This window comes from Ovis aries, chromosome 7 (genome assembly GCF_016772045.2).
Source record: "Ovis aries strain OAR_USU_Benz2616 breed Rambouillet chromosome 7, ARS-UI_Ramb_v3.0, whole genome shotgun sequence".
Taxonomy (NCBI): Eukaryota; Metazoa; Chordata; class Mammalia; order Artiodactyla; family Bovidae; genus Ovis; species Ovis aries.
This window is the reverse complement of record NC_056060.1, coordinates 64470814-64542902: the sequence shown is the minus strand read 5'-3', so window position 1 is coordinate 64542902 and position 72089 is coordinate 64470814. Positions and strand designations below refer to the sequence as shown.

The following is a 72089-nucleotide window of genomic DNA, read 5'->3' as shown; positions in this document are numbered from 1 at the left end:
ATTCTCTGATTCTTAAAAATGGAAAGAAAATCAGTGGCATGCAGATAAATAGAATCAACCTAGTCTTAAGGCCTATTGCTTTGTATTTTTGTCTTATGAACTTTGAATTGAACTTCTGCACAGGATCTGATCTGGATGAAATGTCATATCTGAGACTGATCCTTATCTCCTAAACGTTTCCTTTGTTTCTTTGATTCTTTGGGCTTTACCCTCTTATTTTATTGTGAGTGGCCCAGAGCTTTGATCTTGCAGTAAGCTCTGGCTTGCAACACAAACCTTTGCTTTGGTATGATACACAGAAGGACATGGGTATACTCAGAAAATCTAAATAGACAAGAGGTTACTTCTTCTGTGGTTAGGGCTGAAGGCAAATGGGGTAACTTCAGAATTCATTGTCTCCCATTACATGATGGGAAACTAAAAATTCACACGGGTATTTTAACATTAAGAAAGCACACCTGTGAGAATAAGTTTGATGTACAGTATATATCTGTTTCTCGTTTCATTTACAGTAGTTTCTTGAGTTTTAAGAATTAAAAATTTCCCCTTTGTATTACTGTAGGCATAAAAATTTAGAGCCATCTTTCAGATTCCAAATTTCTTTCTAGTTAGAAAATTACATTAAAATAGTTTTGAAGCTGTACAGTAAGAACAAAAGTGTAAAAAAAAAAGTAAAACTAGTATACTGAGCACAGAATATATCATACATAGGTGTTTTTGGCCTAAATAATAGTCAGAAATGCCAAATCCTAATAAAAAGAGACATTATTAAGTATTTTGCTCTCAAATAATATTTCATATTTCCTGATCATTTAAAAATTTTCTTTCCAGGAAAAAAGCATGCAACTTTTTGAACCAGATAGCTCAGTGTATCCACGCTTTCAGAGAAAGTACTCAATAATCATGTATCAGAGAATATATTTAGACTACAAACACTCTATATGTGTTAGATACATATGTACATTGTAGACCTCTCAAATTAGGGATGTCAGAGTGCTTCAGAACTCAGATAATGCTAAAGATGTTTGAGCAGAATTTCAGAGTTTCCTCTGTCATGAAAATCTACTAATAAGATAATTATGAACATAGACCTAGTAGTTTCTGGGCAATTTTTAAATTTTTTGTCTTTGTTTAAGCAGAAAATGTTAAGTAGCCAAGCCCAACCCAGTCATATGACAATATTAATGGAAAGTTTATAATTTTTGAATGGACACTGACACTTTTATGTCCCTCAAAATCAGCCATGCAATTGATTTCACAGGCTTAATAAATGAGGAATTGGGCTAGAAATTTTTATTTGCCAGTATCAGACATTTTCCTAGCAGACATTTCTAACAGCTTTCTTCAAGTTTGAGAACTAACTGAAAGAGCCTGGTTACAAATATACTGGTAGGCAACTTCAGTTTGTGCTAGGAAAGCAGTCTTATCGTGACTATTATGTCAGTCTTTCAGAGGATGAGACTTTGGTTGCATTTCTCAGAACTCTCTCTCTCTATATATATATGTCTTCTATTTTTTTAAACTGGGACTCACCCACTAGCTACTAAACAAACACTGAACTTTGTCCAGTGGGTTCATAACCTGAATTCAAGTTGTAGGTAGTGTTTGTAATTCTAAAAATGCCGACATTTGTCATTGTGAGTTATGTTTCCTTTAGGAAATTCCTTTACTAAAGAGAGGCAGTCATTTTTGACACTAATCAGATGCCTCTGTACTGACCCTCTTGCTGAATGAGGCCAAGCTTTCTAGGTTATTAGTATTTAAAAAGAAATAGCCATTCAGGGTAGCATTTCAGTAAATAATGACCTACAAGACTTATTAGGCATATTCCACAAACTTTCCCACCCACAGCAATGGTTAACTTAGGAAACATTTTAGAGCTTTTCTTGGGTCAGCTGAGCAGGGGTTTGTAGTTCTTCATTCACATTTTTCACTTAATCTGATGGCTTTGAATTCTTTGCCTTGTAAGTTTCTATATATAAAGATTAGAAACTGCTTTTGGCTGTGCAGAATTACTTGCTTTTAGATGAAATTTAATCCATTGTCAAAGATTTTGTTCTGAGCAACACTATTTTTTCCTTGTTGAATTTGGATGACACAGAGAAGAATATTAGTTAACTGGGAACAGAAACGTTACCCAGTTTAAAAAACTGTAGCAATAATTTTGGGAACGACTAGAAAAATTAAACATCATTGAGTTTATTTAAGCCTTTTAAGGAAAAAAGGAAATACCGGAAGATAATTAAAAGTGCAGGGCTAACATTTTCTCTGGAATGTCTTTGAGTTGCCTGCCTTTTATATAGGTTATGTCACAATGAAGATTGGGGATTGAAAAAGAATTTTTGGTATTTACGGAAGTGATGGGTTTTTGTGATTGTTAGTACTCATCTTTGAGTAAAACAGGTTAAAAAAAATCTTTAGGTGTGAAGGAAAAATACTTGGATCTCTGGAGCGATTGGAATTGGTTTTTCTTTCGCCTATTTTTCAAATATACTAGGTTTAAAACTTGGAGAAACTCTGAAATGTGATTATTGTCTCCTTCAAGTTTACTCTATCTGACCACTTACAGACCAGAGAGGAGGCTTTTTTCAGATCTGTGGTGAGCCTCTTTATGCTGTTTGCAGAATTCCAAAGAAATTCCATGTTTCTACATGGAGTGTTGGGGCAAGGGTGGGGATCGGAGTAGGGAAGGTGTTCACACAAGGAGGAAAAAAACTGAACAAATATTTCATTTGTTCATAGAGCAGGATTAAAACTTTTGTTCCCTGTGGAGCACAGGCATAAATCCTTAGACAATCTGCAAAATTTGTAGAAGGATCCCTTGAACTTAAAGATATCAAACTCTTGGGGTCTTTGGGTCATACATTTATACGTTCTTATACTCTTTACAACTAACAGAAAAGACCAAATGCCACCGCCCCCCACACCCTACCCCGCCAAGACCTCCTTTATTGTTTTCCATGTCCTCTGCCTTTCACATCTTATTTTCTTCCCAGATGCGTTTAGCAGATTTTTATGTTGGTTTGTGTAAATGAGCTTCATCTCACAGTAACCATGTCCCTCCCACTTCTGAATCTACTCTTAATGGATAACCCTTACTTCCTTGTTTCCCAATCTTCCCCCTTGAAACGGTTGCTGCTCTACTGTGTTTAACATTAGCGTTGGATGTTTCTCAGGATTCATTCAAAGATGGGAAGTGAGTTTTTTTTTTTTTTTTTTTTAATTGACTTGGCTGGAAAGTGCTCATATAGAAAGGATGCTGGGAAAAGAAAATGAGCAGACATTCTAGGGAAGTGAGGTAATCACACTGGACAGAGGGTGGGTCCGGAAGGCCCTGCTCACAGTGGGCTTTAGGGTTAAGGAAAGTGAATCTTCCAGTTCCTGGCTTGGTACCTTATGATAGAAAAGGCATCATAAATATTTAACCACTTCTTGTGGGGCCCTCTCATCCCCTGTAAGTATTATTGAATAAATGACTATTTGCTTCTGGAAGATTTTTTTTTTTAACTATTTTTTTAAAGACCAAAAAGCCATTTTATCTTTGAGTTGAGACCCAGACTTCTGATGAATCCTGTTGAAGAGGAAACTGTACATGCTAACCTGAAGAACATAGGTGGCTATTTCATGTGTATCCAACTTTTAATATTTGAACCCAGTGTAGGGGAAGTTAATATCTCCAGAAAGAACACAGAATGAGAAGCTCTGAGAAGCGGAGGGTTGTGACCATCTTGTCCACCACCACCTCCTTGGGCTGGTGGATGTCTGTTCAATGGATGGATGAGTGAATTATCCTGTAGGCTGCTGTTGCCAACTCTTAGGCTTGTTTCTTTTTGATGTCAGTAGTATTAGGCCTGAAATTTGCTTTGAAATTACAGGAAGAAAAACTCTATATAAACTAAATGGCCATTGTTTTTGCTAATATTATTATGTCACACCCAACCCCCAATCCCTCCCAGACAACAATTGAACCAAAGCAACATCTGTCATGTGATGCCTAGGGTCAAGTTAGTTCACCTCCCTGCCTCTGGCCTGGCATTATGTAAACCACTGAAATAAAGGCAAGGAAGTCTAGTATTTCTTTAGAGGTTCATACTTAATAAAAAACATAGTTTGAGGTGAGAAGGGGGAAGAGAGGGCATTGTTCGATTTCCTCCAAATGAGTAAATTATGCTTAGACACAGACCAGTCTTCTGCAGATTTCTTCTTTTCTTGGATAACATTAACAGAAAAAGGATTTTGGCCTTCCAGATTGTTGTGGGGAGGGAGGGCCTGTCCTCACTTGCACAAGGTATTTTCTGTCTGTCTCATGGTAAATGCTGACGCTCAGATATAGCAGTAGATTCTAGGTGAGTTTATACTGACATTTTGGTAAAGGTAGGGGCAAACAGAGACCATAAATTTCCAGCTTCATGAAAGTATCCTAGGACTGGTAAAATCTTGAGTGCTTATATTTCAGAATTTACAGTGAAAAAAGAAAGTGCCTTCATGTATCCTCAAATATTGATGAGGAGTATACCTTCTCATGACAATATGCCACTAGGTCTTCATGTTCATTCATCTATATAAAAGATACTTATTTGGCATGTATTATGGACTGGGCCAGGCTCAGGTGGTCATGATTCCTGCCTTTCTGGGGTTTCTATGTTTAGCGTTGAAATAATTATCAATCCACATAAGAGCTCTCACATTCTGAAATACTGTATTCAGAAGCTGAATTAGTAATAAATATGAATGAATAATAATAATAAGGAGGAAGAAGAGAAAAGGAAGAGAAGGAGGAGGAGAAGAAAATCAAACAATATAAAGCAAAAACCAAGAACAAACCAAAAATAAGTCCAGGGACTGTGTTAATCAGTAACAGAAAGTCAGCCCTGATCCAGGAATCCCCCCAGCCACCTTTAGACACCCCATTACATACTATTTGTTGGGGCTTCCCAGGTGGCTCAGTGAGTAAAGAACCTGCCTGTCAGTGTAGGAGATGCAAGAGGTGCAGTTTTGATCCCTGGGTTGGGAAGATCCCATGGAGGAGGGCGTGGCAACCTACTCTAGTGTACTTGCCTGGAGAGTCCCACAGACAGAGGAGTCTGGTGGGCTACAGTCCATAGAGTCACAAAGAATCACACACGACTAGAGTGACTTAGCATGCAAGCATGTACGCACAGAGGGGGAAAGAGTAGCAGAGCCAAGTCTTGGGTCAGGCTGCAGGTGTTTGCCCATTTGGGGAGTTCCCTCCCAACACAAACACCTGCTGAGGTAATTGGGGATTATGGCAGCCACAGAGAAAGCATAGAAGGGCACTCCCGTTTTTTGTAAGGGCACGTTCAGGCCTAATATTCAGTACACCTTCCTGAGTTGACATCTTTCCACTGGTGAAACTAAGCCTAGCCATCTTGGGCACTCAGGGTCAGTGGTGAGGGACCTCCTGCTGGCCTCCCTTTCCTTGGTCTGTGTGCAGCAGAAAGAAGGGAAGAGGCCACCCATGGTGACAGAAGTCCTTTCCTGCCCATGCCCCCATTCTTCCAGATGCATCTGCAGGCAGCGCTCCAGGCATAGCCAGTCCTGAAAAAAAGTATGTCGCACAGATTAGTAAAAATATGGTACAAGGAGTTAGCCCAGTGCCTTCCAGGACAAGTACACAAAGAGCAGAGTGGCCAGAGTGGTGAGAGGTGTTCACATGAGGGCCAAGTGGGTAGCATGGCCCCCCTTCTCTGGCAGCAGCAGCCTAGTTCCCATGGAGTCTTGCCGTGAGGAGAACATGGGTCCAGTATTGCTCAATCCTCCTTCAAGAGGAGCCAGAAATCTAGACTTCTGTGTGAAATCTCATTAAAAAAAATCTCATTTAAAAAATGTGGCTATCACTATTTTTATTTTTTTTTTTTTTCTTTTTTTATTTTTATTTTTATTTTATTTTTATTTTTTTATTTTTTTTTATTTTTTATTTTTTTTAGTTTTTATTTTTTAATTTTAAAATCTTTAAATCTTACATGCATTCCCAAACATGAACCTCCCTCCCACCTCCCTCCCCATAACATCTTCTGGGTCATCCCCATGCACCAGCCCCAAGCATGCTACATCCTGCGTCAGACAGACTGGCGATTCAATTCACATGATAGTATACATGTTAGAATGTCATTCTCCCAAATCATCCCACCCTCTCCCTCTCCCTCTGAGTCCAAAAGTCCGTTATACACATCTGTGTCTCTTTCCCTGTCTTGCATACAGGGTCGTCATTGCCATCTTCCTAAATTCCATATATATGTGTTAGTATACTGTATTGGTGTTTTTCTTTCTGGCTTACTTCACTCTGTATAATCGGCTCCAGTTTCATCCATCTCATTAGAACTGATTCAAATGAATTCTTTTTAATGGCTGAGTAATACTCCATTGTGTATATGTACCACAGCTTTCTTATCCATTCATCTGCTGATGGACATCTAGGTTGTTTCCATGTCCTGGCTATTATAAACAGTGCTGCGATGAACATTGGGGTACATGTGTCTCTTTCAATTCTGGTTCGTCATAAGGTAGTTCTATTTGCAATTTTTAAGGAATCTCCACACTGTTTTCCATAGTGGCTGTACTAGTTTGCATTCCCACCAACAGTGTAGGAGGGTTCCCTCGCCAGCATTTATTGCTTGCAGATTTTTGGATCGCAGCCATTCTGACTGGTGTGAAGTGGTACCTCATTGTGGTTTTGATTTGCATTTCTCTAATAATGAGTGATGTTGAGCATCTTTTCATGTGTTTGTTAGCCATCCGTATGTCTTCTTTGGAGAAATGTCTATTTAGTTCTTTGGCCCATTTTTGATTGGGTCGTTTATTTTCTGGAGTTGAGCTGCAGAAGTTGCTTGTATATTTTTGAAATTAGTTGTTTGTCAGTTGCTTCATTTGCTATTATTTTCTCCCATTCCGAAGGCTGTCTTTTCACCTTGCTTATATTTTCCTTTGTTGTGCAGAAGCTTTTAATTTTAATTAGATCCCATTTGTTTATTTTTGCTTTTATTTCCAGCATTCTGGGAGGTGGATCATAGAGGATCCTGCTGTGATTTATGTCGGAGAGTGTTTTGCCTATGTTCTCCTCTAGGAGTTTTATAGTTTCTGGTCTTACATTTAGATCTTTAATCCATTTTGAGTTTATTTTTGTGTGCGGTGTTAGAAAGTGATCTAGTTTCATTCTTTTACAAGTGGTTGACCAGTTTCCCAGCACCACTTGTTAAAGAGATTGTCTTTACTCCATTGTATATTCTTGCCTCCTTTGTCAAAGATAAGGTGTCCATATGTGTGTGGATTTATCTCTGGGCTTTCTATTTTGTTCCATTGATCTATATGTCTGTCTTTGTGCCAGTACCATACTGTCTTGATGACTGTGGCTTTGTTTTTTCAAGTGCTTATGGAACCTTCTCCAGGATAGATCACATCCTGGGCCATAAATCTAAACTTTATACATTCAAAAAAATCGAAATCATTCCAAGCATCTTTTCTGACCATAATGCATTAAGATTAGATCTCAATTACAGGAGAAAAACTATTAAAAATTCCAACATATGGAGGTTGAACAACACACTTCTGAATAACCAACAAATCACAGAAGAAATCAAAAAAGAAATCAAAATATGCATAGAAACTAATGAAAATGAAAACACAACAACCCAAAACCTGTGGGACACTATAAAAGCAGTGCTAAGAGGAAAGTTCATAGCAATACAGGCATACCTCAAGAAACAAGAAAAAGTCAAATAAATAACCTAACTCTACAACTAAAGCAACTAGAAAAGGAAGAGTTGGAGAACCCCAGAGTGAGTAGAAGGAAAGAAATCTTAAAAATTAGGGCAGAAATAAATGCAAAGAAACAAAAGAGACCATAGCAAAAATCAACAAAGCCAAAAGCTGGTTCTTTGAAAGGATAAATAAAATTGACAAACCATTAGCCAGACTCATCAAGAAGCAAAGAGAGAAAAATCAAATCAATAAAATTAGAAATGAAAATGGAGAGATCACAACAGACAACACAGAAATACAAAGGATCATAAGAGACTACTATCAGCAGTTGTATGCCAATAAAATGGACAACGTGGAAGAAATGGACAAATTCTTAGAAAAGTACAATTTTCCAAAACTGAACCAGGAAGAAATCGAAAATCTTAACAGACCCATCACAAGCACGGAAATTGATACTGTAATCAGAAATCTTCCAGCAAACAAAAGCCCAGGTCCAGATGGCTTCACAGCTGAATTCTACCAAAAATTTCGAGAAGAGCTAACACCTATCCTCCTCAAACTCTTCCAGAAATTGCAGAGGAAGGTAAACTTCCAAACTCATTCTATGAGGCCACCATCACCCTAATACCAAAACCTGACAAAGATGTCGCAAAAAAGAAAACTACAGGCCAATATCTCTGATGAACATAGATGCAAAATCCTCAACAAAATTCTAGCAATCAGAATCCAACAACACATTAAAAGATCATACACCATGACCAAGTGGGCTTTATCCCAGGGATGCAAGGATTCTTCAATATCCGCAAATCAATCAATGTAATTCACCACATTAACAAATTGAAAATAAAAACCATATGATTATCTCAATAGATGCAGAGAAGGCCTTTGACAAAATTCAACATCCATTTATGATAAAAACTCTCCAGAAAGCAGGAATAGAAGGAACATACCTCAACATAATAAAAGCTATCTATGACAAACCCACAGCAAACATTATCCTCAATGGTGAAAATTGAAAGCATTTCCCTAAAGTCAGGAACAAGACAAGGGTGTCCACTTTCACCGCTACTATTCAACATAGTTCTGGAAGTTTTGGCCACAGCAATCAGAGCAGAAAAGAAATAAAAGGAATCCAAATTGGAAAAGAAGTAAAACTCTCACTGTTTGCAGATGACATGATCCTCTACATGGAAAACCCTAAAGACTCCACCAGAAAATTACTAGAGATCATCAATGAATATAGTAAAGTTGCAGGATATAAAATCAACACACAGAAATCCCTTGCATTCCTATACACGAATAATGAGAAAGTAGAAAAGAAATTAAGGAAACAATTCCATTCACCATTGCAATGAAAAGAATAAAATACTTAGGAATGTATCTACCTAAAGAAACTAAAGACCTATATATAGAAAACTATAAAACACTGATGAAAGAAATCAAAGAGGACACTAATAGATGGAGAAATATACCATGTTCATGGATTGGAAGAATCAATATAGTGAAAATGAGTATACTACCCAAAGCAATTTACAAATTCAATGCAATCCCTATCAAGCTACCAGCCACATTTTCACAGAACTAGAACAAATAATTTCAAGATTTGTATGGAAATACAAAAACCTCGAATAGCCAAAGCAATCTTGAGAAAGAAGAATGGAACTGGAGGTATCACTATTTTTAAAACACTGAGAGGATCAAACAAACATATCTGCGGGCCAGATGCAGCCCAAATCTGCTCGTTTACAGCTCTAGCATGGATGAAAACAAAGAGAACCCTATTAGGGGAGACAAGTCAATGAGGAAAAACAACTTTGAAAGAGTTGTTTTCGGTCCATAGTCATTAACTCTTTTGGTTTATATCACAGAGCATATGGTAGAGGCTGTGAAGGTCTAGGCAAAGCTGCTGGGTACCCTCTAACTCTGTCACTGTTAGGGATCTTCTCTGGCCTGCTGCTGCCTTCTCAGAGTAGGTATCTGGATTTCTCTCATTAGCTCAGATATCTTCTCAGGGTCACTGCTTGTGCTTAATTCATCCAAATTAATGGAAAGAGCTTAAAATAGTTTTGTGCAAGTCTTTCTAGGTGGCTATCACTAGAGGTACCAACTAGGCCATGCTCTGAGAGTGATCACAGTAAACAACAGTACCTGACCCAGATATATTTAATTATACATTGTGGGGAAGGGTGGAGAACACAGGCCTGATATCACTCCGGGAATAAGAGAAAATGGACTTTTTACCCCAGTCAGGACAAAGAGAATTTCCAGGGTGTGACCTGCAGAGAACATCTGCGACCTTCTTTATTTCAGAACTTCCAAGAGGAGGCTCAAGCTGTGGCTCTGGCTGCCACCACTGGTTGAGCTGGTCAGCAGGAAGCTTGGCCTGCCAGAAAAACAAGGGAGGGAACAAGAGAGGCACGTTTCCAACTTATCCAGCTGCCTCTGAGTCCAGAGCTGATTGGCCAAAGGGAAGTGATTTTAATGAGTTTATCTTTACTAGTCTGTATTAGATGTGGTAGGCTACCTGATGCTATAACAACTAACCCCAAAAACCTCATGGCTTAACACAATAAACATTTGTTTTTGCTTAGCCAAAGTTCACTGATGCTCAAAGGGTAGCTTCTGTGGGATTGTCTTCCAAGCACAGATTCTGGGATCCATTTCCATCCCTTTAGGGTCTCTGGTGCCCTAGGCTTGCCTTGAAGTCCTCTTTTGGGATAAGCAAAGAGAGAGAATTGATTGGTCTGTTTTAGAGCCAGGCCAAAGAATGGCAATCTTTTCTTCCATCGTATTTTGTTGTCTAGAACTTAGTCACAGGGGAAACTGTTTACCATCCTGTTTTCCCTGGAGGAGGAGACACTATGTGTGAACATAGAGTCATCCTGACGAACAGCATGTTGACTGTCTGAGCAGAGGAGGAAGTTATACAAACATGTTCCTTTTCCCTTCCCCTTCTTTCCCTCTCTCATGCTGATTGTAACTGGCCAAGCCCAAACCAGTGAAACCCAACTGATAACAGGATGGTAGCCTGGCTTTCCATGAGGCTAGACTTTCAAAATCAAGGAATGAGCATGGTGGTCTCATTCAGACTGGAGCACAAGAACTAATTTGTCTCTGATTAGCCCACTCCAGTGTTCTTGCCTGGAGAATCCCAGGGACGGGGGAGCCTGGTGGGCTGCCGTTTATGGGGTCACACAGAGTCGGATACGACTGAAGTGACTTAGCAGTAGCAGCCTATTGCCAGTTTCTCACTTGTTAAGAGCTTTTTCAAAGAACTTCTTCCTTCTCCTTATTAACTCTAAACTCACCAGAACACATAGACTGATAGAAGGTGTGTGTAGACCATTCCATATAAATATGTATACACATAGGTTCCCTCATTAATCTCTTCCATTTCCAAGACTAAGATAAATTGTTCAACTTGTCGACTCTGCACTTTTCAAAGTGGCTTCCATCAAAAGACCTAATGGTGGTTCACAAATATTTAAGCCTTTCCTATTCATCCAAAGGAGTTTTTGAGATAGCTGAGCCAAACATCAAACTTCCTTCGTTTGTAGGGGAGAAATGGAGTCATAGAAGAGTTTAGATTTGTCCATGGTCACTTCCAGAAGTAAAATCATTATTGCCAGATATACCTAAGGCCTAAGAATCACCTCATTCCCCAAATTAGGTCAGAATTTGCACTGAAATGCCTGTATAACTTCTGCAAAAATTAATGCATATTTGTGTTTTGTGTATTTTAAATATGCTTTTGAATCACTGCCACTAAAATTACAGGTCTTTTGTCAAAATTCAGAAGTGGTTGGTATGTGTATTTTAAAAGTTCACTCAAAGACAAGATTTTGAAAGCCACAAGGTCATGTCAGATGTCTGAACAAGTAGGTCCTCTTGGTTTGTGAATCTAGCTTCATAATGAGCCCATGTTCCTATGAAACAAGCCTAAACAACATGGCTGACCATTGAATGCAATATTTACAGAGTATCAGCAAGATGTGGTGTTCTTAGTGCAAATAGCTTATGTGGGAAGGCAATGATAAGCTAACCAAGTTAAGTGAAAAATGACTAATGCACTGTATATAAAATTGTTAAGTAAAATGATAGACTTTTGAGTGGGCTTAAAGTGACATTTTTTGGGAGGGTTTATTGACCAGATGCAGGGAATCTGAGATCAATTAATTTTGCTTTGAAGTTTGTTCTTGATCCAGATCTTCAATAAGAAGGTAGTTTCCAAATCACTGGTCTGTGAACACTGCTTGTGATTAATTACCCTTTTATAATCTTAGGAATTCTGTTCTTTGCTATATTTTGAATAACTCAGACTCCATGGGGAGTTGTATTTTGGCTGGTATATTTGGAACTGCTAATAAACACCTACTTCCTGTTTTTCTTACTACTGTGTATAGCAAATTGTAAAATTACTTGAATTGCCATCTCTGTTTCTTGTGTGTTTAACTAGCCCTGATTTATGTTGTGGAATAATCTGCATCAAAGAGTCTTTGACAACACATTTCTCATAGCTTCAAAATGTAAGATACTGTATCTTACTATTGCAGTATAAACTTGAATGATGATAGGAGAAAGTATTCCATTTCATCAGCACAGAAAAATTGGAATTTTAGTATCTTGAGCCCCAGATAACTCTTGGAAAGAAGTTAGTGTATTTTTATTTCTTTACATATATTTTTGAGTTTAGTAGTTTGATTCTTTTAGGAAGATGTGATGGGGTAGAAAGCATTTTTCTATGTTTAAGGTGTAATTTTTCTTGCTACAGGCTAAACATAGTATTCAACCAATAATAAGTACTATTGTTTAATAGGATTCATCTCAGGTTTTTAGTTAGCAAAGTACTGTGGTTGCTTTTGTTGCTAATATTCACCTGACTGTCGCTAAGCTTGTGCTGTGAAAGCTGCAGATTTGTGTCAAAGTCCAAGAAGTTGCTGATTTGGGATAGATTAAAACTTCCTGTGAAAGACTGGATGCTTGGGGACAACTGACCCTGGGTCTAGCACTGGCCCCAGGAGAAGGTAACTGTCTTTGCTTTGCAAGTCTAGATAGTTGAGTGAATGATCAACAGATATTCATTCTCCTTTGCTGATAGAAAAGCAGAGAGAGTTAATGAGTTACTGGTGCCCTGGAACCTCTACTCTTTTTCTACTCTCCCACCAGGGCTCCACCCCATGTAGTGGCTCAGACGGTAAAGAATCCACCTGCAATGCAGATCTGATTTTAATCCCTGGTTGGGAAGATTTCCTAGAGAAGGGAATGGTAACCTACTCCAATATTCTTGCCTGGAGAATTGCATGGACAGAGGAGCCTGGCGCGCTATCCAGTCCATGGGGTCGCAAAGAGTTGGACAAGACTGAGTGACTAACACACGCAGGTAGGAATGGAAATGTTGAAAATGATAGGAAATGTTATTCCAGAATAGCCTCTGAATTTGGCACTGCATCAGCCATGGGGTGATACCCTGAGACCTGGGCAACATGATGCCTGTTCCAGAATCCCTGCTTTAGAGGATGCTGCTCAGACCCTTCTCTGCTTTGCCCCTCACCAATGGGGGATGGTAACCTGGGAAGAGTATCCACCCAGAGCTCATGCCTTACTCCTCTATAATCTGGGTACCCAGGACCAAAGAGATCTTGTCCAGATGACCCGAGGACTTCTCCCCAGGCCTCGGAAGGCCTTGTTCCTCAACCATCTTCCTGAGGGGTGCTAAGTTTATATATGTGCTGGAAGAGAGTTTGGACCTGAGAGATGTGGTGTCCACACAGGCACCCCAGGCCCTCCCAGTGCAGGATGGAGCTGCTGACGGCAACAAAGGGGCAGGCAAATAAGTGAAGCCTCCATTTATTATTTTTTTTGTCATGGCTGGGAGATGTTAGGAGCAGGCCCGCTGTGCAGGGCAAAAGGGAAGATGGAGCTTCAAAACCTTCATGGTGCTTCGCAAGGTTTTTTCCTTCCTTCCTTTACCTTCTTTTAAGTCTCTTAACATTTTCACATGACATCTCCCCTTGCTGCAGGTGACTTCCCAAACTATCCTTCTAACCTCCAGGATCCCACCTTCAGTTGCCATCTTGATTTCTCTGCCTAGAGGTCCCATCAGCACCTTGAATGCAGCATGTTTAAAACCAGAATCAAAATCACAATCTCCCATAATCAGCTCCAGCTTTTGAGATCTCCGCTTTGTCTAATCACACCAGATTCTATGATTATCCAGGCAGTTGTATTCAGAACCAGTTTTGACTTCCTGCTCTCCTCTACTGTCCTACTTTGTGTGTATGCTAAGTCACTCAGTCGTGTCTGACTGTGTGTGACCCTATGAGCAGTAACCCACCAGGTTCCTCTGTTCATGAGATTCTCCAGGCAAGAATACTAGAGTAGGTTGCCCTGTTCTCCTCCAAGGGACCTTCCTGACCCAGGAATTGAACCTATGTCTCTTATGTCTCCTGCATTGGCAGGTGGGTTCTTAACCATTAGTGCCACCTGGGAAGACCACTGTCCTCCTTTAATTGATTCAAAATTAATTAGCTAATTAATTCTCAACATGAGGCGAAACACCACTGTGCAAAGCCTTTAGTTCGCTTCCTCTCTCATTGCTGCACATTCCTAGAGTTTCATAGCTGCTTATCAGAAGGCGCTTTCCAGCTCCTCACCTCCTCCTGTTCTCTGTTCCACCCACCCTACAACTCCTGGCCCAGCTGCACTCATATCACTTCTCTGCCTAAGAGCCTTAAAAACTTGCGTTTGTTGATAAAATTTAGTAAAAACTCCCTAGCCAGTTATTGAATATATATTCCTGTTATCTCCAATCAGTTGGAGAAGGAAATGGCAACCCACTCCAGTATTCTTCCTGGAGAATTCCATGGACAAAGGAGCCCAGCAGGCTACAGTCCATGGGGTTGCAAAGAGTTAGACACGACTGGGTGACTATCACTCACACTCCTATCAAATCATTATAGTCTGTTAACATCTTCCTAAAATAATATCAAGAAATCTATTTTAAATTCGCAATTCTACTAGGTATTTTTTCTTTTCTCAATGCATTTTTTATTGTATAATATTTCACAACAGACAAGAACTGAGAATAATATGATGAACAGCATGCACCTGCTATTTAGCATTATCAGATCTCAACATTATGCTATATTTGTTTCAGACGTTTTTTTAATTTAAGAAATAAAACTTCGCTGATACTGTAAAGGTTCCCAGGTAGCCCAAACTCGTCTTCTTTTCCTCTTTCTCTATCAGAGACAATCTCTATTGTGAAGTTAGTCTTTATTACTACCATACATATGTTTGTACTACATACTTATATACTCAAAACTATATTATATTACTTTTATGGTTTGTAAACTTAATATAAAAGTTATAATTTAGCTATTATTTTTCTCTACCTATTGTTTTACAGCCTTAGTAATATTTATTTCATTTAATGACTATAAGTTATTCTACTTTATGAATATTCCACAATTATTGATCTGTTTCCCTTTGATGGGCATTTACTTATACTGTTTCCAATCCTTTGCTCTTATAAACAGTACACGCCTTGTTGTATGTGCTCCTCACACCTAAGTGTGAGAGTTTCTCTAGGGTTTATACCTAAAAGTGGACTTCCAGGGTTATCAATGTTTCTGTCGTTATTTACTAAAGTTCCCTGTCAATTGCACCCATTTATTAATACTTTCCCACTGGTGTGTGTGTGTGTGGGGGTTCGGGGGTTCTTGCTTCTCCATAGTCCTGCTTGCAGTTGTGATCATTAGACTTTAAATTTCATGAATAAAGTTTGTGGATTGGATCTCATTGCTTTAAATGACATTTCTCTGATTTTCAGTCAAGAAGACTTTGTTATTAATAGATAAGACACAGTATAAGCATGATAGAACCATGAAAGACCCATATATCCATGCAGTCTAAAAAATAAAGACCTCCGTCTAACAAGAGAGACCATAGAGTTAAAAGACAAGACCTACGCAGGAAGACTGGACATGCAGTGCACATGACTGCTGTGAACTCAGCATCCAGAACGCCAAAGGGCTCCTGTAAACTTTAAAACAAGACAATTCAATGAAAAATGCACAAACGTTATGAGCTGGCAATACTCAACAGCAAGAATCTCACACATTTACTGAGATTCCTGGATCTCTATAAATGTTTGCGGGATATTGAACGAGTGGAATGAGTGACTGAAGCAGATTTCTGCAAATGTCAGTGTCTTCAGTGGATTCCTGGGACTCAGGCCCTGAGATGGGGGTTTGTGTAGGGGAGGTTTAATGGGTACTGGTCTCATGGGGAGATGAGGAAGACAGGATTGGACAGAGTGAGAGGGGCATCTGGGAACTTTGGAGGAGGCTGGTCTTTCACAGGTATCGTAAACTGAGGACTGGGCTTTCTTGTCCTGGCATGCATTGGTTACCGGTTAAGGCATCCCTGAGGCGGAGAAGTCACCATTGGTGGGGCAGATCGCTTTGGCAGAGGGGACGTCCAAGGGGAGACTCTGCTGTGAGCCATCAGTAGCTATGCTCCTGGCAGCCAGGGGAGTGAGGCGGGAGCTGGGTGGGGCACACTCTGGCGTCCACTTCATTCACTATGAAGACCCAGGGAATTTGTCCAAGTACCTCTCATGATTCAGAATTCCTGCCTTGGAGTAAGAGAGCCCTGGGATGCATCCCAGATCCACTGCTAACCCAGATAGGTAATCTTGGGCAAGTTAACCAGTATCCGTTTCTCAGTCATGATTTTCTTTCCAGAAACACTGAGTAAAGTATCTGAGAATACCTACCTTGAGGTTGCCCTGAGAGTTAAGTGGATGAATATTCACAAAGAGCATCACAGAGTTCCTGGCACACATTTAATGCTTGATAAACAGTGAGTATTATTTTTTTATTATTAATACTTGTGGGGAAGAGCCTGTGTTTCTTTTGCTCTGTCAGCGGAGTACAGCAAGAAACTCTCTTGGAATGTGCTTCCGTGGCTTTCTTAGATAAATGGAATACTCGTGAGGTTAGTGGGATTTACAGCAGGCTTGTTCTCTAGTCTAAGCCAGTAATGCCTTAGCTGTTTAATAAAACATTTCCTGGTTTCATATTTAAAACTTCACTGACTTCCTACTCCTCCAGGCCGATTGTTATTTTTCTCTCTTTTTTTCATGTGACTTAATTCTTATAACAAATGGAAACTTCTTCAGCAAGAGAAATTATTCAGATGCCCCATCTTCTCTTTGACTGTGGCGAGTAGCTTTGGACATTAGAAAATTCTTTCTCTGTTAGAACTGGGTAGAATCAAATACATTTTAGAGCCAGAAGGACTCATAGACCTTAAAGATTATCAAGGGTAATTTTTTTTTTTTTAAAGTAGTGGGAATCTACCTCCTTCTACCCCATGCTGCCCTTTTTATAAATGAAATCATACACAGCAGCCCATGATTTGGAGCAAGAGAACACAGACTGGCCACAGTTGCAGTGGACAAGGAGACTAGAGGACTCCCTATCTGCTCTTTGTAGTTCACCTTTGAATATAGCTGTCCCTGAGGTTCTCTCTTGGTTATAGTTAGTGTTTTTTTTTTTTTTTTCCTTAAACTCACTGGTGTAATATAACAAATTCATTAAGATGAAGAAATGTCTGGTTTCTTCGTACTTCACTGGCTACTTCTTCTCTGTCTTCTTCACTGGCTCTTTCTCTTTTTCTACCTCTGGGACTCTTCCAGACCCTGTTCTTGGACCTTTCTTCTTTCTACAGTTGCATTTTTGATGATTCTTTTCAACCTCATGGCTTTCAACTCCATCTATATGCCATTGACTCCCAAATTTATATCTCCAGCCCAGGCCTTTCTCTTAAGCTCCAGACATATTTCCAGCTGCCTACTTGACACCTTTCTTGAATATCCAACAGCTCAAAATTAACATGTGCCAAACAACTCCCAGCTCCCCTGGCTCTTATTTAATCGTATCTCTGTCCTTTCAGTTGCTCCATCCCCCAGATCTTAAGAGTGATCTGTTCTTTCCCTAACTGTCCACATCTAATCCATCAGGAAATCCTGAGATCTCCACTTTTAAAATATATTTGAATCAGATCACTCCTTCATTGCTATTAACTTGTCTCATACCATCATTATTTCTCATTTGGATTTTGAAATAATGTGGACTCTGAATTGAGGTGGGGGGCACAATATAATTTATCATCCAAACTAGGACACTTTGAAGACCCAGAGGGGAGGGCCATGAATAAAATAGTATTGCAACACATAGCCCAAGACTGCTGTGGGCAAATAGGAGGTACAGTTTTCTTCCTTAACTCTTGCCTCTACCCTTGCTACCTTGAAGTCTAATACTCATATATCAGCCAGGGTGTCCCTGTTCAAATCCAGCTTTAGACCAGATCATATTTGAACTCCTCCACTGGGCTTCATTTCCCTCAAAATGAAAGCCAACCTCCTTCCAACGTTCTATTCTATCTGCTCTTCCATAGCCGTCCAACCATACTTCCTGTAGCTCTCTTCCCGTCTCTCCCTCCAGCAATCTCTTTGCTGTTTTTCAATCATGTCAAGCTTGCACCCACTTCAGAACCTTTGTATGGGCTGTTCCTCAGTCTGAAATGCTGTTCCTCTAGGTATTTGCATATCTCTCATCTCCTTCGATTGTTGTCACTTGGTCATGTAGACTTACGCTTACCATGTTATTTTAAATTATAACCACCCCCTTCTACTCCCCATTCCCTTTTGCTTTATTATTTTCAAAATATTCCTCTAATATTTTATATAATTTACTTATTATATTTATTTTCTGTTTCTGGTCAATAGATTGTAAGCTCCATGTGGACAGGGAATCATTTTATTTTATTTTTTACTTAGTTTCTGCTGTACCTCCTGAGCCTTGAACAGCACCTGGCACATAATTGAAACTCAGAAGGTATTTGTTGATAACTGAGAGAAGGAGCCAAAAGTTTCAAAAGGTTCAGTCACTAGACAAACTTGTAGAAAGTCTGAATCTAGAGCCAGCATCTCTGACTTCCCAACTCAAGGGGTTTGGGTGGGATTGTAGAGCCATAATGTGCAGTGAGGTAGCTCAAATACCAAAGTATTGTTCAGCTGAGCTCCGCTCTCACTGGCCATTTTGTCTTGTTTGGATCTGGATGTCATTTCTGACATCTGGATACAAAAAATGACGTTGGATGTGGATTAGAGAAATTCAGGAAGAACTAATTCTTAGTAGAAGTAAGTCTTAGATTTGAGAGCAGTGATGCGAAAACAAATGAAATCCTATTCAGAGGATGATCTGAGAAGGGTTTCTGCCTCAATCCTATTGAATGAGAGATTAAGATAGCACTTTTTGTGTTGACTGCCTCTGAAAACGTAGTTCTAAGAAATTGGCTCTGTTTGGGGAGGAGAATGTGAGCCTGGGGGCTGGGTTCTGTGCCTGCTTGGAAATCTTGGGCTCTCTGTAGTTATACTTCCACCTCCTGTTTCTTTGAAAATATAAATCTTGCCTTCTTGAAAATAGTAGGGTGATGAGTGAGTCAAATTTTCAGTATTAATATGAGAATTGCTGCTGGTAATGTGTGACTTCTTCCATTTCTTAGGCCTGAAATGTCCTCCCCACATTCTTTCCTAAGGTCCTTCCAAATAAGAATCCAAGGTTTAATTTTTTCCCATAGTTTGAAATATTTACATATTGCTTTGTATGGTATATGCTGTTTTCAAAATGTTATTTAACTGTTTTTGTGAAAGTCTTGTCTTGTATCTCCAGTTAAATTTAAAGTCTTCTGCAGGTAGAGGATGGGTGCTTGTGTGCTTTTTTTTTTTTTTAAAGTTTCTCTTAAAGTTATTTATCTCATAACTGCTGATGAAGGGAATGAGGAGACCATGATTCCACTTTCAGTTTAGACTTGACTACCTATATAATCTCTTATATTATATAAGAGATATAAAATTCAGTTTTCTCCTTTGTAAAATGGAAATAATAGTAATAATAATAATAAATGTCAGTTTTATTGGGGTTTCCCTGGTGGCTCAGATGGTAAAGAATCCACCTGCCAATGCAAGAGACAAGGGTTCGATCCCTAGGTTGGGAAGATTCCCCTGGGGAAAGAAATGGCAACCCACTCCAGTATTCTTGCCTAGGAAGTCCCATGGACAGAGGAGCCTGGCAGACTACAGTCCATGGGGTCACAAACAGTCAGGCATGACTTAGGGACTAAATAACAACAACAACAGCAATCTATTGGGTTGCCTTTCCTGGACACTCACTTTTGGGCATGAGTGAGTGTCCACTGCCTGCCCACTTCTATCTGTGCTTAGTCGCTCTGTTGTGTCCAGCTCTTTGTGACCACATGGCCTGTAGTTCTCCAGGCTCCTCTGTCCATGGGGATTCACCAAGCAAGAATACTGGAGTGGGTTGCCATGCTTTCTCCTCCAGGGGGTCTTCCCAACCCAGGAATCAAACTGGGGTCTCCTGCATTACAGGTGGATTCTTTACCAGCTAAGCTATCGGGCAAGCCCACTTCTATCTGCGAGGCTGTAATGGCTGGGCTCTTATAAGCCACATGTGAGTAACATGACACAGTCTCCCTACCCGAGGTGATTGACAAAGGATGCCTGGGCCCCTGACCAAGGAGGCCCTCTAAATACTTGCAGTAAAGACCACAAAATTCCAGTTTCATCTGGCCATTCTTTTAAACAAAGAAGAGACAAACTCAGAAAGTTTTAGTTGGTGACATTTTTTTCAACCACGCAGTTGAATCATAGAGAAAGCAGTGTTGCAGTTAGAATACAGACAAAAGAGAGGATTTGGGGGGTTTCCTGGACTAGAGCTTCCCACTTCCTCATTCTTGGGGCCCAGTTACATTCCTGCCCTGAGCTCAGTAAGATACTTTGGTATCCACATAATCAATTATTATTATCTGCTTTATTTAGCTTGAGTTGGTTTCTGTTACAACCAGAAGCAATGCTGATTAATGTATGATATTTGAAAATGATTTGCAAATCACATATAATAGATTGCTCTTCCCTTGTGGCTCAGCTGGTAAAGAATCCACCTGCAATGCATGAGACCTGGGTTTGATCCCTGGGTTGGAAGATTCCCTGGAGAATGGAAAGGCTACCCACTCCAGTATTCTGGCTTGGGGAATTCCATGGACTTTGTAGTACATGGGGTTGCAAAGAGTCAGACACGACTGAGTGACTTTTACTTTATAATAGATAATTACCAAGTAACTTTTTTTTTCTAAAAAAATATTTTGGCTGTGCCTCATGGCATGAGGGATCTTAGTTCCCTGATCAGGGATCAAACCCATGCCCCTGCAGTGGAAGTACAGAGTCCTAACCACTGGACTGCTGATGAAGTCCCTGAGTAGCTTCTTCTTTTTGATGGTGTTCCATAGTCTCCTCTTACACTTGAGCCCTAATGGCAGCAGAAATATGTTAAGCTTCTGAGGTGAATCAACACCATTACCTCCTCTTCTACCCCCAGTATGCACAGAGGCGTCCTTTGTTACCAGCAGTGACCATATATCCAGTGTACTATATCAAGCTGATACAGCTGTTTTCTGGGCAAGAAAGGAACTAAGCCTTTTGTGGTAGCAAGCTTAGATTGAATCAGGGAAGTAAGAAGGCATAGACCCTGAAATGACTGCTTCAACACAAAGTTTCCTAGAGAAATAATTTTTTTTTTTCCCGTGAGGGTGCTGGCACACTAGTGGTCTAGAGACCAGTGAAGCCATGTGATACTATTTCATAGCATTGCTTTCAGAATCATTCGAGGCCAGAACGTGCAGGGATCCAGGACTGTGCCTCACATGTAACACTGGTATGAGGTCCCTTTTGGTTTTGCTCATGATACTTTTTAACGTGACCTCAAGCCAAGATAAAATGAGATAGATGTGCTGCAGGGTTGGATGCAAAGATTTGTAAGTTGAGCTCTTTTCCTTTAATTTCATATTCAACTTTTAAAAACTTTAAAAGAGATTCAAACACAAAGGATGCATTCAAGTTTTCTACCCTTGTAGGAAAGTTGAAAATACGTGTACACCAGTATCCTGGCTGTTTGCTAGCTACAGTTGAGAGCACCAGAACCTTTCTCTACACTTCCCACATGAAGTCAGTAAATGAGGTTAATTGCAGGCACCCATATTGGAAATAATTTTGGAATCAGAAAATGGTGAACAACCTTGTCCTTCATGAGGAAGGTGTAGCTCTGTGTGGCAAATGTCACAGCTGGCATGACATGCCAAGGAAGATGCTATTTCTCTGTCACCTATTCTTTTAGGTGAAAACTCAAGTGTCTTGTTGACAGCTGACTAGATCTGTCTCCCATCACTGGGAAATGGGAGGAGGGTCTTGAACATACCTCCTTGAGGTGTTGTTTTTCTTTTTAAGATTTTTTTTTTGTGTGAAGCATTTTGAAAGTCTTCATTGAGTTTGTTACAGTATTGCTTCTGCTTTATTGTTTGTTTTTTTGGCCTAGAGGCATGTGGGATCTTAGCTACCCTACCAGCGATTGAACCCGCACTCCTTGCATTGAAAGATGAAGTCTTAACTACTGGACCACAAGGAAGTCCCACTGTGGTTGTTTCTAGAATGTGGCAGAAATGGATACGCCTGAAAAATGGGTGGTAGAGTAACATGATTTAAGCCATCTCCTGCTGAGAGGTGGCCAGCTAGCAAACCAACAGGGTGGCCAAGCAGAATCCTGGTCAGAGTTGAATTGAGTGACCCAGATGAGAACCACCAGGATTCCCTTAGCTGCCAGTTTACTGTGTGAGCATCCTGCCATTCCTAATGGGGTTTGCAGAGGAAACTTGTCCTCTCCAAGTTTACTCTCACCCCTCCCCCAGACTCACTGATTTTAATAGCTTTAAAATATTCTGGAAAATAAATGACCAAAGGATTTTTCTCTCCCCAGAGTTCTCTGCTAGGGCATGTTCTCTTTTACATTTTTGTTATTAATTTTCATTCTATAAGAGTTTGGTGACATGCCAATTTGGAAACACCCAACAAAAAGATTTATGGCATTGCAAATTATACACAATTAAATTGCAATTCAATGACTTAAGAATGTTCTAAACCTAAAAAATTATATTCTTTGGTTGATCTGCACATAAAACAAAGAGCAGGAAGGGGCACAATGTTAGTGGTCCACATACAGTATTGAATCCCAAGGTAAGTTGTAATGCTCTCGTGTTGATTTCTTTGTACTATGTTAGTTGCTCAGACATCTCCATCTCTTTGTGACCCAATGGACTGTAGCCTGTGAGGCTGCCCTGTCCATGGAATTCTCTATCCTGGAGTGGGTAGCTATTTCCTTCTCCAGGGGATCTTCCTGTCCCAGGGATTGAACCTGAGTCTCCTGCATTGCAGGTGGACTCTGTACCATCTGAGCCAATAGGAAAATTTCTTTGTGGGGGAATGAGTATTACACACTTCAAGGAGTACACACTTGGAATTAGATTTGGGTGTGGATCCTGGCTCTACCACAGCAAGTGCGTCATGTTGAGCAACTTAAATAACCTCTTAAAACCTCAGTTTCTTTTTTGGTAAATTGAGAGTAAAACCCCACCTTACAAAGTTGTTATGAGAATGAAATAAAATACTGAAGGGCCGGAGTCGCTCTAAGCCAAGTGAGCAGACTGCTTGGTGCCTTACGCCCACTCCCACCTGTCCTGAGGTTACATTTGCAACTAGCACATACCACATTGTTTTGATGCCTTCCCCCCATTATTTAGTTCTTAATTGATATTTTCTTTAGAGGAGGCATGACAAAACAAGGACAACAGAACCAGACGAAAACAATCCCATAAGAATAAGTTGATTAATTACTGCTGATTATTCATTATGAATTCATAACTCATAATGTTGGGGCTTCCCAGGTAGCGCTAGTGGTAAAGAATCCGTCTGGCAATTCAGGAGATGCAAGAGTCACAGTTTTGATCCCTGGCTCAGGAACATCCTCTGAAGTAGCAAATGGTGATCTACTCCAGTATTCTTGCCTGGAAAATTCCATGGACAGAGGAGCCTGGTGGGAAGAGTAGGACTAAGTGACTGAAAGCCAAAGCCAAGCCGCTTTTATAACATTGATTGTGACACTTGACACTGGTAGATAAGGTTTCTGATTAATTGGTTGTTTGCTAAATACTTTAAAATTTCAATCTTTCCTTTAAAGGGAGCAACCACCATTGCCAAGCAAAGAATTAAAACTTCCTTAGAAAAATGTCACTGTGTATGGAAGGGTTCCATGGTTTGTTCCAGAGAATGGACAGAAGTTGAAAATCATAGAGAAGGTAATTGCAACGCAATTTAAAGAGCTGTTTACTAACGTCTTGGAATTTCAGGACCATGTTCCATTCTGGACAAGAATTGCAAAGGCCTGGCTTTGTCTTAGGTGAATGTAAGATGTGAAGGATGTGGATATAAAATAAGTGGATCATGTGCTACCTCTGCTTGTGAATCAAGAAGTGAGCATTCAAAATTTAACTGCTTGTCAGATCAGGTAGCCAGGATCCAAGAAAAAGTTTCCTAAAAAATTGTCTGGGCTCTTCTGCTGAGTGTTTTTTATGAGCAACCCCAGATAATTTACTCAGGGCCCTGCTGGGTGACCACCTGGGCATCTAGCCTAGGTGGCAAGTGTGGGCCAATTTTAGGACATTCTCTATTTGCCATCAGATGGATTTTAGGGGCCCAGTGGAGTCGCACCCTAGAAGTATCCCTGTCTCTAAGACTGAGGGGGTAGAATGGAGGGAGGGGAAAGGAAAGGCTTACTGAACTGACTTTTCTGTTCATCTTTAATCTTCCACCTGTTGTAAAAGACCGGCTATTAATGAAAGCTGACAGGCAGTCTCATTCAGTTTGGGAAGGAAATTTGAAATGCCAGAGACTTTGGAAAGTTGTATGTCTATTAACTTGGACTTGCTTAGAACCATCAAGAGAGGTAGTAGAAGTTTCTGTCCTTGGAGAGATTTTATGAAGGACTGATGCAGAAGGTGTGAGGGTGGGCAGGCCAATTCTATGTTATTTTACAATTTGGGGAAGCTATGATAATTTTTAAGACAAGGTGGAATGAATTCTGGTTTTAGGAGAAGGGAAGTTTGGGCCTAGAAGGTTTTACCATGTGATTCTGTTGTAGAACCTCTTCTTGGCATAGCTGTTAAAATGTCAATCCAGCCTCTGGTTGAAATCTACATACTTTCTCTAGTGCTACTTTCACAAAGTGGTTGATCAGAACCCTTACCTTCCAGCCTCATGTTTAGCTGCTCAGAAGGAAGCTGAAGAAACACCTTGGATTTAATCAAGGCAAATGATGTGTTTACCTCAGAACATTTTAAGTTAATGAAAAACCTGGAAAATATCAATTTAGTCATAATGCAAAGTCCAGAAAGCAGTAAATAATTCTAGCACATTCCTCTGTCCGTGAAACACAAAACTAGCTTTGTTTTATTTTTTCTATCTAAATCTATTTTCTGTTTTAAATCTCAGTGGGATATATTTTCAGCTTTGAAAGGCTCATTAAATCACTGATCCCTAAATTAGGTTCTTTCCAATGGGTTTGAAAAACACAGGCACCCATAAGTTCGACTAATTCATACTGTCTTGAGTTGTCTGGGGGAACACATTCATGTTCAGACAGACAGACTTGGTCAAACTACTGAATCATTACAAGCAAAAACATTTTAGTTTATCAGTGTATATACCTGGAGGAATTTAAACTTATCAATATTGGTCTCAATCCATATTTATTTTGTGGTCTTCACTTTATGGTTGACAGATTAAACACTTTATTTGCATGCTTTAAAAGGTCTATAAAGAACAATTAATGCTCAAAGTATTGCTGCCTGGGGCATGGCTTGGGTGGAAGGAAGAAGTGTTTAGAGATCAGCGTGGTAAGGTGTAGCTTCCTGAGACTGTATTGCAGGAGAGGTATAAGGAATCCACCCATTATTCAGCCATAACTTACTGAGTCCCTGCTATGTACCAAGACTTGTTTTCGTTGCTACAGATACCACTATCTACCTCATGGCCTTAACGATTTTGTCCATTGCTCACACTTGTTAGGGAGAGCTTATAAGAGCTATGTAAAGAGAAATATGAACAGAGAAGCCTGACAGGCTACAGTCCATGGAGTCTCAAAGAGTTGGACACACCCGAAGTGACTTGAGACGCACGTAAAGGGAAATAATGAAGTCAGATTATGGTATTGATTGAATTGGGACTGATCCTAGGACCATTCAAGCCGGGTCAGCCTAACCTTCTCTTATTTGTGGGCTCCTAGGAGTATGTCAAGGCTGTATATTGTCACCCTGCTTATTTAACGTCTGTGCAGGGTACATCATGAGAAATGCTGGGCTGGAAGAAGCACAAGCTAGAATCAAGATTGCTGGGAGAAATATCAATAACCTCAAATATGCAGGTGATACCACCCTTATGGCAGAAAGTGAAGAGGAACTAAAGAGCCTCTTGATGAAAGTGAAAGAGGAGAGTGAAAAAGTTGGCTTAAAGCTCAACATTCAGAAAATGAAGATCATGGCATGCGGTCCCTTCACTTCATGGGAAATAGATGAGGAAACAGTGGAAATAGTGTCAGACTTTATTTTTTTGGGCTCCAAAATCACTGCAGATGGTGACTGCAGCCATGAAATTAAAAGACTCTTACTCCTTGAAAGAAAAGTTATGACCAACCTAGATAGCATATTAAAAAGCAGAGACATTACTTTGCCAACAAAGTTCCATCTAATCAAGGCTATGGTTTTTCCAGTGGTCATGTATGGATGTGAGAGTTGGACCATAAAGAAAGCTGAGTGCCGAAGAATTGATGCTTTTGAACTGTGATGTTGGAGAAGACTCTTGAGAGTCCCTTGGACTGCAAGGAGATCCAACCAGTCCATTCTGAAGGAGATCAGCCCTGGGATTTCTTTGGAAGGCATGATGCTAAAGCTGAAACTCCAGTACTTTGGCCACCTTATGCGAAAAGTTGACTCATTGGAAAAGACTCTGATGCTGGGAGGGATTTGGGGTAGGAGGAGAAGGGGACGACAGAGGATGAGATGGCTGGATGGCATCACGGACTCGATGGACTTGAGTCTGAGTGAACTCCGGGAGATGGTGATGGACAGGGAGGCCTGGCGTGCTGCGATTCATGGGGTCGCAAAGAGTCGGACATGACTGAGTGACTGAACTGAACTGAATTGAACTGCTGAGGGGTCAGTTTTCCAGGAAGCTATGTAGGCTTTGTGATCAAGAAGCCAGTGATTAGTCCTCAGATTGTAGGTTAATTTAAGAGCAATTTTTATGTGTTATGTCATAAATGCCTTAGCAGAAATTCAGATTAAGCTGGTAAAATAAAACTAACAGAAAAACTTATGTGACCAGGAGAATAAAATTCATTTTTATCCTATTGCATATTGTGTAAAAAGTTAGTGATTCAAAAATGGCTAGCATTATTGAGTTCTTACCATGTACCAGGAGCTGTACTAAGTATATATAAACCCTATATATGTATCCTGTCCTTTAATCTCATTGTCAGCCTTACAAGCTGCATAGTATTATCATCTCAGTTTTACTCTTAGGGAATTGAGGCTGAGAGAGGCTAACCAAGTTGTTCAGCATCATGTGGCTACTGGATGGGAGCTCCGGAAGGCAGTGGACTTGAATCATAGTCTCTGCTCAAAGCTCATGCTCTCACCTGGGCATGATCAACTTAATTTAGCTCCTGGTGTAAACCAACATCCACCACTCTTCCTGTCTCTCCAAGCCATTAATGGTCCTGGTATCTTCTCCAGCCAGAACCTGGGAATCACCTTGACCTCCTTTCTTCTCTTTGACTTTCCCCCTCACCCATCAATCTTTAGGTCTTGATAGTTTTAATTCTTAGTATTTCTTGACTATGCCTACAGTCATCATTTTTAACCTGGACAACTACAGTAATTTCCTAACCAGCACCTCTCTCTTCCAATCCGCCTTTACAGCTGCCAACAACACTAAACAACAAAGATGTTCATGCTGCATCTCTGCTTAAAAACCCTCAGTGACTTTTTGACCCTCCACTCACTCTCTCTCAGTCTGTGCTTCAGAGACCTTGAACTAGTTGCAGTTGGCTGATTGGGCTGTTGCTTCTTTGCCTCCATCTATCCTTTTCTCTATGACCAGGCTCCTCATGGTTTTCTGTTCAGGAAATTGGCTCTAATGTCTCCTCTGGGAGTCTTTCCTGGCCCTCCCAGACAGAGGTAGGTTCACTGCCTCTGACTGTACCTCATGTGTGTCTTTGTGATACAGTCATCACCACTTTGAGTTGCAATTTAATACCCACCTGTTTTCTCCCACGACATGGTGAATATTTCAAGACAGAGTAATGCAAACTATCAGATAGACAGTGTAATAGCAGAAGCTGTCCACAGCAAAAGGAGCACCAATAACAAGTATCATACAGTACCCTAAGGCCTACCATAAGTCCTGCTTAGGGTCATCAGAAGAGAAGCTTGTACATATAGGGATCCATGACCTGGGCACCAATTTTCCTGTTGTGATCAGCACATGTACCAAATGTTGGCCCTCTCAGCATGATCCCTCTATACTTCTCTACTGGAATGTACTCATCTAAAGTTCCCATTCATGGCGTCAACTATGCTGCTCCTTAAGTTTGCAGCAGAGTAGCTTTTGCCAGATCTATTGTCCATCCTTACTAGCTGGGCATAGTCCCTTTGCCCCTGCACTTGCAGAAATGTCATAGGGACATGGTCTGTTTTTGCCTCAAAATAATCTTAAATGACAAGAAAACCTATATCTATGTCCTTTGAAGTGGGAATGCAAGTATTCAGCCTATTGAGGATACATTTTTAACTTGAAAACAAAAGCATATGAGAAGACTGCAGAGAGATGAGTGTCTAGGATACAGTACTGAACAGTAGGAGAGAGGCTGAGCTGAGAGTGAGGGAGAGGAGAATTTCATCTGGTTCCTGCCTATTGCCAGTTGTGTGATGCTGGACAGATTGTTTAATGTCTCTGAGCCTCACCCTCTGCATGTGTAAAATGGGATAGTATAAGACCCACGTGAATGTGTAACACTCCAAGTCACTTCAGAAACTTGGCATATGAGCAGAACTCAATTAATGGGGGTATTCTGTAACAAATGAATCTATTGTGTTGTTGTTTAGTCATTAAGTCCTGTCTGATTCTTTTGAGACCCCATGGACAGAGGAGCCTAGCAGGCAAGATTTCCCAGGCAAGATTTCCCAGGCAAGAATGGAGTAGGTTGCCATTTCCTTCTCCAGGGAATCTTCCTGACCCAGGGATCAAACCCCTGTCTCCTGTGTCAGCAGGCAGATTCTTTACCTCAGAGCCACCAGGGAAGACCAAGTGGACTTATAATAAATGAAACTACATTTTCTTATTTAAATTGCAGTCTGAATGATTGCCCTTGGTTAAGATAATCTCTCAACTGATAGATTTTTCACCAAGAGACCCTTAAATCAACCAAACAGCAGACTTGAACTGTAGTGAAGATTAATTCTGAACAAATGAATCCAAGTCTAATATGATCTTAAAGACAGGATTGACTACCTTTGCTGCAGCTACTCTAGGTCTGCCTTGAGGCCACTAATACTACATTTGCTCAGAGTCCAGACCAGGGAGGATTGGATCCCTACAAAATATCACCCCCATGGCAAAGAGTGCCATGATTAACCCAGCTCCTAGCACCAGGGGTCTTTTACTGGTCACAAGATTGAGCCTTTAGCAGCTTCTCCAGGAGCCAATGTCAACAGACCTGGAGAACTTATGTGTTGCTCTCTCAGAGGCTCTGACGTAACCACTTAGAGAACAAGACAGACATGATTATCAATTGGTCTTCAGATTTAAGGAGTACCCCTTATGGGGAAATAGAGCTCTGATTTTGACAACCTTCACTATAGCTCCCAAGGAAATCAGCATGGCTGTTCTTATTTTATAGGCAGAAAACCCAAGGCACCAAGGGATTAAATAATTTGTATTGGAATGAGATTTTACTAACTCCATAGAAAATTGACCTAAAACTTAAACATGGATAAACCACATCCTTTATTTAAACAATATTTTATAGTCTATGATGAAAGAATACTTAGAGATGGAATTTCCAGATTGGCTATTCATGAACTTACAGAAAAATTATGCAACTTTCTATTCATTCAGCAAACATTTATTCAGTACATATCGAGTGGTGAGCACTGTGGTGGGTATGGGGGGACAAGCTCATAGGAGACTATTACCTGCCCTCAAGGTAATCAGGAGGAGACACACATGTAAAGAAACAGAACAAAATGGTATAGACACTGTGCTCGTGACAGAAGTCTTTATGCATTACAGTAGGACACGTGTCTTGAAAGATGACTCTGTTTGTTTTGCCCTGAGTAGGCTTGGCAACAGGAAGAATGCTACTAACCCGAAAAGAGTGGTGGTCCTTGCCAAGTGTAAACCCACAAATTGGTGAATGTAATAGATGTCTAAGAGCTAGAAGTCATGAGTGCATGTGTACAGGGAATGTTATCATTTATGTTCAGGATCTGAATTGAGATGGTAATTATTTTCTAAATCCTAAAAAACTAGACTTTTGAGTCTCCTATAATTTGATTTTAAATAATAATTTCTTGCTCAAAGCTATCTTGCCAAAGTAGAGACTTACCATGGGAAAGGCCCAAAGAGGGAGTCCCAGGCCTTGCCGAAATTAAATACAACTTTCAACTCACTTATGTGCTCTCTTCTTAAACATTCCCTCGCGTTGACTTTGACAGCGTCCCATTTGCCTGCCTCCCCTCTAACTCACCAGCACCCCTTCCTACTTTCCTTTACTGACCCAGATGAATGACCCCATGAATCAGATTTATCTCCTCTTTGAACTAGACTTCATCTCCAACCTATACTACCTGAGGTAGTAGATTCATGCTGATCTTCTGACTTCAAAATTAAAGTTTATTCATGCAGAATAATATATTCTATATTTAAATAATACAGAAAGAGGAAAATTCTCCATGATCAAGTTTAAGGTTAGGGGTGGAGTATAAGTCAGGGTTAAGGCAGATTCATTGCAAAATGTTGAATTATAAACTTCAAGCTCTGGGAGGGTACTTGTAATATGTAGATATAGTCATTTTATTTTAACTTCAGTTGATGCAGTACCCTGATGCTGGGAAAGATTGAAGGTGGGAAGAGAAGGGGACGACAGAGGATGAGATGGTTGGATGGCATCACCGACTCAATGGATATGAGTTTAAGTAAACTCTGGGAGTTGGTGATGGACAGGGAGGCTTGGCATGCTACAGTCTGTGGGGTCCCAAAGAGTCAGACACAACTGAGTGACTGAACTGAATTGACTTGAACTAATGAAGGCTGCATTCTTTTTTGTCCTGCTGTTGCTGCTGCTAAGTCGCCTCAGTCGTGTCTGAATCTGTGTGACCCCATGGGCGGCAGCCCACCAGGCTCCCCTGTCCCTGGGATTCTCCAGGCAAGAACACTGGAGTGGGTTGCCGTTTCCTTCTCCAATGCGTGAAAGTGAAAAGTGAAAGTGAAGTCGCTCAGTCATGTCCGACTAGTAGCGACCCCATGGACTGAGGCCTACCAAGCTCCTCCGTCCATGAGATTTTCTAGGCAAGAGTACTGGAGTGGCTTGCCATTACCTTCTCCGCTTTTTTGTCCTACCTCCTACTTTTTCTCATGTTGGAGTTATCACAGGCCTTTTGGAGAACAGGCTAAAGAAAAGTTGAGTTAGAGATCCTTTTGTTTAGGTCAGAGAGTTATTTTTACATTATTAGCAGTTATATCCATGTAGAGCTGTTCAGCTAACTGATTTGGTGTAAATTATTTCTAGGTTCACTCCTGTCATCCATTCATCTATTGCTTTGAGTCACCAACATTGTGACACAAAAGTGTAAGCCCAGAGTTGGCATGGAAACAGGAGAATGAGCTATAGCTCCTAGCAGTGAAAGGATGTGGGTGGTGAAGAGGAAACATGGTTTGAATACATGGAACCAGAAGCCAGTCTGTGGAAAATTCTTCTAGTCATCTAGCATGCACAATTGAAAGTGAATCATTTAGTTTTCATCAAAGCTTCATCAAAACAGAAGTTCTTTGTTGCCAGTAATGTATTTGAGACATTTAGAAATATTTTAAAAATCTCTCAAAAGGGAATTTTTATCAGAATTACTGTATTTGTGGGACATACATATGCAGTGGTACACAAAATTTACAGTACTGTATATCTTTGTGAAGTTACATGTTTTGTATATCTCAATATATCACTGAATTATGTGGATATATTGGGGAAATATTTACATTTCTAACTTACTTAAAATGAAACACTGACATCAGCAACAATTACATTGTTGTAATGTATCATTACAACAAGTTTTGTTGAAGAGTTATTAAGTTCTGTTCATTCAAAGAGCTTTTAAGATTGTTCATGGCACAAAAAAACCTTAAGATGCCCTGAAATTTTACACTCATATATGAAAGAAACTTGGTGGAAGTTTTCCTATATTTGACAACAAACCTAAGAATATATGTATTTTCTAGTAGCAAACTGTGATGCTAAACTATCAGTAACTATCAGCAACTTTTCTAAAGAGTCAGAAATTAAAAACAAATTTAGATCAGTGATGCTGGAAGAATTATTTTTCTGTTCTCTTTGTGTGTGCAACTCAGTTGTGTCTGACTCTTTGCGACCTCATGGACTGTATCCCACCTGTCTATAGCATTTTCCAGGCAAGAATACTGGTGTGGGTTGCCATTTCCTTCTCCAGGGGATCTTCCCAACCCAAGGATCGAGCTCATATCTTTTGTGTCTTCTGCATTGGCAGGCAGGTTCTTTACCACTGGTGCCACCTGGGAAGCCTGTTGTCTCTAAGGACTGATATTGCAAAGTCATTGGCATATGAAGGGATGATCAAGAAGTATATATTCAAAAAAGAGGAAGGAGTTCCGTAGAAGTCTGTTAAGTAGTTAAGAAAAAATGGTTATTTTTCTGCTTTTATTTTAATTTTGCCTTTGCAGCTTTCCCAAACTTGTAATTTGCTATATGTTTTTAACTCATTCTAAACAACACTAATTTTCATAACACATTTATTCGTTTTCCTTCATATGTAAGATGTAGGCCCAATAATACCCGAATCCAATGTTAGTAGGAATACTGCTTTTATGATTTTGAAAAGATGGTGATTTTACATGTTAACAAGGTGGTCTGACATCAAATGGCTGCATCAAAGTGTTGGGTCCAAATGCCCAGCTTTGAATCAAGCCCATCCCAGGGATGACAGAGCCTGGTGGGCTCCTGTCTATGGGGTCGCACAGAGTCGGACATGACTGGAGCGACTTAGCAGCAGCAGCAGCAGCAGCAGCAGCAGCAGCATCCCAGGGTGGGGCTGAGCGCTGCTGGCTCAGGTCTCACACATGCAAATTAGGCCTTTGATGTCCTCTCCAAGTGAGGTTGTACCTATAATCACTGGGACATGCTGGACAAAAAGCAGATTTTCATCACACACCTTTATCCACAATCAGACCACATGCCCCGGGATGCACTTTGAATTGATACTAAAAAAGAATTATCTTGTGCCTAGTATAATTATAATGCATTGGATTTTTCTTCCTCATATAGACATTGATTTGTTAAATCTAAAACATTTAAAATGGGCCACAGTTTCTGCAACTTTGCCTTGACCTTGGGAAGGTTCTGCCACATACCTCTGATCTTGGCTCTTGGGCTATGAAAGCTGTGCTGGACTTTTTTTTTCCCTTGGTGTCTGGCACATAGTAAGCCTTCAGATATTTTTTTGTTTCCCTTCTTTCATTATTGTTTTTCTTGAGGTACTTTTTTTTCGGTCTGTCAGGTATGAGGAAATTTTTAAGAAAAGAAAACATATCTGACACATTCCAATTGTATTACCAAATGACTGCCTTTATTAAGCTGTCTAGGGTGACAGAGTCCAGCTCTATGACAGCATAGCACCTAGAAACTGTCTTTACAGCTGGTGTAATTTTTCATTGTTTCACACAGGACTGGAAGTAAACTAATTAACTATGACAATCAGAATGAATCATGCTTATCTAGATGAAGACCTACATTTAACTGAAAGATGATGTACTTGAACTCTAGTCCTCATCCTGTGGGCAAAATAATAGCAATTAATAATAATAGTATTGATAATAACACACAATGTCTCTGCTTTTGAATATGCTATCTAGGTTGGTCATAACTTTCCTTCCAAGGAGTAAGCGTTTTTTAATTTCATGGCTGCAATCACCATCTGCAGTGATTTTGAAGCCCCCCAAAATAAAGTCTGATGCTGTTTCCACTGTTTCCCCATCTATTTCCCATGTAGTGATGGGACTGCATGCCATGATCTTCGTTTTCTGAATGTTGAGCTTTAAGCCAAGTGTTTCACTCTCCTCTTTCACTTTCATCAAGAGGCTTTTTAGTTCCTCTTCACTTTCTGCCATAAGGGTGGTGTCATCTGCATATCTGAGGTGATTGATATTTCTCCCAGCAATCTTGATTCCAGCTTGTGTTTCTTCCAGTCCAGCATTTCTCATGATGTACTCTGCATAGAAGTTAAATAAGCAGGGTGACTATATACAGCCTTGACATACTCCTTTTCCTAATTGGAACCAGTCTGTTGTTCCATGTCCAGTTCTAACTGTTGCTTCCTGATCTGCATACAGATTTCTCAAGAGGCAGGTCAGGTGGTCTGGTATTCCCATCTCTCTCAGAATTTTCCACAGTTATTGTGATCCACACAGTCAAAGGCTTTGGCATAGTCAATAAAGCAGAAATAGATGTTTTTCTGGAACTCTCTTGCTTTTTCCATGATCCAGCAGATGTTGGGAATTTGATCTACATTCATAACCTTGTGAAATTCTTTTAAGAACTTTAGACAATGGGTACGGCCTTTTACCCATGTCTTAGAGAGAACAGTGCTGTGTAGGAGGTTAAGAGCCTGTCCCAGCATATACCGGGCAATGAGTGGAGATCTACGACTGTATGGTTTCTGTGACTCTTGCATTTCTTATGGCATTTAGATTAATGCTATTCAAGGATAACACTTGCTGTGTTGATAGCCTCCTGCTCTCTCCTTAAACTCCAAGATGGAAGCCACTGTAGGAAAAACTTGGATGTTGTACAAAATTTTATCACTCCAGAAAGTCTGTGGTGGCCTCTGGGCATAAAAATAGAAGGAAAAGACAGAACAACTAAGAAAAGCAAGAAAGACCTTGGCATTTGGAAGGAAATGAAAGCAGGAGGGTGGTGAGCCATGGGAAGGTAGATAGGTAGGAATTACCGATGGCTTCCCCAAAGACTGTAAACACTTACATAGCATTGCATATGTGCCTGACGCTATTTTAACCTTCACATCAGTTCTGTGAAGTAAAACATTGTATTAATCCCAGTTGGTAGATGGCAAAGTTGAGGCACATGGAGCTTAAGCAGCTTGCTGGTTGAACTCAGGCATTCTCGCACCTGAGTCTGCTACCCTATGTGATGGAGTCAGTTTATTATGGAGCATCCACGTGGGATGTCTTGGATCGGTTGGGTTTAAAGCCTGAAATATAGACTTAAGGCTGGGATTGAATATACAGGTGTACCCGTGTCATGTAGGCTGAAATTAATGATTTTTCATCACTTTTTTGGTCTGTTTTACACCAGAAGATTTGAGGAGGATGTTGTTTCTGTTTGTGCTTTCAATTCAGATAAACGTCTCTCTGTGTTGTAGTACATGGTTTTAAAGTCTCCTGGTCTTCCATAGATTTCCTTGTGACCAGATGTATTGAAATCAAAATACCATTTCATTTATTTTATAAAAATTTTTTTAAAATTAAATTACTACTATTGTTGAGATAGTACTAACTACTGTAGTACTAATAGCAGTAAAATAGTATCAAAATACTGTAATTATTAATTATCATTTAAAAGGCATATGTAAAATAAAGCAAAATGCATATGGATTCCTAACAAACCCTTGTATAATATCAACATTTCTTTATCTAATCCTGGTTTTATTCATTTCTGAAGAGAATCTTTTCATCTTGTCTTGAGTTTTAGTAATTGTATATAAAAATGATTTACAGGTATATTCCTAATGTTAGTGTACCAAACCTTCATTGCTAGCCTAGTTTTAAAATTCTTGCTTTAACTCGGCAAAAAATACCAAACTTTATCACGAATTAAAAGGGAGGCATTAGTCTAATACTGCCAAAGCACCTTTAGTTTAGCATTGAACTAGAGCAGCATGACAGAGAAAGCAATGGCACCCCACTCCAGTACTCTTGCCTGGAAAATCCCAGGGACAGAGGAGCCTGGTGGGCTGCAGTCCATGGGGTCGCTAGGAGTCAGACACGACTGAACGACTTCACTTTCACTTTTCACTTTCATGCATTGGAGAAGGAAATGGCAGCCCACTCCAGTGTTCTTGCCTGGAGAATCCCAGGGATGGGGGAACCTCGTGGGCTGCTGCCTATGGGGTCGCACAGAGTCAGACACGACTGAAACGACTTGGCAGCAGCAGCAGCAAAGCAGCATGAGCAGTAATGAACAAGAGGTGGTTTCAGCTCTGGGTGGGTTTACAGTCCAAGGAAGCATGGAGAGTGTAAACAACTGATCTCAAGACAGTATGTACAAGGCTTCAAGGGGCACAGACAAAATGTGCTGGAATCAATGACCAGGGGAAATGACCAGAGAGGAAAACACATGTGGTCTATCCTACATTAGCCAGTGGGAAACACCATACTGATACCCAATTCTTAATTTGTGTAAATAACACCACAGTAGCTAATACAGTCACTTAGAATGATTATACATGGAACTTATGTTGTGTAAAGTGAAAGTGAAGTCGTTCAGTTGTGTCCGACTCTTTGCGACCCCACCCCACTGTAGCCCACCAGGCTTCTCCCTCCATGGGATTCTCCAGGCAAGAGTACTGGAGTGGGTTGCCATTTCCTTCTCCAGGGGATCTTCCCAACCCAGGGACTGAACCCGGGTCTCCCGCATTGGAGGCAGACGCTTTAACCTCTGAGCCACCAGGGAAGTGTGTGTAAAGTCATTATGTCGTGTAAAGTCATTCCTAAATTTACAAGGTAAATATACCTGGAGTTTAAGGATTTGAATGAGATATGATGAAATTTCATCACTGTGCTAATTTTCCATTTTCCATCCTAATTATCTGAGTTCTTTATATTATCTCGGTTATTTCAACATATTTTCCTGTGTATATTCTGTTGTAGTTAAGTCCTTGTCCTTCAGATCTAAATAAGTCATTTCAAGTCATCCAGCTACAATTAGGCCTTGAATCTGACTCCTGGTTGGGAAGGATTAACTTAAATGGCTCGTGCCTCTCACTCGTCCCGTATTTTCTCTATTTTTATTTAATTGTGTGGTATCTACAGAAGTGCATGGAATTATATAATCTGTTAATTGCTTCTCATGAAGAAAATTAAAAGAAGGTAGTACTGCATCAGGTAAAATTATAAAATCCACTTATGGGGACAGAGACAATTTCTTTGCAGGTTAATTTTCAATTTTTTGTATTAAAATGGAATTATATGCTTAAATCGTTGACACTTTTGTCTATCAGCATGGAGTCTTGATTATGAATTCAAGCACTATGAATTTTGTGCTATTTTCCCAGCTCTCCTAACACAAGTAAAACGTTTGCTGGTAATAATAAGTACAGATAGATTTCCTAAGCTTGTCTGACAAATAACTGAATTAAGTTCCTAACTCAACTATTGAGGCAAAATCCTAGGTTTTAATGCCTCTTCCTGTTTAAAATTGTCCCCAATATGCCGTACATTGAAATGCTTTGTCCTTTTCTGTTCCTGTTTTAGTCTCCTTGTCTCTTTTAAGAATGTGACCCCTCCCACATCGCCTTCCCCCATGACTTAGGAAATAAGCTTCTGATCTCACATTTAAATTTTTTTCGATTTTTCGGAGAGTGGGGATGCGCGTTCCAGCTTTTCTTCTAAGGAACCTCACCTGTATGGTGTTCAGTTTCACTTAGCTGCTGTTTTTCAGGCTCTACCTCCTTCATATCATTAGTCCTGCCTGCGGGCTGAGGACCAGTCTTCTTCTTCTCACCCCAGCTCACACAGTCCACGTGCGCTCACACAATTAGTTCATGTTGACGTGTAAGCTGGTCACAAGATTGATGGCCTTTGAGTTAAATGTGGCTCTTCTGAAGTGATGAAAATCCTAATTTAAACAAGCTCAGGCCAAAAAAAAAAAAAAATCATTGACTCACATACCTGAAGAGAGTAGGTAGGCTGGAGATTTTGGCCTGGCAAGATACAGTGCTCAGTCACTTTAATCGTGTCCGACTCTTTATGACCTCATGGATTATAGCCCACCGGGTTCCCCTGTCTATGGGGGTTCTCGGCAAGAATACTGTAGTGGGTTGCTGTGCCCTCCTCCTGAGGATCTTTTTGACCCAAGGATTGAACTCACGTCTCTTATGTCTCCTGCATTGGCAGGCGGGTTCTCTACTACTAGGCAGGATCCAGAGGTGCAAATAATGCAGCTGACTTCCTCCATGAAGCGTGCCCTGGAAATTTTAGCCAATCCCAATAGGAGGCCTTTTCTTTCTGATATTCCAGTGCAGACTCTGAGACCAGCTCTTGATTGGACTAATTCAGATAACTTGCCACCCTTGAGCCAATAATTGTCACGAGAGCCATTGAATATGCTAATTGGGCAAGCATAGGTCATGCGTCTATTCTTGGAACCTGGCAATAAGGGTCAGTCCTATCAGAAACACAAGGGTTTAAGTGGGGGAAAAGTGGTACCCAAATGAAAATCAGGGTGCTCATATGGAAGAAGAAATGGATACACATATCTATTCTGATCTCCTTCCCAGGCAGACTATGATCCTTTCAGAGCTATGTTTGCTATACTTGGATTTTTAACCCAACTCATCTGTATCAAGAATACTGTAGAAGATGGTGTTTTCATTTACCACTAATAGCAAATCGTAACTGCAGAGTAACAGAACAGTGATTTAGATTTTTCCATATTTATAGATTGGGCAGGAAATATCTACTATCTTTGCCTCTATGGTTGTTAATAATAGCTTGGGATAATAGGAAAGATCCTTAGGAGAACAGATGATAGAACTTCATTGGTGACCCCACATTCGTGAGCCCAGATATCCATGTGCACTCTGGTCTCAGAACTTGGCTTCACTCCAGGGCATGTCTTACACTGTTCTGACTCATCTCTGTCCATGGAAGGCATGCTGGGTGTCTGACAGGTTGGATTCTGCCAGTGTGACTATCACAGATTTGTTGCCTAATTTGTGTTGTGTGACTTACCAGCTTGTGTGGCTTTGCCTGGGACCTGGGATCTGTAACCTCATGGACATTCAGTTAAAGTGCTGCTGGTTACCAACTTCAAAGGGTGATCATAAGGGTCTTTTAAGTTAATGTGAAAGTGGAGTGGCCAGACACACAGACAGTTGTCAGTAAGTGATAAAAACACGTCCTTAGGACCTGCCTCCTGCTTGGACTGCTGACTCTGCTCTTTTGGAAGTTTTCTCTATTTCATCTCTTCTTTGCTTCCCCTTCACCTGTTCACATTTGGTGAATTTCTTTTCTTATGGAAAGAACACTTATTGTGAGATTTACCCTCTTAACAAAATTTTAGTTAAATACTATGTTATCATTGACTATCAGTGAGTTCTTCATGAGTTTTTAATAATTTCTGTTGCATTTATTGAGTGCTCACTATATGCCTGAGCTTCTTCGATTGTTAATCATTTGAACCTCACAACAAGACTATAGGTGGACATTTAGTGTTTTCATTTGACAGATGGGGAAACTGAGGCTTAAGTTGTGCACAAGAAGAGGGCAACATCACAAAGCTGTGGAGACAGTCCTGGAACTCAGGTCAGAATCAGTCTGACACCCTTGTTTTCATCCAGTGAGTGGCCCAGAAACTTCAGTGTGCATGAAACTCCCCTGCACTGCACAAAGTACACATTTCTGAAGTTCACCCTCAAAGGTTCTGAAGTGATGACTCTGGAGTATGTCAGAGAAATACGCATTTATCACACATTCTCCAGGTGATTGTCCCACAGGTGGTCCACAAACCAGAAGTCTACGGGTCGACTTGAGATGACTGATTCTCTTCCTATGCTTTCTCCCCTCCCCTACCTTCTCTAGTGGAAGGAGAGGACTACAGTGCTACCTGAAGGTTCTGGCATCTGCCTTGCTGCCAGGCACATGGTTGCCCTCTCCTGGGTTCCTGCTTTTGTAAACAATTCCTTAACCCTTTGAGTATCCAAACTAATCTGATCCTCTTTGAGCCACTAGCACTTGAATTGATGTTGAGAGCACGTGTGTTCAGCATGTTCATATGAGTTATCTGGTGTGTGCTCTACCTATAACAGGAGCTCAGTGTTTATAGGTTACTTTTCTGTTGTGTAAATTTCCATTTAGTCTGCTTCCCTTTGTATGCTCCATTTCCCTCAGCTAAGCTGTAAGATGCTTAAGAAAAGAGATGGACTGCCCTTCCATTGCCTCTGTATTACCTGAAATCTCTTCATACCCACTCAGCAAAGAATGGTGACTCATTTGTACATAATAGAAGATTCATAGTACATGTTTATTGAGTTAATTTAGCATTCAAAGGTGTTAGTTACCACTATTCTTTCATAGATGATGAGATTTTCATGACAAAATCTTTTGAATATTTACACTTGGTTTTCCACCTTAAACATTCAAGGGGGAGGAAAGAATAACCCCATTTTAGTCTCAGAGGTAAAATATTTAACTACTCAACATTCTTTGTTTTGCATAAAGAAATGTTTAACCAAGATTCCTCAGGTTACAATCAGATGGCCAAACATTTAAAAACAAATGTGTGCATACAAATATGCAGGCAGCATTTACCTCAAAACACAGATGCTTATGGATTATGTCTCTACTATTTCTTTATAGGAGCCCAGGTGTTTCTTTGTTTTTTTTTTTTTTTTTTTTTTTTAATAAAGCTTGATCTGTCTTTTGGCATCAAAGTCCTTATTGGACACAACTGTTGAGATCCTCAAAATTCAGACATAGCCCTAGGAGTTAGAAATAAAACTCTAAAATAAAATGCCTGATTTATAGCATGGTGACTGTAGTTGAAAACACTGTATTACATAACTGAAATTAATAAAATTTGCTAAGAGAGTAGACCTTAAATGTTCTCACTAAAAAAGTGAATATGTGAGGTGATGAATGTGTTAATTTGGGGGGATCCCTTTTGCAACATATATGTGTATCAAATCATCATTGTATGCTTTAAATATCTTACAATTTTATTTGTTGATTATACCCTAATAAAGCTGAAAATAACTAAGAATAAGGTACAATGCAGGCTTTTAGACTAGTTGTTGTTATTGAGTCACTAAGTTGCATCCAGCTCTTTGTGACTTCATGGACTGCAGCATGCCAGGCTTCCCCATCCTTCTTCATCTGCTGGAGTCTGCTCAAACTCATATCCCTTGAGTTAGTGATGCCACCCAACCATCTTATCCTTTGTCATCCCCTTCTCCTCCTGCCCTCAGTCTTTCCAAGCATCAGGGTCTTTTCAAATGAGTCGACTTTTTGCATCAGGTGCCCAAAGTATTGGAGCTTCAGCTTCAGCATCAGTCCTTCCAATGGCTATTCAGGGTTTATTTCCTTTAGGATTAGCTGGTTTGTTGTCCTCACTGTGCAAGGGACTCTCAAGGGTCTTCTCCAGCATCACATTCTTAGACTAGAGAATGGTTAGTTATATCAAAGTGAATATCATGAAATTGTAGCCGGGATGCTAATTAGCATGGGGATGAGTGTATGAGTCATGAAATTTCGACTGGGGTGGCAGAAGACAGGCTCTAGAGCAGTGCTGGCCAGTAAAAGTATGATGTTAAGCCATGATACAAGTCACATGGGCAGTTAAAAATTTCTGGTAGCCGTAATAAAAAAAGTAAGGAGAAACAATTTTAATAACATTATTTAACCCAGTATCTCTAGAATATTATCATTTCAATATATAGTTGACATGAACGATGATATACTTTAAATTTTGCTTTTATGTGTTGTTTTTGAAATCTGTTTTGTGTCTGTGTTATTTCCTTTTTTATTTTTGGCCATGCCATATGGTGGTTTGCGGAATCTCAGTTCCCTAACCAGGCATTCAGCCCAGGGTCATGGCAGTGAAAGCACAGAGTCTTGACCGCTGGACTGCCAGGGCACTCCCCTATTGTGTGTTTTATACTGACTGCACGTTTCAGATGTTTTAATAGCTACAGTTGGTTAGTGGCTTCTGTATTGGACAGTATAGGAGCCTCATTGATGAAAGGATTGGGAGCATCATGCCAAGTAGACTGGCCTGATCTGACTGTTTCCTAGAGAATGCTTCTCAAACTTTAATATGCCAGGGATCTGATTAAAATGCATATTCTGATCCACTAAGTCTAGGATTCTGGGGGTAGGTCCAGGATTTTGTATTTCTAACAAGATTTAAGGTGTTCTTGATGCTTCTGGTCTGTGACTCACACTTTGAGTAGCCCCAGGTTAAATAGATTAACTGTGATGGAGAGAAAGAAAAACAAGTAATTAAGTTCCAGGTGGGTCAATCAGAATATTATCAGCAGAGGGAAAATGTTTTCCCTCACTAAGTTCCTTGGCCCATGAAATGAGAACTTCTATCAAAACTTCTGCTGTCCCCAAAAAGTAAAGGAAGCCATTTTATCTACGGCTTTCTCTCCTTCTAGCCTATGACTGAAATCTGCTGATATGTGCTTCCATGGGAGGAGAAGAGAGAGCAGATCTGTTGATAGAAGGTATTTCATGTCATGAAAATAAAATGTCTTTTAATTCACATAGAATTCATTTAATGTATTTCAAAACATTTTATGGTTTTCTCCGTAAAGTTCTTGAATATAATTTGGTTGATTTATTCCTATGCAGAATTTATCATTTTTGTTGCTATAGTAAATCACATTTTAGAAAATAACATTTTTTCTCCATTTGTTGCTGGTGTCTGGAAATACAGTTGATGTTGATTTCGTATCTAGAAAATCTACTAAACTTTATAATTAATTTTCATAAGTTACATGGATTATTTTTGGATTTTCCAAGTAGACTATCATGTCATCTACAAATAATACTGGTCTTTTTTCTTTTTATTTCTTTCCAATTCCATTCCTTTATTCCTTTTTCTTGTCATGTTATACTGTCTAGGTTTTCCACTGAATCACTGAGTTTATGAAGTGAGAGTGAGTATACTTGCATTGGTTTTGAAAGATTTAATATTCACAATTAAGTATGTAATTTGTTGCAGATGTTCTTTATCAGTTAAAGGGTATTTTATTCTATTCCTTTTTTTTGAATTATGAAAATCTATGCTGTTGTGCTAAGTTGCTTCAGTCATGTCCGACCCAGTACAGCCCCATAGACAGCAGCCCACCAGGCTCCTCTGTCCCTGGGATCCTCCAGGCAAGAATACTGGAGTGCTGCCAGTTCCTGCTCCAATGCAGGAGAGTGAAAAGTGAGAGTGAAGTCGCTCAGTTGAGTCTGACTCTTTGCAACCCCATGGACTGCAGCCTACCAGGTTCCTCCATCCATGAGATTTTCCAGGCAAGAGTACTGGAGTGAGTTACCATTTCCTTCTCCATCTATGCTAAATTATATCAAATAAAGTTTTGCATCTATTGATTGGATCATATGTTTTTCCTCTTCTAAGCTACCTATATGGTAAATTCTATTAATACATTTTTGAATATTGAACATACTTTTCATGTCTGGAATAAACCCTACTTATGAAATATTTTGCTTTTTATCAGTTTAGTTCAGTTGTTCAGCCGTGTCCTGCAACCCATGGACTGCAGCACACCAGGTTTCCTTGTCTGTCACAAACTCCTGGAGCTTGTTCAAACTCATGTCCATCAAGTCGGTGATGCCATCCAATCATCTCATTCTCTGTCGTCCACTTCTCGTCTTGCCTTCAATCTTTCCCAGCGTCAGGGTCTTCTCCAATGAGTCAGTTCTTTGGATCAGGTGGCCAGAGTATTGGAGTTTCAGCTTCAGCATCAGTCCTTCCAATGAATATTAGGATTGATTTCCTTTAGGATTGACTGGTTAGATCTCCTTGCAGTTCAAGCGACTCTCAGGAGTCTTCTCCAACACCACAGCTCAAAAGCATCAATTCTTCAGCATTCAGCCATCTTTATGGTCAAACTCTCACATCCATACATGACTACTGGAAAAACCATAGCTTTGACTAGATGGACTTTTGTCAGCAAAGTAATGTCTCTCCTTTTTAATATGCTATCTAGGTTGGTCATAACTTTTCTTCCAAGGAGCAAGCATCTTTTAATTTCATGGCTGCAGTCACCATCTGCAGTGATTTTGGAGCCCCAAAAGATAAAGTCTCTCACTGTTTCCATTATTTCCCCATCTATTTTTCATGAAGTGATGAGACCAGATCCCATGATCTTAGTTTTTCGAATGCTGAGTTTTAGCCAGCTTTTTCACTCTCCTCTTTCACTTTCATCAAGAGGCTTTTTAGTTTCTCTTCACTTTCTGCCATAAGGGTGGTGTCATCTGCATATCTGAGGTTATTGATATTTCTCTTGACAATCTTGATTTCAGCTTGTGCTTCATCCAGTCCAGCAATAAGTTAAATAAGCAGGGTGACAATATACAGCCTTGATGTACTCCTTTTCCAATTTGGAACCAGTCCATTGTTACATGTCTAGTTCTAACTGTTGCTTCTTGACCTGCATACAGATTTCTCAGGAGGCAGGTCAGGTGGTCTGGCATTCCCATCTCTTTTTTCCACAGTTTGTTGTGATCCGCACAATAACAGGCTTTAGCGTAGTCAATGAAGCAGAAGTAGATGTTTTTCTGGAATTCTCTTGCTTTTTCTGTGACCCAACAGATGTTGGCAATTTGATCTCTGGTTCCTCTGCCTTTTCTAAATTCAGCTTGAACATCTGGAATTTCTTGGCTCACATACAGCTGAAGCCTAGCTTGGAGAATTTTGAGCATTTCTTTACTAGCATATGAGATGAGTGCAATTGTAGGGTAATTTGAACATTCTTTGGCATTGCCTTTCTTTGGGATTGGAATGAAAACTGACCTTTTCCAGTCCTGTGGCCACTACTGAGTTTTCCAAAGTTGCTGGCATAATGGTTGCAGCACTTTCACAGCATCATCTTTTAGAATTTTGAAATAGCTCAGCTGGAATTCTATCACCTCCGCTAGCTTTGTTCGTAGTGATGCTTCCTAAGGCCTACTTCACTTTGCACTCCAGGATGTCTGACTCCAGGTGAGTGATCACACCATTGTGATTATCTGGGTCATTAAGATTTTTTTTTACTCTTTTTTTGCATTTATTTTTTACATTTTTTGTTTTTTATGCATTGCTATATTTGATGCTAATGTTTTGCCTAGAATTTTTATATTTTTGCATGTTACTTAGATTAGCCCGGGAGACTCTGTTTTTATACTTTCCTTATTTATTTTCATGTCGCAAATGTAGTTAATATAATGAGGTATTGCTCATACAATGAGTTGGTGAGATTTTCCTGTTTGTCACTCTTAAAAGAATGTGTCTATGTTTATAATGATCTATTCTTTGAATGTTGGAAAAAGCTTTCCTGTAGAAAGCCTGTTGTTTTCATTTTGGGGGATATTGATTTAGTAATTCAATTTCTTCAATTTTTATAATTCTCTTTTTCTATTTCCTCATAGGTTGATTTTTGTAGTTTGTGTTTTCTTAGTAATTTATCAGTTTTACTGGTTTTCAATTTTTTGGCATAAAGTTCTTCATTTCTGTTATCATTTTGCTGAAGAATTGTATGCCAAAAAAGTGAAAGCCAATATTATCCTTAAAAAGAAAAAAATGGGTTCATTAATCTATGAAACTGGTTTCAAATCTTTACTGATTTAGTTTTCCCATCATCTATCAATTGTAAGAGAGAAATTAGTTATTAAATTTCCTTGTAGTTTTAGGTATGTTTTAAAAATATTTTTAAGTCTATGTTAGTAGGTACAATTCAGTTTATTAATAGAATTAATTTTTTTATTTTTATATTATATTGGAGCATAAGTGATTAATAGTACTATTTTAGTTTTAGGTCTACAGCAAAATGATTCAGTTACACATATACATATATCTATTCTTTTTCAAATTCTTTTCCCATTTAGTTTATTCAGCATATTGAGCAATGCTCCCTGTGCTGCACCGTAGGTCCTTGTTGGTTATCTTTATAAATGTAGCAGTGAGTATACGTCAATTCCAAATTCCCAATCTATCCTTCTCTCTACCCTGCTTCCCTGGGAATCATAAGTTCATTCTTTAAGTCTGTTTCTGTTTTATAAATAAGTTCATTTATATCTCCTTCTGGTAAAGATTCCACATATAAGGGATGTCAAATGATATTTGTCTTTCTCTATCAGACGTACGTCACTTACTATGATAATCTCCAGGTCCATATATATTGCTGCAAATGGCATTATTTCTTTCTTTTTAATGACTGAGTAATATTCCATTGTATGTATATACCACATCTTCTTTATCCATGCCTCTGTCAATGAACATTTAGGTTGCTTCCATGACTTGGTTATTGTAATTAGTGCTGCAGTGAAAATTTGGGTGTGTGCTTACTTTTAAACCATGTTCTTCTCCAGACATATGCACGAGAGTGTGAATGCTGGATCACGTGATAGTCTAGATTCTTAAGGAACCTCCATACTGGAGCAATTTACATTCCTACCAACAGTGTAGGAGGGTTCCCTCTTCTCCAAACCCTTCATAGCATTTATTGTTTATAGATTTTTTGATGATGGTCATTCTGATTGGTGTGAGGTGATAGCTCATTGTAGTTTTGATTTGCATTAGTCTAATAATTAGCAAAAAGTTGAGCATCTTTTCATGTGTCTCTTGGCCATTTGTATGTCTTCTCTGGAGAAACGACTATTTGGTTCTTCTGTTCATTTTTTGATGAAGTTGCTTTTTTTGATTTTGAGTCACACAAACTATACATTTTGGAGACTAATCCCTTGTAGGTTGCATTGTTTGCAAATATTTTCTTCCATTTTGTGGGTTGTCTTTTTGTTTTGTCTATGGTTTCTTCTGTTGTGCTAAAGCTTTTGAGTTTAATTAGGTCATATTTGATTATTTTTATTCTTATTTCCATTACTATAGGAGCTGCTGCTGCTGCAAAGTCGGGTCAGTCGTGTCTGACTCTGTGCGACCCTATGGACGGCAGCCCAACAGGCTCCTCTGTCCCTGGGATTCTCCAGGCAAGAATACTGGAGTGGGTTGCCATTTCCTTCTCCAATACATGAAAGTGAAAAATGAAAGTGAACTCACTCTACTAGAGGAGACAGCTCGGTAAAGATATTGCTGAGATTTTGTCAGTGTTTCTCCTGTGTTTCCTCCATGAGTTTTATAGTATCTTGCCTTACACTTAGGTCTTTAATCCATTTTGAGTTTATTTTTGTGTATGGTTTTAAAGAATTTTCTAATTTCGTATTTTTACATATAGCTATCCAGTTTTCCCAGCAGCATTTATTGAAGAGACCATCTTTCCTCCACTGTATAGTATTACCTCCTTTGTTGTAATTTAATTAACCATAAGTGTGTAGGTTTATTTCTGGGGTTTCTATCCTGTTCCAATGATCTGATTTCTGCTTCTGGGCCAGTACTATAGTGTTTTGATTACTGTAGCTTTGTAGTGTAGTCTGGAGTCAGAGAGCCTGACTCCTCCAGTTGACTATTCAGGGCCTTTTGTGTCTCAGTACAGAATTTTAGATTTTTTTCTAGTTCTGTGAAAAATGCCATTGGTAATTTGATATTGTGTTGAACATTGAAGTGTTATTCAATTACCTTTTAATCGTCACTAGTGCTTTTTGCCTTAAGTCTACTTTGTCTAATATCAATAGCTTAAGAAATCATGTCAATGTATGGCAAAACCAATACAGTATTGTAAAGTAAAAATAAAATAAAATAAAGAGCAAAAAAAAAAAGAATGAAAAAGAAAAAGCTAAATGTAGTTTTACTATATAATCTGGTACTTGTGCTTATCTATATCTTGCACAACCGTTACGAGAATGTTAATATACAGAATAACCTGTGTGATAATTAAAAAAAAAAAAAAAAGAGAGATCTCTTTTTATGCAAGTGTTCATCTTGTATATCTTCTTCCATCCTTTAACTCTAAACACTCCTGGCTCCTAATGTTTGTACATGTGTCTTGTAAACAGTATTTAGCTGAAATTCTTATTTTATCTAGACTGACAAGCTTCTTCTCTGAACTGGAGAGTTTTAGTCTAATTACAGTTATATGATTTCTGATGTATTTGTTCCTGTTATATTCCCTACTTTTTTCCCTGCCTTTTAGTTTTCTGTCTCTTTTCATGCTTCCTCTGTATCGTTTTTATTTCCATTCCATATCTTCCTTCTACTAGGTTAGGGAATTTAACTTCTGAGGTGTACACATTTACTAGTCACCCTTTATGTTTCAGTATGGTCACCTAACTTGTCAAAGCCTATAGTTACTCAGTTTCCTTTTCTGCCACACAAATTATACAAAGACCTTAGAATACTTTAATCACTACCCTCCCTATTTATATTCTGTTTTTGCAGTATATTTTAGTTCTAACACTCAAATGAAATTATTAGCACTGCTGTACATAGTGGTAATTCAGATCAGCATTCTTAACCTCAGCACCTTTGACATTTTGGGCCAGATAAATCTTGTTGTAAGGAGCTGTCCTGTACATTGTAGGATGTTTAGCAGCATCCCTAGTGGCTCAGTGGTAAAGAATCTGCCTGCTAATGCAGGAGTCTCAAGAGATGCAGGTTCTATCCCTGTGTTGGGAAGATCACCTGGAGAAGGGAATGGCAACTCGTTCCAGTATTGTTGCCTGGAAATCCCATGAACAGAGGAACCTGGCAGGCTTAGAGTCCACAGGGTTGCAAAGAGTCAGACATGATTGAGCACACACACATGCGCTCAGTGTCATGCTGGTCTCTATACACTGGATGCCGGTAGCATCATTACCTTCCCTAGTTGTCTCAGACAAAAAGGTCTTCAAATATTGTCAGATATTCCCTGCTGGTGCTCGTTTCGGCAGCACATATACTAAAATTGGAACAATACAGAGAAAATTAGCATGGCCTCCGCACGTGGATGACATGCAAATTTGTGAAGCGTTCCATATTTTTTGGCTGATTCATGTTGATATTTGGCAGAAACCAACACAATTCTGTACAACAATTTTCCATCTATTAAAAAATAAATAAATTTAAAATAAAAAAATGAAAGCAAAAAATCATACACAAAAGCCAGTAGCAAAGTGATTGAATACTGTTCCTCTTATATAAAATTTTTGAAAGCACTATAAATTGTATTTCATTCATTGATGCACATATATATGTGGAAATATAAAATAAGAACTGATAGAACAAATATCAAATCCATAATAATGAAGAGTGGAGTGGGAATAGTGGACAATGAAAATTTTTTCTGTTTTTTGGCAATGGAAATTTAAAATGTACTTATAATTGTTCTTTTATTAAAATTAATGAAGCAAATAAAAAAATATGCCCTAGCAGTGGGCATGATTGCTCTTGGTTAAGAACCATCGATTTAGAAACAGCTGCCTATTTAACAATATCTTTTCTCAACATTCTGTCATGTCTCACACCTTTCACCATTTTCTTTCTGCTTGTAATGATAATTTAGAATTTTCTTTAGTGAAATTCAAATGGCAAAAGGTAACAAATCTGGTTTTGTTTTTGGTAAATCTGAGAAAAGCCTTTTTTTGTTGTTGTTATAAAAAGATAATTTATTGGGTATAGAATTCTAGATGAGAGTAATTTTAGCACACTGGATAAATCATTTCACTGTTTGGTGACTTTGCAGCTATTGAGAAAAAAGAGCTATTGGTTTAATTGTTATTCACTTTTAAATAATATTTTTTTTCACTCTGGCTTATTTGAAGAAATTTTTTGGTCTTTTCTACTGATTATTGCTATTATGTGTATAGGAGCATATTTCTTTTTATTTTTCTTGTTTGTGATTTGTTGGGCCTTTTGAGCCCTAGAATTGGTAACATTCAACAGTTTTTGGAAATTCTCAGCTATTGTTTCTTTAAAAGTTGTTTCTTCCCCATTCTATGTTATCTTTCTGGAAGTTAAATGCATATTAGATTTTTTTCATGTTATCCTCCATTTTCTTCTGAATTTTCTTTTACATTTTCCTTCTCTAGGCTCTCATTTTCATATTTCTTTATATTTAAAGAATATAAATGTCTCCTATGTCTTCTGCATTGCAGGTGGATTTTTTACCACGAGCCACTGGGAAACTCATTTTTCATACCACATAAATAGTAGAATTGGTCTGGAAACCCAGGTGAGGGAGTCCTTATGGTTATGATTTCTTATGGGTGATTTTTCTGTCTTCATCTAGTATCTAGTTTCCTTGATATCTCTTCTACACTATGGGTTTCTTTCTATAGACTGTAATCCTTTGGAGTCTCGCACTTTCCATACCAATGCCCCCTGGGCTTTATGTATGTGTTTTCTTCCTTTCTTAAGAACTGTGAAGGGCCTGAGATGTTTATCCTGCTTTTAGCCAATTTTCAAGCAATCAAGTTTCAATCTTGTACCAAGATTCTGGTATAAGACTTGAGACTCTCAGATTAAAGACAGAAAAAATGTAATAGCAATAGGAGTAACCAGAATATCAGCATTTTGCATAGGTTCCCTAAGCCTCCATTTTCACAGGATGGCTTGAAGAGGTATCAGATGACATCTAAACTGCAGTGGATTGTATTATTAGGCGGGAACCCGGAGGTTAGGGAGTCCAGTTCTTTTATAACAGGCATTTAATCATGCTTGTTCTTTTGCTCTGCAGGGAGACCCTATCTCTATCTTTCAAGGATGCTCGGTAAACAAACATTCTTGAAAAGATAGTTTAGAAAAAAGAACAGCTAGTGCCTTCCTCACAACACATGTAGAAACAAGAGAGACCTGTGGGGAATTATCTCCCCCAACGTCTTCAGAATGGAAGGTCAGATTTTAGCAGCTATCCTTAGAATAAAAGCTATTAGTGCTAGCTAACCTCAGAAAATTCCTATTTTATTTTAACCTTTGCAGCTTCTTTACTTTTTTCCCTGGTAAAATGTATACTATATTTTATTCACCATTTTCTAAAACAACAAAAAAAAAATCTCAGATTTCTAGTATGTGATATTGTTGGAAATTAAAGCTTCAAAGTTAATTTATAGAACTTAACATAAGCCAACTACTTATAATAAGCTTTTTTCTTACTGTAATTCTTTAATTGGTCTCCAATATCTGAACTATAAGCAGTTTCTTCATATTTCATTTTCTACTTTGGTATCACAGCATATAGCTTTCCATTTTAAAAATAATTTAATATGCAAAGAAAGATTCATTTTTTAATGTTTTATATAAAAATAATTCTCTGCATAAGCATTTGTAATCTCTTTCTTGAAGAGGAATAGCTGTGCAGATCCTGGTTAAGAGAGAATGGTTCTTATTCTTTCACCTTTTTATGTCTTCATTTTTCCCTTATGTTTTTACAAATAACAACATAAGATGCCTTTACTGCAGTAGTTCTCAGAGTCTTTAATTTGCTAATAGGCCTTGCCTTTATCCAAAAAGGGGGGCATTCTACAAGTATTTCCCAAATTAAATTGACCATGGAACCTCTTTTCCCAGGAATACCTATTGGTACCTTGGGAATTAGTCTGTTTTATGGATCCCAGATTCAGAATATGTACATTAGACCATACTGCTTATAAAGATGAGACAAATTCAAGGTCTAGTCTTTCTTTAGTGTGTCATTGAGTTACCAGAAGTGCTTTGAACCCAGCAGGATATAAAGGGAGGGGTTGTGCATGTGGTTTTTACCTTAGTGTCTGTCTTGAAGTTCATGGATATTCCTACAGCTTTAAGTTGTTGGGTACATCCTCCTCCCACCACACCCTGTGGGGACAGTTGGAATGTTTGCAAAAGAGAAATCAACAAAGTATAATTTCCACATGGTGAGAGTAAAGCTATAACATGGCCTCGTCTTTTGTTTCCAAAGTGCAGTGCAAAGAGCACACAGTGTAGAGAATGTTAGTTACAGGAATCACAGCCTCCAGAGGCATTCATTGATCAAGAGTCAGTTACAGAGAATTTATTATCACCCTACTAATAATAGAGCATTTTTTTGATGGGTCATCCTCGGAAATAACACTGTTGTATGGAATACATCTTTTGTGTACTGAAAGTTGTTGTAATGAGACTGCTTTAATTAATATTTTTTAATATATAAAAATGAGGCTGATTCCTACTTCTTTTTCAATAGGAATGCTTTATTTGGCAGACTTTACATATAAAAAAAGAATATATAAATAAAGCAGCTGATTTGACCTGGCAAACGTCGATTCCAATTCAGCGTACTTTCCCTATTTATAAAGTGCAGTAAAAATGTTGGCCTTTAGAAACTGATATTCCCTGGGTGAGCAAGTGTGGTAAGGCTTTTTTTTTTTTTTTTTCTGTTGTTGTTATTATTATCACTCTTTTAAAAAATGTAAGAGAAAAATCTCCAAATAAAAGCTAATATAATGTTTTGATGCTTATAAAAAAGGGAAAAAATGATTTTTAAATGACTTGTTAAAGACTGTGACCCCAAATGGTGACTGCAGGCCTGGTGCAGGCTAGTATATGTGCTACTATAATCTTGCTTGAGGCTCATAAATCTTGCATTATTTGGAGTAAGTGTAGACACTCCAAAATGAATTTCGAGGCAAATGTGCATGTGTTTCTGGGCACAGGCCGGGTGGAGGGAATGCTGTGATCATGTCTCAAAAAATTCTAATCATCTGGCCTTATAATGAATGGATTAGTTCCTCCATTCTGCCAATAGAACATGAGCATAAGAAAACTTTGAAGTGCGGGAGGCAATGGCAAAGAAAACAGTAAACTGTTCATGTGAGACTGGCCTGATGCTTGGTGATTAAGAGATGAAGACCCCACGGGTCAGCTCCCCATAGGTACAAACAGATGTTTGCACTGTTTCACAGCTGCTAAATATGATATAAATCCAAAGAATTTTTCTTGTTTTTATAAAGGAAAAAAATACCCAGACAGCAAATTTTTGGTCATTCAGATACTCTTACCAAATGACATCTGGTTTCTGTACTGCTTATTTAAGCAATCCTTAAAAAAAATGTTTGCCAAGGGGAGTAACTCTAAACTTTCAGTCCTTCACCATACATAACAGTACAGTTTAAATTACAGTGTGGCATGCAGAGTTTATTCTGAGCAATGCTGTTCTTTATTTCTTAACTAGCAAGTTTTATTTTCAAGAGAATGGGTTAGATATTATGTAATTAGTTAAGGGAAATCTATGATGAAGTTACATTTAAAATATCTAGGATTCTTCTCCTAATGATGGCAAAGAAAATGAATTAATTGCTTCCATATGTTAAGCATGGTGGTGAGCAAGGTTAAACTATACAATTCCCTAAAATAAAATGCCAGCAATGTAGCAAGAGAATATTTTGACTTGCATCAAGGTGAGAGAACATGAAAGGCAGAAAGGAAGCAGTGACAGGTTGAAGGTCAAGATGGAAATGAATCTTAATAAATGACTTGCCTAAATCTTCAGAGAAGAACCAGATTTTTTGCCATCCTTATATCTGTTACACCTTTGAGTTTACATACAGAAGTTGGTTTATTATTATGCCCAACATGTTTGTATTGATTGTCACCCTCCAAGATGTCTATTTTGAAGGATCTAACACCCAAGTTTACAGGTTTGCTTTCTGAATATTTTCTACCTCAACCTTTGTGTCTAACATTGATCTACAGTTTCATTAGAGCTTTCATTCAGTGAATCTCCCAGAGCTTAGCACTGAAACAGAAAATGTGATAATTCCAGAACAAATTTGGCAATTAGCAGCGTTCCTCCTTTCAGGTTTTACATCATTATTTGGCCTGATACTGTAATTCCAGTCTGATATTAATAAAGAGTAAGCAGTCTGACAAGTCCAACTTTGTTGGAGAGTTCTTACCCAAAGATTTGCTAGGTCTGTAGAGTATTCAAAACCAATCCAGTGGGAGTTGCTCAGAGTGAAGATAATGTACTGCATGGCCTTTTCTTTTTAAAAGATCAGTTTGTTTTTTGAGTACTAGGTTCTTGCCATTATGTGATACAGGGTCTATCAGAACTGAATTTATAGAAGGGTGATATTTTTTTCTATTGTGTTTTACTTTGCAAAGTTTGGTTATGAGTTAATCTTAGGTTTCAACATCAAGTCTAATTCACTGGTTCATTTGCTTTTTCTTTTTTAGGAATGTTGCCTTGCCCCAGATCCCATGATGAGGTTTATCCTATCTTTAGCATACCTCATTTTCATGTTTACTAAATTTGGGAAACATCTCATGTCAAACTTTCTCATATACACCATCTGTGAGTGAAAGTCCCAGGTGGGGGCTTATAAAGAGGCTTCATGAAATCATGGCTGAGGAGTCCCATATTCAAGATGACACTGAACTGTGTACAGCTAAACCCCCCACCTCCACGCCCCCAGTGCCAAGTTCTCCTTATCACTAACAGCTTCCTATTGATGTCAGTGAGACTAAATATGCAAAGGAAACATGAAGCTCTTCATTCCCTGAGAACCAGGATATTTAGATTGTGCAAATCCCTGAACCCTAAAATGGATTTAATCAGCCCAATTCACATCATAAATATCATGTTGCAAGGACACACATGTGCTGGAACAGATAGGAGATTTCATTTTAACTTCTAAATTTGCAAAATTATGCCTGTGGGCCATCAATTTTTCTTGGACACTCAGGGACTTCATGGCAAGAGGAATTCTTGAGGGACTCCATGCCAAGAGGAATTCTTACAGTGAGTAAGACCATGCCTTTTATTGAGAAGAGAGCTGTTTCCTCTGTTATCAAAGATACCATATTTCATCTTCTAGAACCCTCTTAGCAGTTCTTCCTGCCTGTTTTCCCCAGACTATTCTGAAGAACGGCTAGGCGATCTTTTGCAAGGTCTATTTCTATTCTTTATCTTTTCTCTCTCCTGTCTCTCTCTCTCGTCCCCTCCCCACTCCCTCCCTTCTTCCTGACTTCCTCCCTACTTCCCTCCTTTTCTTCCTTCCTCCCTTCGTTCCTTCCTCCCTTCTTCTCTCTCCTGCTCTCTTCCCAATAACCTTTAATATACAGTGATTCCCTATTGAATCCCATCTAAATATGGAAGAATAACTGAGGCTAGTTTTTTAATTAAAGTTCTTATTTTGAAATAATTTTAGTCACAAGTAGTTATAAATAATAATGCAGAGAAAGCCCCTGTACACTTCTCAGATAGAGACATCTTGCAAAACAATTGTAGTACACTATCATAACCAGGATTAGACATTAATACAGTCAAGATACAGAATATTTCTCTCATTATGAAAATCCCTCATTTTGCCTTTTATACCTGTAATCCACTATCCTTCCACCTCAGCTTCCTCCTTAACTACTGGCAACCATGAATTGATTTCTACAGTTTTGTTTTTTTTTTTCCTTTCCAGTTGCTGATCTCTTAATTTCAAATGCATTTCAAATATCCTGCACTTGTACTCTTGTCCTCTTATGATTACTAGTTTTGATACGATATTTGTGTGTGGATGATTTTCTACCTTAACTGTATGTTTGCCTTTACTGGTGAGTTTTTCCATTTGTGATTTTTCTTGTTTCTAATTGTGGCCTTTTCTACTTAGAAAAGTTCATTTAACTTGTTTGATGGTTTAGTCACTATATTGTGTCTGACTCTTGAGACCCCATGGACTGTAGCCCACCAGGCTCCTCTGTCCATGAGATTTCCCAGGCAAGAATACTGGAGTGTGTTGCCATTTCCTTCTCCAGGGGATCTTCCCAACCCAGGGATTCTCCTGCATTGCAGGTGGATTCTTTACCAACTGAGTCACCAGGGAAGCTTGTTCGGTGGTGCAGAATTCTCTTAGCTTTTGCTTGTCTGTAAAGCTTTTGATTTCTCTGTCAAATCTGAACAGTAGTCTTGCTGGGTAGAATATTCTTGGTTATAGGTTCTCCCCTTTCATCACGTTAAAGATCTTGTGCCAAATATCAGAGTTTCTGCCAAAAAAATTAGCTGATAGTCTTTGGGGATTCCCTTATACGCTATTTGTTGTTTCTCCCTTGTTGCTTTTAGTATTTTTTCTCTGTTTTTAAGTTTTGTCAGTTTGATTACTATGTGTTTTGGTGTGTTCCTCCTTGAGTTTGTTCTGTATGGGACTCTCTGTGCTTCCTGGATGAATGATTCCTTTCTTTTCCATGGTAGAGAAGTTTTCAGGTATTATCTATTTAGATAATTTCTCAGGCCTTTTCTCTCTCTCTTCTTTCATGACCCTTGTAATGTGAATGTTGGTGTGTTTGATGTTGTCCCAGAGGTCTCTTAAATGGTCTTCATTCATTTCATTCTTTATTCTGGCCTGTGGCAATGATTTCCACCACTCTGTCTTCCAGCCCACCAGTGTATTCTTTTGCCTCATTTATTCTGCTATTGATCCTTCTAGTGTATTTTTCATTTCAACTATTGTATTATTCAACTCTATTTGGTTGTTCTTTATGTTTTCTAACTCTTGGCTAAAACTTCTTATAACTTCTTACTGTGTGCATTCATTCTTTTCCCAAGCCCTTGAATCCTTTTTATGATCATTACTCAACTATTTCTCAGGTTGATTGACTATCTCCATTTCACTTCTGAGATTTTATTTTGTGCCTTCATCGGGACATATTCCTTTGCTGTCTCAAATTGTTTAAATTTCTATTTGTATTTTTATACATGTAGTAAGTTAGTTCTGTTTCTTGACCTTGGAGAAGTGACCCTCTGTGGGGGATGTCCTGTGTGTCCCAGCAGTGCACTCCCCTCTCATCACGTAATGGCCAGGGACAAGCTGGTCCCAGGATAGTTTCTGACCTGTGTTTGGAGACTCACTTCTGCAGCCTGCAAAACTGTAGTTTCCTTGCTTCTGGTGTCTGCCCTCTGGTGGGTGAGGCTGGTCTAGAGGTTTGTGCAGGCTTCCTGGCAGGAGGGCCTGATCCATAAGCTTCTGTAGGAATGGCCAATGTCCAGAACACTGATAATACCAAATGCTGGTGAGGGTGAGGAGCAATAGGGACTTTCAGTCATTGCTTCAGCTAAGCAGCCCAGAGGCCCCACCTGGATCTTCAGGGGACCTTATACACCAGGAAATATGAGGAACGTGTGTCAGGCAGAGGTGCCTGTGTTTTGCTTTGCATCCAGAGATGGGCTGCAGCGAAGATCTGGCCCTGGAGACAGTGGAAGGTGATGGACTGATTGGGATGCTCCTTGCCCATTGCTGTACTGCCCTAGGCTACTAATTTTGTCCTTTTGAAATTGTTATGTAAATAAACACACAGTACATAATTTTGGGGGATTAGGTTTGTTTTTTTTTCCCACTGAGCATAATTTTCTGGACATTGAGTCAAGTTATTTTGATGTTCTTTTTTATTGGTGAGTAGTATTCTTTGGTGGGTTTCCTTGGTGGCTCAGTGATCAAGAATCTGCCTGCCAATGCTGGGGATGTGGGTTCAATCCCTGGTTTGGGAAGATCCCCTGGAGAAGGGAATGGCAACCCACTCCAGTATCTTGCCCGGAAAGTTTCCTGGACAGAGGAGCCTGCGGGCTACAGTCCATGGGCTCGCAAAAGAGTCGAACACTTAGCGACTTAGCGACTAAACAACAATATTCCATGGTATAGATATACCATAGTTTGTTTAGTCATTCACCAGGTGAAAGACATCTGGGTGGTTTCCAGTTTTTTGTGACTAAGCTGCTATGAACATTTGTGTACAGGTGTGTGTGTGTGTGAGTATAGTTTTTGTTTTTCAGGGATAAATACTCAAGAGTATAACTTGCAGGTCATATGGTAGTTGCATGTTTAGCTTTATAAGAAACTGCAAGACTGTTTTCCAAAGTGGCTGTACCATTGTCCTTTCCTGTCAACAGTAACATTGAGTTATACAGCCTGTCTGTGTTGGGTGTTGTCATTATTTCTTATATTAGCTATTCTGATATATGTGTAGTGATATCTCATTGTGGTTTTAGTGCATATTTCTATAATGGCTAATGAAGTTGAATATCTTTTTATTTTCTCAGTTGCCATCTGTATATTCTCTTTGTTAATATCATTTGCCCATTTTGTAACTGGACTTTTTTTACTGTTGAGTTTTGAGAGTTCTTTATATTTTCTAGACACTAATCCTTTGTTGGATAAGTGATTTACAAATATTTCATCCCAGTTTATAGCTTGTTTTTTCCTTCTCTTAACAGGGTCTCAAGCAGAGCAAAAATTTTTTATCTTTGATGAAGTCCAATTTATCTATTTTTCCTTCTACAGTTTATGCTTTTAATGTCAAGTGTAGGAATGCTTTGCCTGGGGCTATGTTCTGAAGATTTTTCCTATTTTTTTTCCTAAAAGTTTTAAGGTTTGTGAAGTTATAGCTATATAGTTTATAAGCTATATGCATAACTTATCATCAAAGCCTACTGCTGTTGACATCTTACAAGTTTGAATAAGGTACAGAAACAGTACCTCCCTTTACTCTATTTATATCAATAATATAATTGTCTTAAGTAAGTATTTACTACTAATATATTTAGAACCACATCAGTCAGTGTTGTAATTTTTACTATCATTATTGAACATGACTTAGAAAACTCAAGATGAAAAGTTTATTATATTTACCCATATTTTTGCTTACTCTATTCTTTCTTCCTTCTTCCTGTTGTAGGTTCTTATTTTTATCATTTCCTTTCAGTTCAAAAAACTTTCTTCAGTCATTAACTTATGTTAGGTATCCTGGCAACAGATTCTTTTGGTTGTCTTTCATCTGAGAACATCTTGATTTCTAACATAGTAATAATTCTTTTTACAAATTATTGGTTTTTACTATAGGGACAAATTACTCTTATAGGTGAGTTTCAAGTCTCATCAACTAAAGAAGCTACTTGCCTAATGTTTAGGACCACTTACAGCTGGTGGTAGGTAAGCAATAATAATCTATGTTGTTCAGACCATGCACTGGGAAGACAGAAGATTGGTACAACTTTGCAGCTTCATGTAGGTTCATAATTTTTGTGTGACTGCTCAAAAATGCATTTTAAATGCAGGTATTTAAATAGATGTATTTTATGTTAGTTACCACATATAGAGAATTATGGCAGAAGGTAGTCTAGGAAGTGGAGGCTTGAGCTCCACCATTTCTCATGAGTTATTTGAGGCTCTGCCTTTTTGGATGGTTAGTTTAATAGTTGATCACAAGTAAATGCCTTTCTGAAAAGTCATTGATTTTTATCAATTTCTTTGAAAAACAAGTATTTCTTTCCTTTTGATGTTAAAGTATGCATACCTATCATTTTGGAAAGTGAGTTTCTGGAAATACGAACTTTCAAATATAATAGAAAGTAATCAAAAGAAATAGGTACTAGAAATGCTTTTACGAGTTAACTCATATTTTTGATACTTACTTTGTAGCAGGCATGGTGCTAGTTGCTTCATATACGTGTCTCATTTAATTCTCAAAAAGACTTGAAGTTCACGCAGCTATTGAGAGATGGGTTCTGGGTTTGAATCCAGATCTGTGTGACCGTAAAGCACCTACCTGTTTTTCTTCTACACCCTGGCACCATCTTGTAGCGCTTTGCCATTTGCCTATGCTAGGTTATCCTGTTCCCATGGCATCTATGGCTACTGCTGGAGTGAAGGATCCTGAATTGAACATAATGAAATCTGTTAACATAATGAAACGTAATGAAATCTGTTAAAATATGTAAGTAATACCTTTGTAAGTTTTTAAAAAATGAGTATATGTACCTTTAGATTTGAAATTTTTAATCTGAAATAGGAGTGCAAGGTTGGATTTGACATTCTTGTTGTAGAGGTCACAGTGGGTTCTATACAGAGGAACTGTGGATGTGGGAGCAACCTGGGCCAGTGGGTTCTAATTCTGGGGTGTAACTTTCGATTCACAGAACCATTTTTCTTGGAGATCATTCTACAAGAATGTGAATTTATGGCCTGTATAATTAGTAATTATATCCAGTAAATGAAAATGACATCATGTATGTTGGGCTGGGAGTCTAAAATTGCAGAAAGATGCCAAGGAAGAATGTTCATGGTAAAAATTAGGACCGCTAGTCATTCATTGTTGAGCTTGGAGATTAGATGACAGTGCTGTGCATATAAATAATTCCCATCCATGGAAACATGCTGCTGCTGCTGCTGCTAAGTCGCCTCAGTCATGTCCGAATCTGTGCGACCCCATAGACGGCAGCCCACCAGGCTCCCCCGTCCCTGGGACTCTCCAGGCAAGAACACTGGAGTGGGTTGCCATTTCCTTCTCCAATGCATGAAGGTGAAACGTGAAAGTGAAGTCGCTCAGTCGTATCCAACTCTTAGTGACCCCATGGACTGCAGCCTACCAGGCTCCTCCATCCATGGAATTTCCCAGGCAAGAGTACTGGAGTGGGGTGCCATTGCCTCCTCCATGGAAACATGCAATACCTTTTTTTTTTTTTTGCCCAGCGTATATTAAACACCAACATCCTAGTAATAAATCCCACGGTGTAGATTTAACCTTCACTCATTTTCTTTTCGGAGAAGGTAATGGCAGCCCACTCCAGTACTCTTGCCTGGAAAATACCATGGGCGGAGGAGCCTAGTAGGCTACAGTCCATGGGGTCACGAAGAGTCAGACATGACTGAGCGACTTCACTTTCACTTTTCACTTTCATGCGCTGGAGAAGGAAATGGCAACCCACTCCAGTGTTCTTGCCTGGAGAATCCCAGGGACGGGGGAGCCTGGTGGGCTGCCGTCTATGGGGTCGCATAGAGTCGGACACGACTGAAGCAACTTAGCAGCAGTAGCAGTAGCAGCAGCAGCATTTTCTTTTATACTCCATTTTTCCCTCTCCCAAGTATACCCTCCATTCCCTTTATTAAGATTTACTAATAGTAATCCCATGTTAGAAGAGAGGGCTGTGAAGTATTTGATTAAGAGAACAGGTTTGTGTCAGACAAACCTGTTTTAAACTTGATTCTACAATTTTCTGTGTCCCCTTAAGCAAGTAACCTAAAGAGATTAGGTCCCAGTTTTCTCATATGAAACAGGAATAATAATCATATTTATCTTGTAAGACTATGATGGGATTACATGAAATAACATATAGAACTTAGTGTGGCGCAAAGTACTCTGTAAGTGACAGCTGTTATCATTAGCTATTATTTATTTTTTGGAGAAGAGCATGACAACCCACTCCAGTATTATTGTAAGTAACTTGGAATTAAAAGTCAGCTGGTTTTGTCTTCAAACTTGAGTCTACCAGCCTTAAGTAGTTGGAAGTTTCCTGAACCCAGAAAGAATGAACACAGCCACCAAAGTGTATCCAAATTTAGTGTACATAGGGGTGGCAGAAGTCATATATGAGACCCATTAGAACAGTTTACTGATGTTTTGTGTTAGAAGATAGCTAATTCATTTAACCATCATTGTCTGTGTACCTACTCAGTACAACGTGCTAGACATTTTTCTGACTCTGGTATTGTTCACAGTCCATTTTGCAAATCAAATTCATCCATTTCAATGTTACCCAACTTCTTTTTCTCAGCTAACTATGGATGAATATATATGAGGTATCTGCTAACTCAAATATCAGAAAACTGTTCTCTCTCCATATATATGATGTTGCTTGGATTTAGAGATCAAATTTTGAGATTCCCACTGGGCTTATCTCTTTGCAGGTGGGAAAGCCTCAGTCACCAGTGAAGCCAGTGAACTTGGTGGCCACTGTGAGCAAGTCTGGCCCCTCTCCAGGAAAGAGGCCTGGGAGTTCCCCTCCTGACCCGCTCAGAAATGTGTGGTCTCACACCAGAGTTCCGTGCTTGTGTCCTTTGGGGAAACACAGACGTGGTTGGGGTGGGCTGAGCTATCTTGCTCTCTCCGTGTGCTGAGTGTCTCATATCACAGAGAGAAAGGAGCTGATGAAGCATTCATCAGTCTGTGTTTAGTAAGACAGCGGCTGTGGCTTCATTGCAATAAAGTGTTAATCTCCTTCATCTGTTTTCATTTTGCTAATCTACTACAGCAGGCACAAAAAACTAAATTTGTTAATTAAATGTCCCACTCTCCGAAGGAAGACACTTGGAAAATGGAAAAATATTCATTAGCAGCAGGGAAAAAAAAAGAAGCCAGAGGATAATTTGAAATCTTGAAACTTCTGCAGTTGGAATAACAATAAAAAGAGGAGAGATGGCCATAAAATAGTCTGTTCTTGGCATTGTTTAATTGGCCTATTTATTTTTCTGTCTCCGAAGCTGTCTTTAGTGACACCTACTGATAAGAGCCAATCGGAACCGTAGCTGAATTCCTTCGGGCTGGACCTGCCAACAAACTGCTCAGCCCTCCAGATGTTGCTGCTTTGTGAGAAATGAGAACTCTATAAACCAGGCTCACCCTTCCTCCTGGGGTGAACGCAAAGACAGTCTGATATGGAAAATCGCTGCTCAGCACCATGAACAATGCGCTCCAATGAGGGGATGGGCCAGTTCTTATTTGTCTTGGTGGAACAGACAGCCATGGAACCTAATGCAAGAATTTCAGCTGGCAACCATTCAAAATGTGACTATACATTGAAATCGCTCAACAAAAGGAGGGCTTTTTAGCTAGAAAAAGTCCAACAGTGGATTTAAACAAATACCTAGGATAATTTACAGAGAAGGTTAAAGGTGGAGCATACACCATTACCTTAGGTTGAACATGTCTCTACCTCTTTGTCTTTTTCAGATTCCATTCTTTTGTGTTATGTAACAAATGAGAAAGATGCTGCAGTGAATAGCCTCATGGCACATCCTAACTGTCAATGAGTGATAGTCCATGAGCACTGGTAGTTCTGGGAATAGAATAAAATGAGCTAAAGTGAATTCATTCTTGTCCTCTGGACCAGAGTGTCCCAATCTTTCTTTGTACCAGACACACTAGTGACCTCGCTGTGAAATGAGAAAATGGATCATTCTTCTTTTTCCCTGAGCCAGTCCCTCAGCCAGTTGTCTGTCTGTCCTTATCTTCTACCTCCACCTACATTATACACACTCATGCACCCCATGACAACTGATTAAGGCCAGCCTCAATATATGATGAGACACTCATCTTTTCATGATGTAATCTCCAAATAAATAAGCCTTTTGACTCATGTAATGGGTATTCTTCTTACTTATGATATTTACTTGTTAATTTATTACTTATTAGATGTTTACTTATGATATTTGACTTAATAAGTTAATCTCACATATATACTTACAATCACATCTTATATGTAAAGATACATTATTTGAGAACCAACTTCTTGAGTTCACATGTGACATAGTTTTTATTTGAACTCTTTACATCAACCTTGGTGACAGTCAAGATGTAACAGAGCCTTTGTCAGTAGAGCTATTTTTTCAAACCACCTAGTATAGTTTCCTAGAGTCTGTTGCCATCATTTTGATTTCATGTTTTGAATCTGAATGTGAAATACAGTACTGCAAATTTTATTCCAGCCACATGTACCCATTTGCATAGTATTGGGATTTTTAAAAAAATCACCCTGTGGTCCCTACAATAGAACCACTTAAGTGAACCTTGAAAGTCTCATTAACTTGAGAGCCAACATGCGGATTTTTCAAACATCCAGCAATAATGACTAAATCTGTGGTAATTTTTTCTTTTTAAAATACTGTTTATATCAGATAACTTCTGCAGACTTCTAAAGCTAGCACTGATTGAGCCTGTTTCAGTCTAATGAGTCTCCATCCAGTGGCATTTGTTGTTTAGAATAAAGTAATTGAGAAAGCATCCCCATTATATACTTGGCAAATATTCCATATAAGGTGACTCTTTTATAAGAGATTTGAGGGGAAATTTTGCCTTATAATCATTCAGCATATTCAGTATATTCAAACATTACCACATGCCATCTCTTCTTTCTATAAAGTCTACTATCATATCTACACCCCAAGTTCCTACTAAGAAGTTGGCAGAAAGAAATATTAATCTCTGAGGATGACTTTGTGTCTTATAGAATTAGGAGGTACTGGTGAAGAAATGATGCTTCAGATGCCAGCTGTCTAAGATTATAGTCTCCTCAGATAATTTCAAAACAGGACAGATGTAGAGTACGACAAATAAGTAATGGTGTAAGAATGAAATGGTAAGCCTAAAAAAACCAATATTTTGATGAATTGCTCCTGGTATTGGGTGAACGGATGTTTGAGTAGATTATCAGAGTGAGGGAAAAGTATTATCTCCTTTTGTATTTAATCCTGGAGGACTTTGTGGAGGAAGAGGAATTTTTGGCCTTTGATTTGAGAAGTGAGACTGGGTAAAGTATTGTAGAATAGGTCCAGAGGAAACAGTATGTATAAATGGTTATAGGAAAGTTCAGTTGGACTACGAAGGAGGTTGACTAACACGAAGCAGAAGCTGAGGGGAGAAGAAAGAAGCTGATAAATTGGGGTTGGTAGTTGATAGGCACTTCAACTGAACAGAGAAGAAAATGGGAAGTTTATTAGCTTAGAAAAGAAGGGGAAGTAGATTTATAACGATAATTAAGGAGGATGGCTATTAGAATGTGATGTTGATGGAAGGTGAGGGCTGAAAAAAGACCTAAAGGTCATCGCAGAATAGAGAACAGTCATCTAACTTGGAAAGACATGATGAGATAGGCTGCTAAGGTTTTTCCCTGAGGTTTGGGAAGAGTATAGAAGATATGTATATTAATGATATTTATGTTATTAAATTAGGTTATACTTTTCACACACATGTGTAACTAAGTTTATTTGTGTCAGGTCTATTTATTTGTAAATACTTTGGAGATTAGATGCTCAAGTCATAGAATGTAGTCAGATATCACCTGTCAGTCATTTTATTAGTCAAAAAGTACTTAGGGTATATTCAATGAATGCTTGTTACACCTAACTGTGTGCTTGGGTCTATACAATGAATGTGGTAAGTCACTTCAGTCATGTTTGACTCTTTGCGACCTAATGACCTGTAGCCCTTACGATTATACAGTGGAAGTGAGAAATAGATTTAAGGGACTAGATCTGGTAGACAGAGAACCTGATGAACTATGGACGGAGGTTGGTGATATTGTACAGGAGACAGGTATCAAGACCATCTCCAAGAAAAAGACATGCAAAAAAGCAAAATGGCTGTCTGAGGAGGCCTTACAAATAGCTGTGAAGAGAAGAGAAGAGAAAAACAAAGGAGAGAAGGAAAGATATACCCATTTGAATGCAGAGTTCCAAAGAATAGCAAGGAGAGATAAGAAAGCCTTCCTCAGTGATCAATGCAAAGAAATAGAGGAAAAAAATAGAATGGGAAAGACTAGAGATCTCTTCAAGAAAATTAGAGATACCAAGGGAAATTTTCATGCAAAGATGGGCTCAATAAAGGACAGAAATGGTAGGGACCTAACAGAAGCAGAAGACATTAGGAAGACGTGGCAAGAATACATAGAAGAACAGTACAAAAAAGATCTTCACGACCCAGATAATCATGATTGTGTGATCACTCACCTAGAGCCAGACATCCTGGAATGTGAAGTCAAGTGGGCCTTAGGAAGCATCACTGAGAACAAAGCTAGTGGAGGTGATGGAATTCCAGTTGAGCTATTTCAAATCCTAAAAGATGATGCTGTGAAAGTGCTACCCTCCATATGGCAACAAATTTGGAAAACTCAGCAGTGGCCACTCACAGCAGTTCACTGGAAAAGGTCAGTTTTCATTCCAGCCCCAAAGAAAGGCAGTGCCAAAAATGGTCAAACTACTACACAATTGCACTCATCTCACATGCTAGTAAAGTAATGCTCAACATTCTCCAAGCCAGGCTTTAGCAATATGTGAACCATGAACTTCTAGATGTTCCAGCTGGTTTTAGAAAAGGCAGAGGCACCAGAGATCAAATTTCCAACATCTACTGGATCATCAGAAAAGCAAGAGAATTCCACAAAAATATCTATTTCTGCTTGACTATGCCAAAGCCTTTAACTGTGTGGATCATAATAAACTGTGGAAAATTCTGAAAGAGATGGGAATACCAGACCACCTGATCTTCCTCTTGAGAAATCTGTATGCAGGTCAGAAAGCAACAATTAGAACTGAACATGGAACAACAGACTGGTTCCAAATAGGAAAAGAAGTACGTCAAGGCTGAATATTGTCACCCTGCTTATTTAACTTATATGCAGAGTACATCATGAGAAACACGTGCTGGAGGAAGCACAAGCTGGAATCAAGATTGCTGGGAGAAATATTAATAACCTCAGATATGCAGATGATACCACCCTTATGGCAGAAAGTGAAGAACTAGAGAGCCTCTTGATAAAAGTGAAAGAGGAGAGTGAAAAAGTTGGCTTAAAGCTCAACATTCAGAAAACAAAGATCATGGCATCTGGTCCCATCACTTCATGGGAAATAGATGGGGAAACAGTGGCTGGCTTAATTTTTCTGGGCTCGAAAATCACTGCAGATGGTGATTGTAGCCATAAAATTAAAAGATGCTTACTCCTTGGAAGGAAAGTTATGACCAACATAGATAGTATATTAAAAAGCAGAGACATTACTTTGCCAACAAAGGTCCATCTAGTCAAGGCTATGATTTTTCCAGTGGTCATGTATGGATGTGAGAGTTGGACTATAAAGAAAGCTGAGTGCAGAAGAATTAATGCTTTTGAACTGTGGTATTGGAGAAGACTCTTGAGAGTCCCTTGGACTGCAAGGAGATCCAACCAGTCCATTCTAAAGGAGATCAGTCCTGGGTGTTCATTGGAAGGACTGATGTTGAAGCTGAAACTCCAATACTTTGGCCACTTGATGCAGAGAGCTGACTCATTTCAAGACTCTGATGCTGGGAAAGATTGAGGGCAGGAGGAGAAGGGGACGACAGAGGATGAGATGGCTGGATGGCATCACCGACTAATGGACATGGGTTTGGGTGGACTCCAGGAGTTGGTGATGGACAGGGAGGCCTGGTGTGCTGTGGTTCATGGGGTTGCAAAGAGACGGACATGACTGAGCGACAGAACTGAACTGAACTGAGTTACTCTACAATATTGTGGGTTTTTTTTTTTTTGCCATACATTGACATGAATCAGCCATGTGTTCCCCCATCCTGAACCCTCCTCCCACCTCCTTCCCCATCCCATCCCTCTGGGTTGTCTCAGTTCACTGACTTTGAGTGCCTTGTTTCATACATTGAACTTGGACTAGTCATCTATTTCACATAGGGTAATATACATGTTTCAATGCTATTCTCTCAAATCATCCCACCCTTGCTTTCTCCCACAGAGTCCAAAAGCCTGTTCTTTGTGTCTCTTTTGCTGTCTCACATATAGGGTCATCATTACCATCTTTCTAAATTCCATATACATGTTTTAATAGACTATATTGATGTTTTCCTTTCTGACTTACTTCACTCTGGGTAATAGGCTCCAGATTCATTCACCTCATTAGAACTGATTCAAATGCATTCTTTTTAATAGTTGAGTAATATTCTATTGTGTATATGTACCACAACTTTCTTATCCATTCATCTGCTGATGGACATCTAGGTTGCTTCCATGTCCTAGCTATTTTAAACAGTGCTGCAATGAGCATTGGGGTGCATGTGTCTCTTTCAATTCTGGTTTCCTTGGTGTGTATGCTCAGCAGTGGGACTGCTGGGTTGTATGGCAGTTCTATTTCCAGTTTTTAAGGAATCACTGCACTGTTCTCCATAGTGGCTGTACTAGTTTGCATTCCCACCAGCAGTGTAAGAGGGTTCCCTTTTCTCCACACCCTCTCCAGCATTTATTGTTCATAGACTTTTTGATAGTAGCCATTCTGACCAGTGTGAGATGGTACCTCATTGCGGTTTGATTTACATTTCTCTGAGCATCTTTTCATGTGTTTGTTAGCCGTCTGTATGTCTTTGGAGAAATGTCTGTTCAGTTCTTTGGCCCATTTTTTGATTGAGTCGTTTATTTTTCTGGTATTGAGCTGCATGAGCTGCTTGTATATTTTTGAGATTAATTTTTTGTCAGTTGCTTTGCTTGCTATTATTTTCTCCCATTCTGAAGGTTGTCTTTTCACCTCACTTATAGTTTCCTTCATTGTGCAAAAGGTTTTCAGGTTATTTAGAGTCCCTTTATTTATTTTTGTTTTTATTTCCATTAGTCTGGGAGGTGGGTCATAGAGGATCTTGCTGTGATTTATGTCAGAGAGTATTCTATGTTTTCCTCTAAGAATGTTATAGTTTCTGGTCTTATATTTAGATCTTTAATCCATTTTGAGTTTATTTGTGTGTGTGGTGTGAGAAGGTGTTCTAGTTTCATTCTTTTACAGGTGGTTGGCCAGTTTTCCCAGCACCACTTGTTAAAGAGATTGTCTTTTCTCCATTGTATATTTTTGCCTCCTTTGTCAACAATAAGGTGTCCATAGGTGCATGAATTTATCTCTGGGCTTTCTATTTTGTTCCATTGATCTATATTTCTATCTTTTTGCCAGTAGCATATTGTCTTGATGACTATAGCTTTGTAGTATAGTCTGAAGTCAGGCAGGTTGATTCTTCCTGTTCCATTTTTCTTTCTGAAGATTGCTTTGGCTATTCGAGATTTTTTTGTGTTTCCATACAAACTGTGAAATTATTTGTTCTAGTTCTGGAAAAATACCATTTATAACTTGATAAGGATTGCCTTGAATCTACAGACTGCTTTGTGTAGTAAACTCATTTTCACTATATTGATTCTTCTGATCCATGAACATGGTGTATTTCTCCATCAATTTGTTTCATCTTTGATTTCTTTCATTAGTGTTTTATAGTTTTCTATATATAGGTCTTCTGTTTCTTTAGGTAAACTTATTCCTAAGTATTTTATTCTTTTAATTGCAATGGTGAATGGGATTGTTTCCTTAATTTCTGTTTTCTCATTGTTAACCTATAAGAATGCAAGAGATTTATGTGTATTAATTTTATATCCTGCAACTTTTCTATATTCATTGATTAGCTCTAGTAATTTTCTGGTGATGTCTTTAGGGTTTTCTATGTAGAGGATCATGTCATCTGCAAACAGTGAAAGTTCTACTTCTTCTTTTCCAATCTTGATTCTTGTTATTTCTTTTTCTTCTCTGATTGTTGTGGCTAAAACTTCCGAAACTATGTTGAATAGTAGTGGTGAGAGTGGGCACCCTTGTCTTGTTCCTCACTTTAGGGAAAATGCTTTCAATTTTTCACCATTTAGGATAATGTTTGCTGTGGGTTTATCATATATGGCTTTTATTATGTTGAGGTATAGAACTCTTTATTGCTAATTGCACATATTTTATATTATTCTTATTTTGTTTAACAGTGTTATCTATTTGGGGAGAGGATGTTTCATGAGTGGAAAAAATCCAGGTTCTGGCCTTAGATTGACCTGAATTTTAGCCCTGTCTCAAAAACTTATGAGATTTGTAACATTGGGAAATACTTAACCTCTAAAGTTGTATTCATAAAATGGAGATACTGATATTTACTTTATAAGGACATGAATTAAAGAAAAAAGACTAGTTGAAAGGTAAAACAAGAAAACAGCTAACAGGAGTTAATAGATTTAGCCAGGGAGGTAAATGTAATGATTCTTAGGTTTTAAACTTGTATGACTGGGAAATTGAAAAAGTAATGAAAATGGAGAAATCAGGAGGAAGAAAGGACTTGATGACATACTGAGATGCCAAAAATACATCTGAATGGGAGTGGGCCATTAAGCAGTTGAATATGACCATTAAGCCTTGTAAATGTGTAAGAATTATAGATTTATTCATGTAGAATTAAGCAGCAGATGAGATTTCTAGAGTGCAAAAATAAAAAAAGTAAAGAACGGAATCTTGGAGGACACATCAGTTTATGGAACAGAGAAGAAAGAGGGGGCCTCCCGGGTGGCTCAAACAGTAAAGTATCTGCCTGCAATGCAGGAGACCTGGGTTTGATCCCTGGGTTGGGAAGATTCCCTGGAGAAAGAAATGGCAACCTGATCCAGTATTTTTGCCTGGGAAATCCCATGGACAGAAGACCCTGGCGGGCTACCATCCATGGATTGCAGAGTCGGACATGAATGAGTGACTAAAGAGGACCTAGAGAAGAAGCCAGAGTAGAAATGGCCATATTTTGGGTGCCATGAGAGCAAAGGAGGACTTGAATTTAAGGAGGTTTGAGTCAGCTGTGCTGAATAACAGAAGGGTAAGAAGAATGAGTAAAGTCCAGGGTGTAGGTGTTAAAATCATTGAGGTCAATGGCCTCGAATACAATGAAGAAGAAAACTTAGTTGGGTGCCTATTTGGAGTTTTTGGGAGAAATCTTAAATTAGTGAGGGGGGGTGGTATAAATGGACAGCATAGACTTCAGTAAGAGTTTGCTGTATGATTGTGGAATCAAATCATGGTCTAAAGCTGTAGACATGGGGGTAGAGAGCACTGGAATAGACTACAAGTAGAAGCAGACATTATTTTGCCAACAAAGGTCCGTCTAGTCAAAGTTATGGTTTTTCCAGTAGTTATGTATGGATGTGAGACTTGGACTATAAAGAAAGCTGAGCACCAAAAAAATGATGCTTTCGAACTTTGGTGTTGGAGAAGACTCTTGAGAGTCCCTTCGGTAGCAAGGAGATCCAACCAGTCTATCTTAAAGGAGATCAGTCCTGAATATTCATTGGAAGGACTGATGCTGAAGCTGAAACTCCAGTACTTTGGCCACGTGATGTGAAGAACTGACTCACTGGAAAAGACCCTGATGCTGGGAAAGACTGAAGGTGGGAGGAGAAGGGGACAACGGAGGATGAGATGGTTGGATGGCATCACCAACTCAATGGACATGAGTTTGAGTAAGCTCTGGGAGTTGATGATGGACAGGAAAGCCTGGTGTACTGCAGTCCATGGGGTCTCAAAGAGCTGGACATGACTGAGTGACTGAACTGACCTGAACCGAACAAGTAGCAGTGGCCTCATCTGTGAACTGTGGGAGAAATCATGTCAGCTAAGGAGATCAGCATGAGACAAAGGAAACAACTTGAGAAAAGTGAACAACCAGTGGATTGTGGATTAAGAGAAGCCCACAGGATGCGATGAGGAAGTCTGGTAGAGGGCTGGGTATGGAGGAATTGGCCAGAGGAGGTATCAGGCTAAGCTGTGTTGGACTAATGGTGAAGGAGGACGTGACAGTGAAAGGACACCCAGGAGATAAGTATGCACTATGGGTATGCAGGAGGCAGGGCTTGGCCAACTCATGGAGTGTGTGCCTGGGGGAAAGAATGGCATTGTGACTTGTCCTGAGATACTGTTGGAAGTCTGAGATAGCCTCTGCAAACTGACCTCCCTAGCTATTAAGCCTTTCTGTAGAAGGCATTCTGATTCCTAAAGTGAAAGTGAAAGTCATTCATTTGTGTCCGAGTCTATAGAGTTCATAGAATTCTCTAGGCCTGAATACTGGAGTGGGTAGCCTTTCTCTTCTCTAGGGGATCTTCCCAACACAGGGATTAAATCCAGGTTCCCGCATTGCAGGTGTTTGCTTTACCAGCTGAGCCACCAGGGAAGCCCAAGAGTACTGAAATGGGCAGCCTATCCCTTCTACAGCGGATCTTCCCAACCCAGGAATTCAACCAGGGTCTCCTGCATTGCAGGTGGATTCTTTACCAACTAAGCTATCAGGGAAGCGCCCTGATTCCTAAGGCACAGCAAATGGGGGAGGGAACAATAGTTCCCCATTTGTTGCTACAAATTTTTGTTTTTACTGGATATATGATTTAAAATGGCTCTTTTGCTGGAAAAGTTTTTGCTGGAAGACAGGTTAGGCAGTTATTTGAATAACTTACTGGGGTTTTGGTTTGGGGATTAAAAACACAGAGACGAAGGAAAATAAGACTGTAGAAGGTTTGACAAAACTTATAGGCAGACTAGATATAAAATATGAAAAAAATAGGCTCACGAAGATCCTGGACATATTCTTTAGGGAGTTGTGCTAGGCTAGTGTCTTAAAATTCTGCACTTGACTCAGGTTTAGTAATTTGAAACCAGTCTAGTGTGTTGAGACATTGAAAAGCAAGGATCATAATTTCAAATATAGGCTTCTTTGAAAAGCCACAAAAACATGAATTTTTAAGGATAGATATATATTTTGTGTCAAATATTAAGGAATTTATGGTTTTAATGTTCAGAAAATACTTAACAATAGTCTTGATGCAGTTAGGAGTGCATATATTTGCTGGGGTCAGGAATCTGGGCTATATATCCTAGA

The 72089-nt window shown here is 39.1% G+C and overlaps 1 long non-coding RNA gene and 1 other non-coding gene across 3 annotated transcripts; both read left to right on the top strand.

Moving 5' to 3' along the window:
* The first annotated feature begins 12883 nt into the window (after positions 1-12883).
* On the top strand, positions 12884-62994 carry LOC121819986 (uncharacterized). Of its 2 annotated transcripts, XR_009601366.1 has the most exons (8): positions 12884-13099; positions 16467-16584; positions 23871-23988; positions 46884-47072; positions 50021-50097; positions 52066-52231; positions 54057-59576; positions 61547-62994. It is a non-coding gene; the product is annotated as an uncharacterized LOC121819986 (long non-coding RNA). The 2 variants fall into 2 exon arrangements; XR_006060397.2 differs by lacking the exon at positions 23871-23988.
* On the top strand, positions 48802-48908 carry LOC114115988 (U6 spliceosomal RNA). Its single transcript, XR_003590088.1, has one exon. It is a non-coding gene; the product is annotated as a U6 spliceosomal RNA (small nuclear RNA).
* Positions 62995-72089: the final 9095 nt, after the last annotated feature.